Source organism: Rhodnius prolixus, unplaced genomic scaffold, assembly GCF_049639745.1.
Source record: "Rhodnius prolixus isolate KJV_2025 unplaced genomic scaffold, Rpr scaffold_48, whole genome shotgun sequence".
NCBI lineage: Eukaryota > Metazoa > Arthropoda > Insecta > Hemiptera > Reduviidae > Rhodnius > Rhodnius prolixus.
In genome coordinates, this window is record NW_027411641.1 from 1 (window position 1) to 72,089 (window position 72,089).

Sequence of the window (72,089 nt, forward strand, 5' to 3'; positions counted from 1 at the left end):
AGAAGAAGAAGAAGAAGAAGAAGAAGAAGAAGAAGAAGAAGAAGAAGAAGAAGAAGAAGAAGAAGAAGAAGAAGAAGAAGAAGAAGAAGAAGAAGAAGAAGAAGAAGAAGAAGAAGAAGAAGAAGAAGAAGAAGAAGAAGAAGAAGAAGAAGAAGAAGAAGAAGAAGAAGAAGAAGAAGAAGAAGAAGAAGAAGAAGAAGAAGACGACGACCAATTTTTGAAAATGCCGTTTTTGCTCATTTTCAACAACTTTTTTCTCGAAATCTATAACATCTGGGTTGTTGCAAAAAATTACAGATATAAAGGAGGATTTGCCCTATATTTTAAAGAAAGTTTGAAAATTTTATCTTTTATACATAAAGAGAAAAAAAATTCAAAGTTGGGCGTTTTTCAACGTTTCGCTTTTTCGTGCACTTTTTGACGATCAACCCTTATACAACTGTCCTACCGGACAGTTTTAATTCGCAGTAAAAGCACTAATATTCTTTTAATATAGATTATTTTGAATAATTAAAATACAACTATAATTAAAAAATTAAAATTGATAAAGAAATAAATTATATTCTAAATAGAAGGTTAGAATTAAATTTTAAATATTTTATACATGAAGCTACTGACATACTATCAATACGCTGTACTATTTAAGTAGCGAGTGATATAATTTATTCAGATAAGACAGAGTGTGATAGAGTGACAGAAGTACTGTAAGTGTACGTCAGATTCTCTAAAAAAAAACTAATAAAAGAATGCTCTGAACCAATTTGAATGCGATTACAGATGATTGTAATGAAAATAACATTAAAAGCGTGAGTCCAAGTATTTTTATAACACTAGTCGACCAACAGAAAAACACTTTTCAAATTTAGGAGCGTCAAAATCAGTGATATTCGGTCTCCAGAAAATTCTTTCCATTTCTGAACAAAGAGCTGAAGAGACACTAAAAGAGAAGGAAATACCAACTAAAATAGAACTCAGGCTCCCAGTTAATCACCAAATGGGTTATCACTGGGTAAACTCGATTACTTCTCAGTATACCCAGTCAACCAATTAAATTAAGTACATTAAAAGACTACAGACTTTTCAAAATAAAGTACTAAAAATTGCACTCAATCCATGGTTTAATAAGAACACACAAACACACAGAGAACTGGACATTCAAGCCATTCACACTCATTGTGGCCAAACTAATAGACAATTTCCTCACCCTTCACACACTGCCATTCACATCTTATTACCATCTTGGCGAGCCTACATCTTTAAGAAGACTAAGAATGTAACTATGAAGAACTGAACTCTATTTAAAATATGTATTACTATCTGTAAAGCTTTTAGTAAGCTGGCCCGCATTTAATTTGTAAATATATAATAATAATAACGTTACCTTGTGTTCATCGTCACTGTCTTCCGATAGACTCAAATCATGGGCTAAATCACTGAAAATTAATAATTAAAACCACTGTTAAAAAGTGGGTGTGTTTGATTAAATAATACTCCATTTATAACAAAATTTAATTAAAAAAAACAAAATAAATAAGCTACTTAGGCAAATTCGTACTCAGAAAGCGGCACTGTTGCAGAGTTGAAATGTAAGAGATTCCCAGCAGATTTAGAAGATCGAGGGATTACACCATTGCGTTGGCTGTTCACAGACTTATCTAAAAGAAATAATTGAATTCATTTTAAAATGGTACCATGAATTTTGTGTAATCTGGTTACTAAATGAAGTTAACAATACAATGAAATCAAAACAAATCTATCGCCATAACACTACATTTTTATAACAACTTCCGCTCAATGATAACACAATTATAGTTACATTTTCTTAAAACTAAAAGAGTTTCTCCCCTTAAGTGGGAGACACCCTTAAGGGATGTGAATTGCCCAGGGTGCTGCTGCAAGGAAACTAGATATTTTTAAAAAAGAATGCAACCCTGAAACACTGCATGTTTTCGGAATGGACACGATTTTAATTAGAATTCCTTGCCATTCAGTTACAATAAGAAAACTATTCCTCGATTGTGGGAGGGCGAGTCATTTCATGAAACGGTGACATTATTCCATTACAAAAGAGATTCTAAGATTTTGGCATATTTGATAGTGTTTCTGTAAGAGAATTTAAAAAAAAAAACCACATGTTCCGCAAACATCCTGCCATCATCACGGAACTCAAAAAGTTGATTGTGGAAGAAATCTTTAGCATTCCTCAGAGAAAGTTTCACATCTAGTTGACGAAAAATGTATGGTGCACATTTATTACTCCTTGATAAGGAATCTGTACATTAACTCAACAGGAAATCCCAACACCATTTCTCGCCCGTTTCTTGCTAAAAATAAATTTTCGTGGGAAAATGTTAAGTCATAGATGTATATTAAAACTGACCGGTAGGACAGTTGTATAAGGGTTGTATGTAGTAACTTAAATCAACTTTGGAAATTTAATTACGGATCACAATTGGTTACGTAAAGTAACAGAAATCAAACAATCTTTTATAAAGTCGATTGACTGAATTCTTTACCAGTACTGGAACAAATTACAAAACAAAAATTAATTGACCAAATCAGCTTCTAATACAAATATGTACAATTCAATTAGAATTTTGCATTAGTAGAAATAAAAATCTTTAAATCACACAATTTTTTAATAAGGAGTTAGATGCAGGTGGACATCAAACACATCAGGTGTTTGAGCTGTATTCTGTGAACACATATGCTTGCTAGACCTATTTTCAATGACTCGCAGCATGTAACTTTCTTTTACGAAAGGCAGCCGACTTGGCACATGAGTCACGAGTCTTCTTCGCAGGTTGGTACTCATGATAACTTTCAACTTACACCTTGCGGATGTATCTTGCTATAGAATATACAGGGTGTTCAGCATAAGACTACGGTAACTTCGGGAGGCGATTCTGGGCATCATTTGCAACAAAAAATTCCATATAAACTATGGCTCGATTCGGCTCCGTTTTATAGATATTTTTAATTTTATGTTTTTTTCAAGGTGTTACTACTTTTTAGCAAAAAGTTGCCTATATTTCTCAAACTATTAAAGCTACAGCTATTTTAATAAGCTCATTAGAAAGAAGGTTAAATTTCCTTTTAAATAAGCTAATTTGTATTCCAAAATAATAATATTAAGTATTTTACTTTGTGGCCCAAACATAGGAAATAGCAAGTTTCTAATTTTTTCCCAAAAACTTTTGACTTCATTTTTCTAAAAAACATTTTATATGAAAAAACCGTGCACTATTCAGGAAAAACATCTACATACGATCACCTTTCGAACGGTATACAATGCATTGGGGTTATGTTAAAAATTGATGCAGAAATCTGTGATTAATTGCAAAAAAGTAGGCCTCAAAACAGCGTCAGCATTATGAAAGGAATTCACCTACCATAAGAATATAACTGATCAGAATCATCAAATCCAGTATGATTTTTTGCAAACGTGTAATTTAATAAGCGTTCGGAACACCCTATCAGGAAAACATCTAGAATATTCCCGCCTAGCTTCTGATGTTACGTAGGGGAGCCCTAACCCTATCATCCTACCAAATTTTATCATAATCGGGCCAAGATTTACAGAGTAATTAGTAATTAGGGCTAAAAAATTCAAAAACTTTTTTTAAAAAATGCTTACATCAACATACATCAATGATTTTATTTTATTTATTTTTTTAAATCGTCTGTTTAAGTTCATCCTTCGATGAAAGTAATTGTTATTTTATGTAGTATTCAAACGTTTATAATAATAGGTAATAACCTGGCTTTATCGCAAATAATATAGTTTTCTTCAATTACACTCTCAATGTAGCTGTTCTTCTCACAATGTTGTACGAGGGTCGTTTGAAAAGTCCGTGCAAAAATAAAAACTACTTAATTTTTGGGGGTAAACCTTTTTTATTTTTCAACATAGTCTCCTTTTAGGCTTATACACTTCGTCCAACGCTGCTCTAGTTTGTTGATCCCTTCCGAATAATAGGATTTGTCCAAGTCTGAAAAATAGCCATTCGTTTCTGCAATCACCTCCTCGTTTGAATAAAATCTTTTTCCCGCCAGCCATTTCTTCATATTGGGGAACATACTAGTAGTCCGTGGGAGCCAAGTCTGGAGAATAGGGGGGATGTGAAACGAGTTGGAACCCTATTTCCATTAATTTTGCGACCACAACTGCTGAGGTGTGAGCTGGTGCGTTGTCGTGATGGAAAAGGACTTTTTTGTGGGCCAATCGTGGGCATTTTTCTTGCAGCTCGGTTTTCAAACGGTCCAATAACGATGAATAATATGCACCTGTAATAGTTTTACCCTTTTCCAGATAGTCGATGAGGATTATTCCTTGCGAATCCCAAAAGACAGTCGCCATAATCTTTCCGGCCGAAGGAACGGTCTTCGCCGTTTTTGGCGCAGATTCCCCCTTGGTAACCCATTGTTTAGATTGTTCTTTGGTCTCAGGAGTGTAGTGATGTATCCATGTTTCATCCACAGTGACGAAACGACGCTTAAAGTCCTGCGGATTCTGGAACAGCTGCAAACCGTCCTTGCAACACTTCACACGATTTCGTTTTTGGTCAAGCGTGAGCAATCGCGGCACCCATCTTGCGGATAGCTTTGTCATGTCCAAATGTTGATGCAAAATATTATGTACCCGTTCATAAAGTAGTGTTTAATCAACACACGAAATTATTTTTCGTCCATTTTTTTGAAAATCACTCGACTTCCTCGATTCAAATGAATGCCAAACACAAAGAAATAGACCGATCTGGCTGAAACTTGGTGTGTGTTCTTCCAAGAGATGCTACTAACTAAACATAACCTCGATACGCGCCAGTAGTGCTATCTCTCTGACTTTGCACGGACTTTTCAAACGACCCTCGTATATATGTAATATAAAATAAGTAAGATATGCATATTTTTAGGACAGCTAATTATTCCAGTATTTGACTATAAGTAAAATTAGGGGGACTAAATTAAATTACAATTTATTGAGAAATGAATAATTGTTGTCTAATAATCTACTTGTTATTAACTGTGTGTTATTTGTGCTCACGAATATTTCGGTAAGACGAATTCAAGACTGAAATATTGTTTTAGATCCTCCGTGATTCAAATTTAAACAGTAGCCGACTCTAACTTTGTATTTTTCTAATTTAACATGCATGTATACGTGAATACTCAAAATAATGGGTATATAAAAAAGAAATCAAAAGAATAATTTGGAATAGAGTTAAAATTAAGTACCTATTTAAAAACGAAGATATAATATACGTTTTACCATAATTATAACAAAATAAAATATAATTCAAAACTTTTTTTGGAAAGTGAAATAAAATGTAACAAAACAGAAAAAGATTATGGCTAAATACTATAGCAAATAACACCACAAAAATTAAAACAATAATAGTAATAAAAACAGAAAATTAATTTATTTATTAGCTAAGTTGTTAGCGAATACTGGATTCCAACGCGGAGATCCCGCGTTCGAATCCAGCTGCTGGTTCATTAAAATTTCTGTTTCCAGGATCCGGTAATAGACAGTGTTGTCTGTAGCAAAAGAACACTGTCCAGAGACCGGCAGAACACTGAACTCTGAGCGCCAAGAACCTCTGGTATTGGCGCGCCTTGAGAAAAAAGTATAATATAAGAAAATTCAAATTTTATATTTCTTTAATTGCCCACCGAAAAGGTTTTGGTCAATTTTTAAATTTATCACTTAGTGATTTCTTCTAAAATGGCTACAACGACTTTCTTTAAACTCTTTCTACATAATAAACTTTGCCTACACATTAAATTATCACTTATGTATATTTAAAACATTTTTCCACGAAAATTCATTTAGAGGTTCTGTGGGAAAGTGTTAAGTTATATACTCCTCTAGAGTGCAATTACAGTACATCGGATACTTCTAAAACTTTTATAATGTTAAAAAAAAAGATCGAATTGATTGAGAAAATTTCATAAATTAAAAAAATCTGGTAACCAGAAGAATTTACCGAACAATTTTGTGATTTGATCGAGAATAAAACAAATTTTTCATTCAACATATTATGAAGTGCAATAATTTGTGCTTTAAAGTTTAGCAATAATTATAAATTAAAAGGAAATGTGAAAAGTAAGATAAGGGATTGGAAAGAGTTCTTTGAGTCTTGATACCAAATTTTTGTTAGCAGGTTTTAACAGTGATTTTATGAAAAAGGTTTGAATGAATGTATTGGTAGGTAAAACAGCGCAGTTTAAAAAACATGAAATCTCAAAAAGCTCAAACCATAAATTACTTAAGATACCAGTTTACTATGTTAGTGATCGAAATCTCTCAAAAGAAAGTGCCACATATTACAAATTATTTTTTCATTTCTTTTAACTTCGTGTACACGCTGAGCACTAATAGTTTTATTACTTTTATAGGATTTGTTTTTCAAGTTCACTATAAGAAGTTTCTTGGGAGAAAGCTGACATTAAATTTGTTTAGTGTAACTCATGTATAATATATTAATAACATTCAAAGTAGTTGTAAAAAGAACCAACTTGAACTTAAGTGCAGCTAAATTATTGTACCTCTAACGGAAGACATATAAAATAAATAAATTACAAATTCGTATACAGAAAGAGCATTTATAAAAATTAGAACCCTGACAATTAAAAAAAAAATTCCTGTAAGTGTTTAACACAGAGTTTTACATTTAATGTTAAAACACAACGCTTGAAATACAAAGCAACAACAAATATACCTACAATTACCTGCAGAATGGAAATATAAAATATCTTCTACACACATGCTCTGAAGTCCCAAACCTCTTAGTCTTATTACGGATGCCATTAGATAAAAAGAGGAAACTAAATTATATTTAATAACAAAAAAAGAAAAAGAAAAAAGAAGAGGCCCTGATTTAAAGCAGAGAGAGAGGAAAAAAAAAGAAAGTTGAGCAAACCAACATTATGAGAATTCACATTATGAAAGCTTTAACACCAGAGATGAGGTAACTATAGGGTTGCTACAAACGTAAGGTTCTTAAAGGGCTCTTTCTGACCGTTACAACTACCCTTCGCTGCTACAAACACAACTCACCAAAAATATCGTACATTATCACTTATACATAACGTACGATATTTCCCCAATAGAAAATATCGTATTTATATACATTGGTGAACTGACAGGGTATAAATTTGAGGATTTTTTTTTTCATTTATCTTCCCACGAAGAAATACTTTTCATGCAAATAACATTCTCTGAAAAATATTATGCAGGTTAAATATTTTCAAACTGGGAGGATTAAGATGCACAATTTTAACGCTATACAAAGAAGCAGACAGGTGACAGCTGTGGCAGATGATCTAAATATTGCCTCAGTAAACTGACTTGATGCATTTAATTCAATACCTATTATTACGCAACTATTTATGCTTTCTTACCGCTCAAAATAGGAAGGATAACATAGGAGCAGAATTGAGAATTAGAATTTTCACCAGGAAATACATTTTTTGCGGGTTCCTTAAGCCGATTATTATTATTTATTTATTTATTCAAGTGGAGTTAGTGTGACTTCCATAACTAAAACAGAAAGTTCAAATAATAAAAGGGAGCAAGTTCAAATTTGGTATTTCGTCACCAGGAAATCTGATCAATATTTTAGCTTAAGTCTACCAACCGGAAGTACCACTCGATTATTCGACTAAAATTATTTTTTTCCCGCGAGTACTGCTTATTTGCTTATTAAACAAATGTAGGTTTACTTTTTTTAAAAACATTTGTTCAAGCAAAATTCATTATATAGGTTTCTAGATAAGACGTTAAACTTGCCTCTAAAATACTTCCAAATGTAAGTAAACCCATCTTCCCTCGATTTGCACGATACTTAATTTACGTTTTCGCTTTAATGTGGTTAAAAATTATATAGTTAGTTTAAATATTTTTTTGTTAAATATTTATAATCTTGATAGGTGTGCCCTTGTGAAAATAAAATACACACAACTTTTCGTTCTCTTGGTGAACAGAATACAAGAACTTCGAAATTTCAGACCAGAGATAACAACCTGATTCCTAACGGACACTAATGGGCGATTCAAGCTTTAATAGTGGGCGATAGGGGTTTTGGGAAATCATGACGACCTATCAGGCAGAATAAAAAAATGTTTGTGCTGTAAAAAAATATACAGAAAATTTATGATATTCAAAACATTCCGTAACTTATATCCTATACAATCAGTCTTAAGTGCTTTAAAATATTGCCAACAAACAGAGAAACCATCTTAATGGAATGGAGAAGGGAATATTTTCGTTTATTCTTTACGAAAATTTAACTATACATAAAATATTTAGTTTCGCAGCAGCAGACTAAAGGATTACATATTTAATAATGGGAAATTATTTTTTTGTTAGTATATTTTTTTTATCTCTCAATGAAATCTGCTTCCACTTTAGAAGGAGCTACATCGGTGAAAGTGCTGCATTAAAATTATTTACTTGTTAAACAAGTATAAACAAACAGATAAATTTTCTGAAAACATTTACTCAAAAATTACAAATTTGCACATACTAAACTAAGCTTTGCGGAACTGGTGGGCTATAAAAAAATTTTACAGACAATAAAAATAGATTTTTTTTTTTCTTTAAGGCGAGATAACATTTAAGGTCATTGATGCCCAGAGCTTGTTTCAGTGCACCGCCGGCCGCCGGAAGTGTACTCTTGTTACAAACAGCACTGTTGACCATCGGACTATAAGTTGCAAGAAGCTCCTAGGGTACAAATTTCATTTTTCCATAAAATTCTTATCTCATTTTACATGGTTTTAATAAGCATCTTTATACTTCTTTATATTTTTTAGGTTGTTTTACACGGTTCACGGATTGCTTAAACAAATCCTATTTGAAATGAAATATAGTTTCGTTTTACGCGATTTCGGTTTCCACAATGCCTCCAGTAAGATATCTACCGCGTAAATATGTTAATCGAGAGATGGTTTATCTATTGAGTTTTCAAGGAAATCCACGTTTTAGATGCTTTGAATCTTAATCAGGAAAAGTGGATTTTACACACTGGCTTCTTAAGAGAGCATCCTAATCGGTGGTAGTGCATGAACAGTGGATACAAAAGTAATATGACAATCATGAAACCTCGTTTGTAAATATGTCTCCCATAAAACACAATACCTTTCCAATCTTCTGATTTCTAGATTTGTATTTATATATCAAGCACTCAAAACGTTTGTCACTTTCGCAACACTTGTTGGGGAACACATCCACCATAGGTCTTCGATTCTTCCGAGTATTTTGCGATTAGATTTCTTTATGTTTCTTACTCTATTAATTTCCCGTTGGGCAGCGATTTCTAACGTTGCAAGCCAATTAATTGTTCTAATTCCAAATAAATGCGATATTTTACTCTCTTTTTTTTAAGGCACGTCAACATCTGAGGTTATTGGCGCCCAGAGCTTTTTTCAGTGCACTGCCGGCCTCTGGACAGTGTTCTCTCGTTACAGACAACACTGTCCATCACCGGACAGTGAGCACTACGAAGCTTCTAGGGAGAGAAAATCTAAGGGTCAGCAGCTGGATTCGAACCCGAATGACCTGAACACATGATACATTACCTTTTAAAAAAATTGTAGGTGATGTTTTAATGAAAATCTCAAAAATCTGAAAATCAATAAAGTGGCGCTTCGGTTAGGCTGTATTTGTCCAAAAGCTTACTGTCAGCTACGACGGTGGAATTTAAACCAGATATCCAATTTGACTTTCAGATACTATACGGGAGTTTTAACAAAACACCAAAGCCAAAAAACACTTTCATATAGATGCCCACCACAGTAACGTAATTTTTAAAAAAACACTTTTCTTGACTCAGAGGACCTCAAAACCTATAATTCAAGTGAAAACTAAATGTCTAAAATTTGACATACTTCAGTATAATTAAGGAAAGTAAAAAATATATTTTATTTAAAGAATATGACCACAAGAGGAAATGCTTTTATATATGCTTAGTTCTAAGAGGTACTTATTTTTAAATGTTAAATTCGATTCATTTAAATGGGAGATTTGTATACCAACTTTTATTTTATTTTTTTACAGAAAAGAAATATACATACTTTTTTTTACTTTCAATGTCTTTAGTGACATTTCTTTCAGTTGAACTACATAGAAATATTAGGTGTGTAAGTAGAAAACATCAAAAATCGGAAGTCTCAGTAACTCATACTTACGAGGTGTGGCTATTAAATAACGAGACTGATGCTGCTACAGAAAAACTATGCATTGCGCCAAATCTTAACGACCGACAGCTGTGCGGCGTAAAGCCTTCTCTTTCGATTGCAGCGTCTCACGTGTTTTTAGAGAAATCTGTCTGACCGGAACCGTCGTTTGCGTAAGAGTTGTTAGTTTCGTTTTGCCGAAAATATGATACTACACATGTAGTAGAGCAACGAATTGTCGTGCAATTTCACATCAAAACTTGATAAAACCGCTACTGAAACTTATCTTTTATTAAAAGAAGTTTTTGGTGATGAATATTAATTACGTGCGCGAGTTTTTGAGTGGTTCAAGCGTTTCCAAGATGGCCGAGAAGACGCCGGAGATGATGACCGCCCGGGTCGCCCTTCCACGTCCATTATATCGATTATAATTAATTAACATTACTACCGTGAAGTGCTTGCTCAACTCCGTGAAGAAGTAAGGAAAAAACGACCCGATTTGTGGAAGAACAAGTCATGGGTTCTCCATGAAGACAACGCGCCGGCTCACGCTGCATTGTCTGTCAAGACGTTTCTAGCCAAATACAACATCCCAGTTTCAGGCCATCCACCTTAATCGCCTGACCTGGCCCCATGTGACTTTTATCTGTTCCCCAAAGTCAAATCTGCATTGAAAGGAACACGATTTCAGTCCGTAGAAGCTGTGAAAGAAAAAGCGGCACGCGTCATGCCGGTGCTCACAGAAAAAGACTTCCAGCACGGTTTCGAACAATGGTAAATTTGCAGGAGCGTTATAGGGATATGGGAGGGGTGTATATTGAAGGTGATAATAACTAAATATGTATAAATTTAAAACAAAATGTTTTACAGCAATAGTCTCGTTATTTAATAGCCACACCCGTATTATGCAGTTTTGCTATTTATCTGATGCTGCGGTTTCAGCTCAACTCTATTAACTGTGAGTGCTACTTAAACGATTTTTCAGTTGTTCACGATTTGAGAGAAAATGGATCTAATTATTTTCTTTAAACTTCTTAAACCATTTATCCATTGCCTGCATCTTTAAAAACTTTTTCTCAGTTGAATGATAAACTCTAGAATTCCAAATTTGACAAAGATTGTGATTAAACAGAAATGTTATTTTATATAATAGGTTTATAAATTTATTAAAATTTCTCCTAAAATGACTCCAACAATTATTGTTAAACTTGGGATGCTTTTTTATATAATAAACAACACATTTATTAAAAAATATTTGAAAAAAAAAAATTATTTTATGTGGTTTTGAGAACGTAAATGACCTGTAGTTTAAATTTTCGATAGAAGTTCCGGCTGAAGGTAAGGTTTGAATTTTGAGGAACAAAGGGTTTTGTGTATTTTTAATCAATTATTTAATACAGAAAACGGGCATCATCCAATCGGTAACAATTAGAATGTGAGAGCGAAGGAGATAATAACGAGATTCACCGGGGATCAAGTGTTGGATTTATGACTGTCCATTGATTATTCGTAACCAGGATATTATAAGAGAGGATACTTAGCCCTACCCTTACCCTCTGCAAGTTTGGATGATCTAAAACTTTTCAGGATTTATTCCATATGCTGAAATATTCAATTTAGTACGTCTTTGTAGTGGCCTAGAGAGTGCGTTTGCCTATGTTGCTTGCCTCGACAGTGTCGATTACTGAAATTACTGATTACTGATCACTGATTTCCGAAAGTGGACATGATGATATATGTTATGGCTGACAGAAAGGTTTTAAAGAAATAGTAGTAAGGCTTGCTGTCGGTAACAACTTCTTCAGAACCACATTCAAGTTCCTGTATTGGGAAAATAATACTGAGAAGCCCAGAGCTCTATGAAGCATAGAGCACTTTATGAAAAGTGTGGCACCAATCAAAGAAAAGAAAAAGAAGACGGTCATTGAAAACCCAATTGCGACAATTTGATATACTAATTAAACTCGGAGACCACCTGAAGAAGTTATGTCTAGCAGAACCTGTGGGGCAGATGGAGGAGACTACTATACATCTGCTGTTAGACTAAACTACTTTAGAGTATGTAACAAGAACGATACTTACCAGATTTTAGAAGGGGTAATTAATAATTACCAGCTCCAGATTTCTTGTAGAGCTTCATTTCAATATATTTGCTTCTAAATAAATAATTTATACTTACATGGTTTAGACGGACAGGGTGTAGCTGGAGGTGGAGACAGGGGTAAGGGTGGAGGTGATTCTGGCTTGGGCGGCGATGATAGAAGAACCGAAGGAGATGTTACACTTGCAAGTGGCCTTATATCAATAAAACTATCAGCCATCTGAAAACAAGAATTTATTGATTGAAAAGTAGTACAGAAAGGAGAAAAATACCATTGAGTAATATATTATTGTTTTATCTTTTATGCACTTTTTATTGCATTCAAAACACAGCCGATTGCGGTCAACTTTGAGATCATATGCCACTATTCTGCCAGGTATTTAAGTCCTTTGCTGATACCACTGCTTTTGGGTTTGACATTAGAAAATTACAATCCATTTTCAACTGCAGTGATGTTATTGAATTTTCTCCCGCAAAGAAAAAGTGATATAGGTAAAAATAAATTGCTCTTTAGCATGAAAGATGAGGGGTCGAACTTTACCTTGCTGGAACAAAACTTGGTTACGATTGTTTCAAACTGGATAGCTAGGGGTCATTTTTTTAGAACGATGGGTTGATTTTTGGTAGAAAGTGTCGGAATCAATGTAACTAATTTTTGAAATGTTGAGGTGTGAGGTACATCTTCTTTTTAGCTTATTGAGATAAGGACTCGGTTGTCGTTTTAGTCATGGCCCATTTGACTTCACTCAGAGTAAGTTAGCTTATATTGAGTTGTACGGAAAATAATGCAGGATTTTATGTTTTCTTTAAAATACCCCTCCAAATAATAAACTGTTTATGTTTGTTGGACTTTTGACTTTTATAAATGTAAGCACTTATTAATCCTCTTTCAAACAAAAATGTTTACCTCTGTAACATTTTGCTACTTGGAAATAATTCAGTCTTAACTAAGATTTCAAAGCGTGTTTTTCACATAATTTTGTTTTAAGAGTTCAAACTCGGCCGGAACAGGGCCCAAACGGCTAGAAATGTCAACGATGTCTGGGGCGAAGGCCGTATAAGTGAGTGCACTGTTCAACGGTGGTTCCAGAGATTTCGAGAGGGAGACTTGAGCCTTGAAAACAAAGAAGGCCGTGGAAGAAGTTCTGTCCTTGATGAAGATGTTCTCCGAACTGTTCGAGAACTGGCAGGGAAACTCGAAGTCAGCAAATCTCAAGGCGATTAGGAAAATGAAAAAGCTTGAAAGTTAGGTTCCTCACACATTAACCGACCGCCAAAAACTCAGCGGTATGAAATTTGCGCTGCATTTCTTTGCGAAACAACAGCGATCCTTTTCTGTCCAGAATCGTGACTTGCGATGAAAAGTGGATCCTCTACGACAACAGCAGACGCTCTGAACAGTGGTTTGACAAAGGAGAAGCAGCACGACATTTTTCAAAGCTCCCAAATCAACTAAAAAAGGTGATGGTTACTGTTTGGTGGGCTTCATTTGGTCTGATTCATTACAGCTTCTTGAATCCTGGCGAAACCATCAATGCCGAATCGTATTGTAACCAAATTGACGTAATGCATCAGAAATTGTTAATAATGAAGCCATCTTTGGTCAATCGAAAGGAACCCATTCTGTTGCATGACATCGTTCGGCCACATATCTCACATTTGACTTCCCGAAAATTGTTGGCTATAAGACTCTGCCACACCCGCCCTACTCACTGGACCTCTCGCCTACTGATTACCATTTTTTTAGACACCTGGACCGCTATTTACAAAATATAAAATTTAATCACCAAAGAACATTAGAAAACGCGTTTTCTGAATTTATAAATTCTAAGGATCTGCAATTCTATACAGAGGGTATGGAAAAGTTGCCCACAAGTAGGCAGTAATGTATAGAAAGTAATGGAGAGCAGGGATTAGCTAAATAGTTAGCGTACTAGATTTCCACTAGGGGATCTCAGCTGCTGGTCTTTGAATTTTTTCAAAGAACACTGTCCGGAAGCTGGCGTTTGATTGAAAAAAACTCCGGGCGCTAATGACCTTAAATGATGACGCATATTAAATTTCGTAATAATAAATTGTTACCTGGAAAGAGTCTGGATTTAAATTAAATTTAGTTTCAATTTCTTTTCTGGGAGTAGATGCAATAGCTGTCAGAGGTTTAACGCGCATCTGAGTCATTTCCTGCAACAATAAATCAATTAAGAGTCATCAAAGTAGTTCAAGCCTTTGTAGATGGTTAAATTAACGCAAAATGCTATACTAATGGATGCGCACTGGAGGAGAACATTAAAAGAACTTCCCCTTAATAGTCTACTTTATTTTTTGGTCAATAATCTGCTTCAGGGGTTCACCCCTCTTCAGCACGTCTTGATTAAACAGAATCCTGGAACCGGAACTTAATAAAACATTCTGTGAAAAACGTTCTTTTTTTGTCTTCTATACGCGTAGATTAGCGAAAAACATACTTTAAACTTTTTCTTATTGCAGTTATTAACATTGCATTTAATTATAAAGAACATTAAAAATTCCATTTATTTGTAATTATGAGTTTGTTTTGTCAAGACATTGTTGTAGGTAATGTTAATAGTTCTTTAATTATTTAAAACAAACGAAATTATTTCCAATAATAGCCATGGCAAAAAGTGAAAGCAATAATAAATGTTTCGGAGGAAAATTATTTCTTGATGGGCCCAACTCGCGATTTAAGTCAATTTCTCGGCACAAACGATTAAGTTACCGTACATATCTGCGATAATTAAAAAAAGCAAAAGGTGGTACCCCAATGCACGTTCTACAGGAACCTGACCATAAGTATTAGAATAGGTATCAGCAAACCGAACGTACCACTTAACAATTTGATGTTTCAGGTAAAATTACAATTTGAGTATTAATTGAATTTGATAAATAGATTGTTTGGTTTCTTCTAACTATGACGTAATAATAACAGTGAAATTAATGCCGAAATGCGAGACGAAAGAAAATCGGTTGACCGGGACTGCCATTTTCAAAATGGATGAGTCTAGAGAAGTTTTTTTTTAACTGGGTAAAGCCATGTAACAAAACATCAACATAGTAATAACGTTTTGTTGTAAACGTTTTTTCAGCATGTATTTTAAAGTTGTAATGAAAATAGTGGGAGTTATGCTCCTCTTAAAAGGTAATATTTTATGGCGAACTTTAACTTTTAAAAATTATGAAAATTTTTGTAGAAAGAAATTTGACAATAAAACTTTAAAGCACGAGAGCGTTTCACATTAAATTTTTATAAATTAAGAACCAACCGAAGTGGGCAAAAAATAAATAAATAACATTAAAAAAGAATTTGTATACTTTAGATTAAATGCCAGAAATCGGGAGCAAAAAATAATAAATTGATTCATTTATTAAATAAAATAAATAAACTAGCTGAGTCGAGAAATACTGAAAACTTACTTTAAGAATGTGTTCGACATCGTTAGATACACCTGGATTTCGGTCCTTCATCCCCTGTAACAATTTGTAACTTTTTGGGTCCTTCACAACATATATTACCATTACTGCGTTCAATGAAATAGATAAAACTATCTTACAGGAAGTTCTAAATGGAGTCGACCCCTTGGTATTGCCTGCCCCTTATACGGTAAGTTCTGCGGTAAAGTAGGTGGACCTTTGGATGTGATGACCCCATTACCTCTGTGGTCGGTAGTGCTGCCTGCCCCGCCGTGTTTCACAGGTTGACCGGGATAGAACCCTCGACCACCATATGGAGGTTTTCCGTCAGCTGGTTTCACAAAGCCGCCTCTGTTATGAATTTAAAAACGAAAAATACAGTTATACCATGTTAAAAAAAAAAGAAAAAAAAGTTTTCTTCATAAAATCCTCAAAATATGGTTTTCTGAAAAAACTTTCAAATAAAAATGATAGGTTCAGTGGCGAGCTCTCCAAACGCAAGGCATGCTTTGCTGGTTAACTCAATTATACTAAACTCAAAGTGCATAAAAAATGCCGATGAGCACCCGCAATTTATACTCAAGAATTACGGTGATGTTACATGATTAGGCTCATCCTGTATACGTTTTGATCGAGGCGATAAGAGCTACACACTCTCCTCACAACTCTCACTCATTCTCCTTCTGTACTCTTTAGTCTTCAGCGTACTGATAACCTGACCCAATTTCTTTATCATTGTGTTACTATAACTGCCTTCAGGGAGAAGTACGATAGAAGTACTCGTATATTTCTCATAATATAGTGTGCACAACTGCGACTGAAGATTTTACAAATTTCATACACTCATAACGTAAGTTTAGTTCAAAATTAAATCTAGGAAACTAATATATTTTATTTTATTTGTGCAGTAACATTAAGTTTCTGCTGTAGAGTGCGTTGGCGTCAACTGTAACCATATGAAACCTTTTAGTGAGGCTGTAGAGAGCCTTAGTTTGGGTTTGTATTAAGTTGTATAAAGTTAAAATAATACATTTTGTATTTTAGAAATATTAGTATACACTCAGTAATAAACATTCTGACTTGGTTTAAGCTTATTTGGCTTGAGGATTCAGAAAGAAGATAACATGTGGTAAATACTATTGATTTGTACTTTGTATTCGTTGGTTTGCTTAAGTACACATATATATTAAGGTTTCAGAAAGGAGTTATACTTCCAGTATACTCTGATGAACATTTTTTGTTATTATTTATTTTGGATCCACAACAATCGTTATGATGTAAATTCATTAACTTTTAGTTTCAAATATAAGCTGTGATTTGTAAATTGTTACGTGAATCAAATAAATAGTACTTTTTTTCCCTAATTCCTTGCCTAAATGAACTACAAAATTATGGAAATAATGCACCCGCGTTAATCTTAGTAACTTCCCAATTATTAAATAGTATTGTAAGAAAAGGCAAATTGGTACATTTAATCTGGATTAAGGGCCACACAGGTCTGAGAGGAAATGAAATTGTGGATCGTAAAGCCAAGGAAGCGATCTCCCTACAACATACACCTCCATACTCAATTTTAGTCTCCGATATTAAAAATTATACAAAAGCAGAGTGCTATACCGAATGGCAGCGGATATACCAACTGTCAAAGGCGAGAAAAGGCCAATTTTACATAGCCATACAATCTAGTGTCCCCAAAAGAACATGGTTTTTCAGATATAAGAACTACAATAGGAAGTTTATTAGTACGCTTATTAGAATGCGGTTAAATCACAATTATTCGCCGCACCATCTAGCCAGGATTGGTGTGGAAACAACGCACAAGTGTTCGTGTGCTTTGGAATAATAGCAGACGCCAACCACCTAATATAAATACTATTCTTGCATCTGATGATGGCAGCGTTTACACAGAACTCATAACAGTTCATAAAAAACAACAGGATAACTCTGTAAATATTCAAAATACTAAAGAAGCTTCGAAAGAAGAATTTAAATGGATGATTTGCTAAGCTCAAGAGGCCACAAACAAGGAAAAAAAAATGAGTAGCATTTTTTGAGAAAAGCTTTATTTATGGCTACACATTCCTGAAAATTTCCCAAAAATAATTTTCTCAAGGAAATAGTTTCAAATAAAAGTGATACGTACACTTTGGATAAGAGGTATACAGAAAGTTGTGACGAAATATTTGCTTATATTTATATCACGAAAATCACCAAAATCTACACAGTAAAGTGGCATTCCTATCAATTAATTTTTGACTAGAACCGTACTTTTGGATAAGATGGTAATATATCCACAGAATATCAAGATTAGGCTTCCGTTGTGCTAAAAATTTGACTTAAAGACTAACCTTGTGTTGTGGTGCTGATGGTGGTGATGTCTAACCGGCCTCTGAGTGCTATTGCTACCAGAAAAGCACTGACCTCCACCAGGTTTTTTAAACTCATCTTGACGAGGATTAGTTGTTGCTCCTTTTACGGACACACTACTGTTTGCATTTGCTGGACTGACAATCTGCTGCGCTGAAGGTGGGGCTGGTGAAGCAGGAGGCAGGCCATCAAATCCTAGCAACTGTTTTGGTTCTTCTTCTAACAAATGTTTCACCTTGTCATACTCACCCAGTTTACTCTGAATATTTTGTTTAACACGATCTCCTGGGGAAGGGCTAACCTATAAAATGTTAAAATGTTGGATTAAAAAATAATGATAATAATATGAATAGTGGATTCGAGTATCTTGGTGTTTCTGTAAGGAAAATCCCAATTTAAATCTAGATATTGACGGAGGAAGTGGCAATAAAGTTCGCCTTTATTTTGTTTTATTTTTTTTAAATGCTCTTGAAAGCCCCTATTTCAGCGACCCGGCACAACTTAAGAGGGTTTCAATTCCACAGATCTAGTAGAGGTGTTTGTTCGATGACATACTCAAGTGACCAATCTGAAAAATGCTTTTACAGTATTTCTTATTTAGAAATTCCCCGCCCGTAAATGTTTTATTAGTGGAGCAATAATCCATTTAGAGATGAGGGTTTTGATATCAATTAGAATGATACATATACTACACACATCTAAAATCTCTGTTCCACTTATCTGTTCGAAAAAAGATTTGTGCAAAGGTGAAGATTAAAAAGAACTGTTAAGTAAAATTCTGCATCAAGAATGAGTAAATCAATCGAAATGTTTATCATCAAACAATAGTTAAAAGTGAAAAATAGTCTTACATTATAAAAAATGTAACCTCCCTCTGGAATTTAGCTTGGGCCCGAAGTGTTTTCTGCTTTCCGTAGAATGTTATTAATTGGGCAACTAAATATAGTTACCTTTTCTTTCAACTTCTTACTCCCTAACAAATTCTCTATTCATTTCATGTCCCTTTTCCAGAATTAAGAGTAGAAAAGTCTCTTAGCCCAATTGAATTTAGTCCTCTAAAGGATACCTTGAATTTAAACAACGTCCTCCAGGGTTAGTAAACCATAGTGAGCAACGGGTCAGCAATCCATTGTTTTAAAAACATCTGAAAGCTTTTGGTTCTATTTCAACCCTTGAAAATAACTTTAGGTGAGGTTGGGTTGGCAAAAATTTTGGATCTTAGGCACTAGTGATTAGATTCCTTAGAAACGGTCTTAATAAAATAAAATAAAAAAATTCAATGAGCATTATATTGTTTAAAATAATATTTATAAAATAAATAACTCATTGAACCAACGGTACAGTATCCGCCAAACATTTTGTTTATTGAATGAGCCACTAGCACGACAATGTAAACACTCTTGCCTTAAAGCACGGCACCATCTCGGGCATCTGATTTGAATAGCATTGCTGTAGTCGTAACGCTTCTTGTAAAATAATCGTGATGATTGTATGAGAGGTCCAGTAATCTCCGAGATGAAATTGTACAACTAAAAAAACTTCATCAAACTGAAACGATGGTAGGCTAGCATGAAAGAAAGTTAGGTCACATGTGATGCTACTTGGATTTAGCAAATTATGCCTGCTCTAGTTCTACACCAACCACAATCATGTACATTATATTGCAGACTACGAGTTGCGGCTATTTAATAACGAGACCCGTGCGATTGTGGGCCAACTGTGTATGCGACAAAGTTGTACGCCTCACCGTTGTTTAGCTTGAGGCCTCCTCTTTAGATTCTCGTAAACCCCATGCCAGTAGACATTTTCGTTTGGCCGTGGCATTTGATTTTGTAACTTGTGTTTTTTTTTTTTGCCTGAAAAATGTTAAATATTTTAATCAAGCAAAAAATTGTAGTGAAATTTCATGTGAAACTTGGAAACACGGCCACGGAAACTTGATAATTATAATGTAAAGTATCATGTAGGGAGTGTTTATCACGAGCACGTGTTTTTGAATGATTTAAACGTTTTAAAGAAGGCCCTTGAAGACATTAAAGATTATGTACGCCCGGGTCGCTGCGGGTGTACCTCCACTGGGTTCCTGAAGGTCAAATTATTAATCAATATTACTACCTTGATGTCCTTGCCCAGCTACATGAAAGAATAAGAAAAAAAAAGACCTGAATAGTGGATGAAAATTCATGGGTTCTTTGTCAAGACAACTGCACCGGCTAACAGCGCATTGTCTGTTAAAATGTTTCTCGCCAAACTTGGCATCCCAGTGTTTGGCCATCCGCCTTATTCACCTAACCTGGCTCATGTGATTAAAACATTTTTTAGGCAGATCGCTGTTGATTTACTTTGCAGCTACTTCCTCTACAAAATCTATAAATGTAAAAATATGAAAAGCCTACAAACTAAGAAAAGAAAAACTTACCCTAACTGGTGCTCCAAATAGGGGGGGGCCGGTAGGCGGTGAACCGTCACACTCTGATGATACATGCGCCTGTCGGGCTTGCCTTTCTCGCTCCCTTTGGTCACGCTGCCTATCTCGATCAACACTGCATTAAAATATAATACGTTAAATCAACTGCAACTATACTAATTAAGATTATTGTTTTAAAGCTTTACCTATATAAGAATGTCGTAATGCAGAATACAATATTAAAACAACTGTCCATGAATAGAATAGACGGCACATAGAAATGTAGTGCACGAAACAACCTCAGCTTTCATTACACTTTCAACCTTCACTCAATATGAATCGATATTCATTTTATATAATGGTATAATCCTTAAAATGGTATAATCTTTAAAATGAAATATAGCTGCATTGACCAGGGAAAAAACGGAATCTGTACTGGCTTAGAGCGTAATAAGTCGTTAGTTATACATACGTACAGTCTATCGTTGAATAAATTACCGGAGAGAAATATTTCAACATTCGTCTATACGAGGGTCGTTTGAAAAGTCCGTGCAAAGTCAGAGAGATAGCACCACTGGCGCGTTTCGAGGTTATGTTTAGTTAGTAGCATCTCTTGGAAGAACACACACCAAGTTTCAGCCAGATCGGTCTATTTCTTTGTGTTTGGCATTCGTTTGAATCGAGGAAGTCGAGTGATTTTCAAAAAATGGACGAAAAAGAATATCGTGTGTTGATCAAACACTACTTTATGAAAGGCAAAACGCCTCAGGAGACTAAAGAGAAGCTTGATAAACATTATGGTGACTCTGCACCTTCGATTAGAACAGTTTATAAGTGGTTTCAAAATTTTCGGAGTGGCCATATGGGCACAAGTGACGCTGAACGTTCTGGACGCCCTGTTGAGGTTACTACTCCAGAAATCATTGATAAAATCCATGATATGGTGATGGATGACAGAAAAGTGAAGGTGCGTGAGATTGCTAGTGCTGTGGGCATCTCGAATGAACGGGTACATAATATTTTGCATCAACATTTGGACATGACAAAGCTATCCGCAAGATGGGTGCCGCGATTGCTCACGCTTGACCAAAAACGAAATCGTGTGAAGTGTTGCAAGGACGGTTTGCAGCTGTTCCAGAAGAATCCGCAGGACTTTAAGCGTCGTTTCGTCACTGTGGATGAAACATTGATACATCACTACACTCCTGAGACCAAAGAACAATCTAAACAATGGGTTACCAAGGGGGAATCTGCGCCAAAAACGGCGAAGACCGTTCCTTCGGCCGGAAAGATTATGGCGACTGTCTTTTGGGATTCGCAAGGAATAATCCTCATCGACTATCTGGAAAAGGGTAAAACTATTACAGGTGCATATTATTCATCGTTATTGGACCGTTTGAAAACCGAACTGCAAGAAAAACGCCCACGATTGGCCCACAAAAAAGTCCTTTTCCATCACGACAACGCACCAGCTCACACCTCAGCAGTTGTGGTCGCAAAATTAATGGAAATAGGGTTCCAACTCGTTTCACATCCCCCCTATTCTCCAGACTTGGCTCCCTCGGACTACTATTTGTTCCCCAATATGAAGAAATGGCTGGCGGGAAAAAGATTTTATTCAAACGAGGAGGTGATTGCAGAAACGAATGGCTATTTTTCAGACTTGGACAAATCCTATTATTCGGAAGGGATCAACAAACTAGAGCAGCGTTGGACGAAGTGTATAAGCCTAAAAGGAGACTATGTTGAAAAATAAAAAAGGTTTACCCCAAAAAATTAAGTAGTTTTTATTTTTGCACGGACTTTTCAAACGACCCTCGTAAATTAAAAAAAAAAAAAAAGTTAATGACAAATTGAAAACGAATTAAACACAGGTTAATTAAAACTGTCCGGTAGGACAGTTGTATAAGGGTTGATCGTCAAAAACTGCACGAAAAAGCGTAACGTTGAAAAACACCCAACTTTGACAATTTTTTTCTCTTTTTCTATAAAAGATAAAATTCCCAAATTTTCTTTAAAATATAGGGCAAACCCTCCTTTATAGCTGTAATTTTTTTGCAACCACCCAGATCTAATAGGTTTCGAGAAAAAAGTTGCTGAAAATGAGCAAAAACGGCTTTTTCAAAAAATGTTCTTGTTCTTGTTCTTGTTGTTGTTGTTGTTGTTGTTCTTCTTCTTCTTGTTACCTTTTTTGTAAACAACGTAGCGCCTAAACGCGTGAACCGATTTTCATGAATGAGGTGTCATTCGATTCGGAATTTTATGTAGATGTGCCTTTTGAGGGTCTCGATCCTGTACATCGAATGGGAGAGGAGTTAGCCCCCTTTATGTAAGGCCCCCTCCAAAATTATTATTACTAATTACTCTGTAAATCTTAGCCCGATTTTGATAAAATTTGGTAGGATGATAGGGTTAGGGCTCCCCTACGTAACATTAAAGCGGCAATCAGCTCTTACACTTGTTAAGGGGAAGTATAGGAATCGTTTCAAATTATCGACACGTGAACCGATTTTCATGAATGAAATGTCATTCGAATCGAAATTTTGTACAGATTTGCACTATAAAGGTCTCGACGCCGTGCCTCATAAGGAGGGGAGTTTGCCCCACCCAAATAAGGCCCTTTCTAAAACTATTATTACCAATATTTCTATAACGCTTAGTCCGATTTTGATAAAATTCAGCTCGAATAAGTGGTTAAAGCTCCTCTACATTGCTGATGCTCTTGCACCTACTAAGAGGAAGTACTGCAATCGTTTAAATTATCAATGAGTGAACCGATTTAAATCAATGAATTGTCGTTCGATTAAAAAATCTTTGCCTCTTTGCCTAGAAGTACTGCAATCGCAGTTTATTTTTCTTACTCCTCTTAAAAGGAAGTAATGAAATCGCAGTTTAATTTTGCTATTTACGCACAAATACCTTCCTATTTTATTCAAAACGCTTTTTCAAAAAAAGTTGTTACTGAGGATGGTTTGGGGGACCTTAACGATAATCATTCTTTAAAAAGATCTCTCTAGTTACGGTTCCGACTTACCATCTTATCAGGTTATAATGATAGAATTGCTTATTCCAAATTTAAAAAATTCTGTAAAGCAGATATGTAACTTTGTAAAATAGACAAAAAGGAAAATCTATCCAAAAGGTACAAAAATCTCTTTAACAAAAACTTACAGTTTAAAATGTTAAGTATAAGGGTTGATTAAACGCCAAAAGGTACACAAATCAGCAAGCACCCAACATTTCATTAATTCTTCATTAATATTTAAGTAATTTTACTGCATTAATTTTCATTAATATTTTTTAGAATTTATTAGATGTCACAGACCCTTATGCTGGCCACTTCATTTATATTTTTTTGTTATAATTATGATAAATCACACATATGTACATGCATGTTAAAGTAGAAAAAGACAAAGTTAGAGTAGGCTACTGTCTTGAATTCGTCTTACCGAAATATTCGTGAGCACAAATAACACACAGTTAATAACAAGTAGATTATTCAACAACAATTATTGATTTCTCAATTGTAATTTAATTTAGTCCCCCTAATTTTACTTATAGTAAAATACTGGAATAATTAGCTGTCCTAAAAATATACATATCTTATTTACTTTATATTACATATTACATTTTTTTTTATAAAAAAAAGTTTTGAATTTTTTAGCCTCATAATTTTTTTTTATTTTTTATAACGTTTTTCTTTTTAACCTGTATTTAATAGTTTGATTATTATAAATAACTAGATATTACAGTCAATCTACAGTGCTACTTGAACAAATATTTTGTAGACGAAAATGGCCAGCATAAGGGTCTGTGACATCTAATAAATTCTAAAAAATATTAATGAAAATTAATGCAGTAAAATTACTTAAATATTAATGAAGAATTAATGAAATGTTGGGTGCTTGCTGATTTGTGTACCTTTTGGCGTTTAATCAACCCTTATACTTAACATTTTAAACTGTAAGTTTTTGTTAAAGAGTTCTAGTAAGAATCAGTAGTTAACGAAGAACACTTACAGTATTTAAATGGTCAAGGTTAGACTGATTTAAGAAGCTCTGCTGGAAAATGTTGGAACTGGCATTATTTAAAAAAGGCGCTACGGCAGTCGAGCGGCTAGAGACGGGTCTGCAAAGTTAATATGTATAGTACTTGGTTCGATTTCCGGTTTAAGCCTTGGATTGTATATAACGGTTAATAAAATGAATTTACAGTGAAGTATGTTTGCTATCCGTCTCCATCCACGACACCTGATCGGTAGTTAGAGGAAAAGTATGCCAGAAAAATAGGCATTACCTCAGACACCTCCAGATTGAAAACTACTATTTTCAACCGCTACAATTTTATAAGTTTTCTCTCCCTCTGCTTTCATTATCTGCTATTAACACAGCAGTGTAGGAAATAATTGTTTTTAGATGCAACTTAACAGACAGACAAGGACCTGTTTTCAAAGTGGAAAAATTTGTACATTTTGTAATGTCAAGAATCAAATTTATTATTTATTAGCAGAGTGCTGTAAGGACCAAAATCACAATTTTACATTCCTTTATACATATATAATCAACCCATATGTTTTCGATTTCCTTTCTTTTTTTAATCTCAATTAATTATTAAGTTATGTATATATACAGTAGTACATTAAGACAATTAGAAATTGTTAGAGATAGACATCTGAGCTGTAAATTCGAATATTGGAACTAACAATTTAGTTACACACAACACAAACTTCTACAGATAAAAAAAAAGCTAGTTGAAACTATTGATATACAGGGTGTATACGGAGGAGTGCTCGAAACTTCGGGAGGTGATTCAGCAGCTTAAATGCAACAAAAAATATTCTATTCACTTTGGCCCGATTCTCAATAGTGTCCAAGATATTTGCATTTTTAACTTTTCCGACCATACTTGCGTTTTTCACCATAAAAACGGCCGTAACTTTTCTATCCTTTATCCTACAAAAAAATCTGCTTATTCCAAACGAAAGAGCATTAAATTTCCTATAAATCTGCTCAATATAGAGCTTCATAACGATTCTTATAACAATTACATTTCTACTTGAATGTCTAAAAAATTCGTTTTCGATGATTTTTGTTAAATTTTTTAACTGCATTCTTTCAATGAATAATGAATCAAGGAGTCACAGAATTTCAGAAAAAGTTGCGCATTTATTGAGCTTCAAGACCACATGGATTTTTTTGGTTTTTAATAAAACCCTACCCCGTACAGAGGGGTGTAAATGCAGAAAACTGGGATTTGCGTAACCGACTTTTCACTACTTATTTACTCAAATGTCAATTTTTGGAGAAGGAACAAAAAGAAAAGTAACCATTTTAGTTTATAACAATTATTATTTAATAAAACGGAAGTAAAAAATAAAGTAGCACTAAAACGCAGTAGTTGACTATAATTGTTTGTGCAACTTATTTTAATGGCATAATGGAGGTTTTTTTTTCATCAAAATTAATTAATAATAATTCAAAAATAAAATGGTTATTTTCTTTTTGTTCGTTCTCCGAAAATTGATTGGTTTTGAATTAATATTAATTAACTTTGATGAAAAAAAACCCCTCCATTTTGTCGTTAAAATATGTTGCACAAATAATTGTAGTCAAGAAACTAAAAATTTGCCACAATTCTTTCCCACTTCCTTGTTTGAATAGTTCGAACGATTTTTGTAGCAATTTTAACTAGGCACCTGCCTATTGTACTTTTTCACTTCTGTGTTTTATTGCTACTTTATTTTTTACTTCTGTTTTATAAAATAATAATTGTTCTAAACTAAAATGGTTACTAAAATGGTAAAAATTGATATTTAAGTAAATTAGTAATGAAAAGTCAGTTCGCAAAATCCCAGTTTTCTGCAATTACACCCCTCTGTTCGGGGTAGGGTTTTATTAAAAACCAAAAAAATCCATATGATCTTGAAGCTCAATAAATGCGCAACTTTTTCTGAAATTATGTTATTCCTTGATTCATTAACCATTGAAAGAATGCAGTTGAAAATTTTCACAAAAATCATCGAGAACGAAATTTTTAGACATTCAAGTAAAAATGTAATTGTTATAAGAATCGTTATGAGGCTCTATATTAAGCAGATTTATAGGAAATTTAATGCTCTTTCGTTTGGAATAAGCAGATTTGTTGTAGGATAAAGGATAGAAAAGTTACGGCCGTTTTTATGGTGAAAAACGCGAATATGGTCGGAAAAGTTAAAAATGCAAATATCTTGGACACTATTGAGAATCGGGCCAAAGTGAAGAGAATATTTTTTGTTGCATTTGAGCTGCTGAATCACCTCCCGAAGTTTCGACCACTCCTCCGTGTACACCCTGTATATATCTGAGGAAAAACCGTTTTAAACTGAGTCACTGAGACAGTTGGGCGAAGACCCTACAAGGACTGTAAATCCAAAGATTATTTTAACAAGAACGGTGCTCTAAACATAGCTATTTAAAAAAGGAAAAATTAATTCGGCGGAAAATGGTAAAAAACCTACCAACGAACCCTAAATACATTGTCAATACCTTTCTTTGGCTGTATGGCGAAAAGCCAATGCGAATAAAAAAAAAAAAAAACCGTGCCACTTCGCTGTGAATAAGCTTAAAGGTAAATCAGTCGGAATCTCTCCAAAAACTTCAATTTCAGTGGAGGAGGCTTGTAACAACTAATGAGACACTAACAGCATTTTGAGCCTGTGTAGTAAAATAATTCAGCTTCCCATACTAATTAAAGCTACAAAACATCGACTAAGTTTATTGTATTTTTGAATGACCTATTAAGAAAAAGTAGAATTATTGAACTGCAAAAGTTATACAATACAGAGGTCTTTCGGCCAGCAAGAATATCAGTCTGAGAGGTAGATTGATATCTACAGGAGGTAGATTGATATTAACAGGTGATGACTGCAAGAAACTGAGAAAGATAATCTTTTAGCCTATAAAATACAAACTTTGAAAATTCTTTTACCAAAACAAAGTGCTTGCACTTGATATCCAGTAGTGATATAATAAAATAAAGTAGCTGTTAATGGGTCTCTGGAGAGTAACCAACTTTTACGCTATCTAAGTATTTCTGAGTCCAAATAGGATCTATCTTTAAAAAAAAAAATGCCGAAGACAAAAATTCAGGATCCAGATTTGGATCGAGCGAAAAATGTTTACGGAAAAATCGCCTAAGCTTTTCCTAAGCCTATTCCGTTCTAAGTCTAAATTTGCTCACCACCAAAACGATCATAAGAGGAGCAAGCTGTTTCTGCCTCTGCTCCGAACATCTACAGGAAAGTACGAGCCCATTATGTGAAGTTGTCTCCTTCAGCTACATTCCAGTAAAGGTTGCAGCAGGAGTTTGAGAGATGTCTCATTAAACACACTAGAACCATTTTACCTTCAGTCCTGTTTTGTGGACCCTTAAGTAGTGTAGATCTCCACACAATTCACAGACGAAAACTGTGAAGACATCAATTTCTGAAAGCTAGACAGACAGTCATGTCCAGAGCCAATAACAGGTTTAAGACCGGTAAAGGTGTCAGTGACGTCTAATTTGGTCAAACTATGAACCTCCTCATTTTCGTTTAGTATCTCATGTAACTTTGTGAAGCGTATCATTCTGGTAAATAATTAAGGGCTCGAAAAATGGTCTCCTGGAATCCCGAAAAACAAGAAGGGATAAAACAAATATTGTATCCTGAAGACATTCCAAACAGTGAAACTAGATTCAGTGACACGATGCAAAATATTTTGCAAATGTGACAAACACTTCTCACAATTCGAGATAAATAGTTAAGTTCCCTAACTTACCTTGTCTTTTCCAGTAAAATGACCTTCCCAAAACCTCCTGAGTATTAACTAATAGGAACTAATAGGATATAATAGCATGTTTATTAATCATGGAACCAAAGAGGATGTGTTCCTACATGATTCCATTAATAAAACTCATCAAGCCAGTACATCGTCTAACTGAACAGCCCAAAAGCCTGTCAAACTCAAAGTACATTATTATGTTAATCAGCCTAAGAAAGCGTAATTTTTGGAAACACTTAATATTTTGAAGAGAGGAAAAAATGGTGCAAACATTGGACCTAAATAACGTAAATAATTTAATTTAAACATATGCAAAACAAAGATTCTGTTTGATGGTGTAAAAGCAAAGGGGATGAATATCTAGCCTAGCCTTCTCCAAACCCTTTATCAGAAGATGGCAAGCTTTGAGAGCAAGTAGGCAAACTCAAGTTCTGTTGTTCAATTTAAATCTCCGTGAACTCTCAAACCAATCTACCTTCAACCTTCTTCATACCGTCATTTACTCACATGAACTCTGTGACAATTTCTAAGCTTACGTGCAGGAATGATTTTACAAAAGTAATCTAGGAGCGTACCCTAAAACTTCGGAACAAACCTCGTTCGTTATTCTGACTCTTATTTGAGTGATAATTCCTTAATCCGTTATAACAAATGCGCAAAGTAACTACCTCTCTTGGACATACTGTTCGGGTGTTAAATTCATTGTTACTTTAGAAAAAATAATTGGAGACATTAGTTTTCCTTTAAAAAAAATCAATGAGATAAACGAAAAAATCACGTTTCTTATGACCAATGTAAACACAGTTACCTTTTAAGGATTAAATCAGACTTTTTAGTTTATCATTCTCAAGTTTTCTCTTTAATCCAACACAAAATGAAACTTTTGTTGAAATCGTGCACTGTGACTCAAAATTGTAAAATAAAAACCAAGAACTTAGAGAAAGTTATTAAATCAAAATCCCATATTAGCAGTATTTTCAGTCACAATAAATCTTGGAAAATAACATTTGCTTTAAAGAAATCAAATGAAAAATCGAAACCAATTCCAGCGTAGACTGTTGACAAAATTTAGGAATAAAAAAATAATGAAATTTGGATTAAAAATGATTACCCAGTTTTAAAAAACATATGACCCAAAATGGCGCCTCATATTTTTTTGATTAATAAAAAGTATATTTATAATGACGCCTTAACAATAAATTATTAAAAATGCTGAGGGTTCAATTAAAATAAAGTAACTTTTGTTAAATACACATACGACAATTCATCATCAAGTCGTTAAGTGGAACGGCAAAAAAAAAATACGATTGTTACGTGCCATATAGCAATATTTAATATAAACAAGACCTTACTAAACAATAACATCACAATCAGTGAAATGTTTTAGCTTTAAAGTAAATGATATAGGTAAATAATAACTATTAACCTTATTACATTACACGATAACATACATCAAAATTACTAACCGTGGTCTCTTCATTGGAAATCCTTCCGTTGTCGAATCCACATTAGGATTTGTAAATCCATAATGGCACTTCACTCCAGCACTGTATATGTCTTGATTTACATACTTTTGTTGTACACTTGTTGAAAGTGGACTTACATCGTAAGTATAAGCTGCTATATGACTGTCCCCTAATCTGGCATGTCCCGGATTGGCAGTTGTCGTTTCCGGACAATAGTTTCGAGTCCTCGTTGGGGGTGGAACGAGGGTGTACAGCCCTTCTTCGCTGAAGGAAAACACGGTTCCTGAATTCCTTGGTCAGTCTACTGTCAAAAACAGTGCGACTTGTCGCAAGGTCCAGCCTTGGATGTAGAATAGAAAACTATCTAGAATTCCTGCCAGAAGATGCACAGACACTTGCAGATAATTTTTTTACAAAATATGAACTGTATATATATATTTTTGACAAGAAGAAGAAAAAAAAGTAGTACTGCACACTAATAAGTTAGTCTTCTCTCAGCACTTGGAAGCCATGTTAAATAATTCTCTTCGTGGTAGCAGGAGTAGGGGGAAAAGCAACAAGAAACACAGCCAGAGTGCTCTGGCGAGCTCTCTGCGAACTTGCTTTAACTCCTACATGACTTTTATTATGAAGAAAACTTAACCGGAGATATTCGATCCACTTACGTACGACCTTCTCCGATTTAGATTTTTAACCTAATGATGCGCAAAATTTTTTATCATTTCTCTTCCTTAGCGTACAATGAAAAAATGCCATTGTCCGGACTTTCCATTTTAAGGATTTTTAAAAAATACATGTTTTGAGGACCCATAACCAAAAGTGATATATCTAAATCGGTAAGGCAGTCTGCCTGTTCGTCTGATAATGTGTGGTGAGCATTCAAAACTGAAATCGCGGATACTTCGAATTGATATTTTGTTCAGGAGCCAAACGTGTTTGAGGAAATAAAAAAACAAGCTATCAGGGAACTGCTCTATTCAGAGTAATGTTTTCTTCCACTAACGAGAGCGTAACCACTGTGGAATAGAAAGAAATGCTAAGCCAGTTCAGATAGCTGAAGGGAAATGCAAAATGTAGCAGACTGTGGTACCTTTACTGATGCTACTTTATTTTTTACTTCCGTTTTATTAAATAATAATTGTTATAAACTAAAATGGTTACTTTTCTTTTTGTTCCTTCTCCAAAAATTGACATTTGAGTAAATTAGTAGTGAAAAGTCGGTTACGCAAATCCCAGTTTTCTGCATTTACACCCCTCTGTACGGGGTAGGGTTTCATTAAAAACCAAAAAAATCCCTATGGTATTGAAGCTCAATAAATGCGCAACTTTTTCTGAAATTATGTGACTCCTTGATTCATTAATCATTGAATAAATACAGTTGAAAATTTTAACAAAAATCATCAAAAACGAATTTTTTAGACATTAAAGTAAAGATTGTTATAAGAAACGTTTTGAGGCTCTGTATTGAGCAAATTTATAGGAAATTTAATACTCTTTCGTTTGGAATAAGCAGATTTGTTGTAGGATAAAGGATAGAAAAGTTACGGCCGTTTTTATGGCGAAAAACGCGAATATCGACGGAAAAGTTAAAAATGCAAATATCTTGGACACTATTGAGAATAGAGCCAAAGTGAATAGAATATTTTTTGTTGCATTTAAGCTTCTAATCACCTCCCGAAGTTTCGACCACTCCTCCGTATACACTCTGTATAGTAGGAAAATTAAGTAAATATGTTAAAAAATTTCGGAGCTTCAAGAAAGTCGCTTATTCTTAGCTTTGAACGTTGAAATCTTTTTATTTTTCTTTTTATTCAAAAGGAAATTAAAGGGTAATTGGTATAGTAAGATAGTATAATTACATATAGTCCTAGTATAATTTACAATTAAAAAAAGATTTTAAGTTAATCATTGAAATTGTTATACTAAACGTCGTGTCAGTTTTCACTGCAGATTTTGCAAAATTGATCTTTTACCAGAAATATTACGATTAGGGGACAAGATCTCAAGAAAATTCACAAAAAAGAATCTTGAGGAGAACACTTACACGTCTTCTCTTGCAAGGAACTAACTTAATAGTTTCTTGAAATTAGATGTTTTATTGCAAAATTTTAAATTTTCTCTAAAGATTAAAGCAGATAAAATGTGTAATTCGTTTAAATGTCAATTTGAAAGAAAGTCAAATTACATCCTTTTCCATCACCCCCATAAAAAAAAAGTTTTTTCTCCTAAAAGCTGGCGGGTATACCACCTGAATGATTTTACAGTACATAGTACATCTTTAACCTGAAAAATATTTTTAAAAACAAATTCCATTGATCTGAGATTAGCGCTCTTTAAAATTTGGCGCCCGGATTGGCCGTTTTCTTCCCGCGGTCCTGGAGCTGAGAGCTGATTACAATTCGCTGCTCGGTAGAATGCGCTGAGCTTCCCCTATATCCAGAGAATTCACTGTTCGCAAGATAAGAAGTTTGAAGCCGCTATTTCTATCGTTCTGAGCTGCACGACTTCAGTATCGCTATGGGAGCCGCAAAACATGCATTTCCGATAAACACTAAAAACACAATTTCAAAAATACTGTATAATCCCAACACTTCTTCCTACATAATCAAGAAAAGGTAATCTCATAATGGACCAATGTAGTCATAGCGTGGTATGTGTGATAAAAGTTTAGTTAAGTGAGAGTACAGCTATGTGTCTTCCGGCAATTTAAGAATTGGAGATGATTTTCATTCCTCGGCTCTTTTTGTATTGACTACTAGTAGTTCTACGTAAGGATATTTGGTCAATTTTTGGAAAAGGAAAAAAATAAAATAACGATTTTATTTTATTTTATTTTTGAATAATTATTAACTTTGATAAAAAAATCTCCATTATGTCATTATTGATCATTTGCACAAACAATTGTTGTCAAGAAACTAAAAATTTATTCTTTCAACAATTCTTTCCCACTTTCTTGTTTAAATAATTCGAATAATTTTTGTAGCGATTTTAGGTAGGCACCTACCTATTGTATTTTATTAATACTGTGTTTTATTGCTACTGTATTTTTTACTTCCATTTTATTAAATAATAATTGCTCAAAACTAAAATGGTTAATTTTCTTTTTGTTCCTTCGCCAACAATTGACAAACGAGTAAATTAATAATTTGATATCAGTGAAAAGACGGTTACACAACTTCCCAGTTTTTTGCATTTACATCCCCAGTTCTAGGTAGGGTTTTATTAAAAACAAAAAAAAATCCATATGGTCTTGAAGCTCAATAAATGCACAACTTTTTGTGTATTGGGAGACTCCTTGATTCATTAATCATTGTAAAAATACAGTTGAAAATATTTACAAAAATAATCGAGAACGAATTTTTTAGACATTAAAGTAAAAATTTCATTGTTTATAAGAAACGTTTTCAGGCTCTGGGTAGATTGTAGATTGTATTGGAAGGGCGGTTCCACCAAAAAGGGGAAGGAACGCAGGCAATCCAAAAAGCCCATTGAGGCTCTGTATTGAGCAGATTTATAGGAAATTTAATACTCTTTCGTTTGGAATAAGTTTCGACCTTTGCTCCGTGTACACCCTACATATCCTCTGAATTTGTGTTGACTTTAATGAGTGTTTATTCATGCTCTACTGCTGACTACCCGCCCTACCAGGGTTTATTAGCATGCATATTGCCTCTTTTAAATCTTTTAATTTTAGGGAATCCTCTTCAGAATATCTTGGAGGGGGTTTGCAACAGTATTTTTTATGACTGCCAGCTTCCTTTTCCAAAACTTCCATGGTTGTTCTAGTTCCTTTTATTTGGTTGAGCTATTCTCAGATATCTGGGGACATCGAGGGGAGGGAATGTGTTAGCTTAGAGGGAGACCACCTCTTACAGCCGTATCATCACCGCACTTCCTTAAATTTCTTTAGAGGATCTTGAAGTGGAGAGGTGGTAATTAACCATATCTAGCATCCTTCCAGTTTCTTTTAATTTGGAGGAATCTTTAGAATATCTTGGAGGGTGCTGGAGGAGAAACGCATGGTTGGTACAGCAGATGGTACCTCCGGCAGTCAGCTCTTACTAAAACATTCCGAAAGAACCTGAGTGAATGGTGCCATCTCCTGAGAAGTTTTGGATGAATGGTCGTACTTCTCAAGAACACCTCTTAAAAAAATAGCTGTTGAGATAATTCCGAAGATGGAATAGAAAACAGTATAGAATTCCAGGACCAAGAAAAATAACTACATTAGTGTGTAAAAAATTATATCCTGAATATTACCCTTAATTTTGTTTAATTGTTTGTTCTCTAAATAGGCAGAAAACCAAGTGATGTGCCACAAGAAATGAAATATAGAATTTAGTGTTCCGCGAATGAAAAACAACAGAAAAGAGGAACATTTGCTGTATGCGTTGGTGCATGAAAAAGGTATTGTATGTCGTTATAGTGTGACTTCACAGAGGAAGTGTGGCGTTATAAGGCAGGATGTAACAAAATTTTAGTGTATGCAAGAATCATTAATGGTGCAGTGTAACATTAGAAGGATAGTTGTTACTTCCGCTCTTTGGCACCAACCTCGAAATAAGTCTCGAAAAACGTATGAAAAACAAAAATTGGTCTGAATTAAAAAACAAAACTTGATATGAATAATCACCCAATATTTTTCTAATACATTCCTTATAGCTCTAACTAGAAACATTTTCTATAAACTTAGGATTTTTTACTAGTTTAATTCTAGAAGGCTTTGATCGACGGTGTAAAAATGTCATTATAATTGTATTTGAGTAGCATTCTTGTAGAAATCTAAGTTTCCTGCCTGTAATAATTGGAAGTAATGCAAATTTACGGGTTAGAACTTTTCCTGATATTACACTTTTGAGGTCTCCAGAAAAAATTGAGTTTCACATATTAGTTGAGTGTTTGTATGGTTTATTAGTCAACTAAACTCATTTCAGCCATCAGGTGTCCCATTAATGAAGCTTCTGGTCACAATCTTTCGATCAGAAAAAAAAAAAATTGCTGAATCAATTTTTCAGTTTCTTAGAAATGGCTAAAATGACTTTTATTTGCACTTTGTAGGTTCATTTCACTATTGTGATCTAAATGAATGAATATGTGAATATGTTAGATTCACAGGAATGCAAATTTAAATAAAATCATTAATTACATTGTTTTACTATCACGGAATTTCACTCTTGAAAACAAAAAATACAGTAATCAGTTGTCTGTTGACATTTAGGCGGGGTTGTCACCAGAGTAACAGGGTTCCTCTTTCGCTGCATACGCTCCCATTCGCGAGAGAGACGATAGCATTTTTTAGGAGAGGGAGGTCTGCAGAACCACTTTCTGGAGCAACCTCCCAGGTATAAGGAAGGCGTTCAAGAGCTGGCATTATGGTATATGGGGGAGGAAAGCTGGATTAGTTAGGCATAAAGAAATTAACTGTTGATATTCTCGCTCTATTTGTAGATCTAAGTCTACTTGTAGCTGATTTTGCGATGGGGATTGAAATAAATTATGTTCTTAAACTTCTCAATTGGTGAACCACTATTCGAGTCTAATGGTCAGGTTTGCGTCGTTGGTTTCTTAGCTGTAACAGGCGAGCTCAGCTAGCAAATTTTTCTGTTAATTTTTTGAAGCGACCTGCTCCTAGTCACTATCCGTTTACTATTTACCCTTCCTTTTTTGATATATAGATATTTTTTGGTAAATAGATAAAGATAGAGGCAATTAAAGAAAGAATTCAAAAACTATATCAAAAAATATTTACAGAACTAACAAAAACCAAAAATAATAAAAAGAAAATGATCAGCAATTATTAAGTCTGTGGTGAAATAATGGAACCTGTACAAGGGTTGATCGTCAAATATTCTACGAGTTTGTAATAATGTGGTGGGATTCATATCAATACTTTCTACACAGCATTTATTTATTAAGGTAATTACCCCGTAATTTTTTATTGTTTTCTTAATTCTGTCCAAGAATTGATGTATACTTCAAATAATCTTCGTTAACACTAACAAGAAAGATTTTAAGATCAGTATGATTGAAAAAATTAAGTCGAATTAAGTACATGTAGATCACTTATTTACTATTAAACAGACAATTAACAGTAGGAGACAGTCTTAAAGTCAACAATTTGACAATGAAGGTTAAGGAACAATGAATTTTTAGTAGGGTTTACAAAATGTAATATATATATAAAAATATTTTACTCTTTAACGTATAATTAATTATTTTAATGGAACTTATGGGAACTAAACAATTAACTCCAAAAACTCAATCTGTCTGCGTAGTTGGTTTAAAATCAATGTGGTCCACTTTCTTTCTTAATGTTTCAGGCAAGTTTTTCAGTGAATGATCACGGTCAATTTCTGGTAAATCATCATCATCGTTTACTTTATTTTCATCCACCTCATTTGCTGAAGGAAATTCAATTACTGAATCAATCAGTCCGAAAAGTTTGGCTTCTTTTGGCGACATGAATTTGTCCCTTTCAACACTATCAGCTGCAAAAACAAAAAAATCTTAATGCAAATACGTGTATACAGGGTGACCAAAGTTATATGCTCCACCCACTTTTTTTTTTAACGGCGGGAAATTTCGAAAAAATAAAAAACACATATTTAATCATTTTTAGTCTAGTTTATTTTCAGTGATTGACCCATTTTTTTAAACCCCTGTATCTCGAAATACAGCATCCAACAGAATCTGTTCAAACTGGGCACAATCAACGGATAGGCAAGCCAAAACTCTGGACTTCCACGCTTTGCTTGTAGCAGCACTTATGGTAGCGAAGTCAAGATCTAGGCAGCCTAGAGTAATTCGACGTTTCATATCATCGACTGAAGCCACGGGATTAAGGATACTTTACACTTTATTTTTTTAGTATCCCCACAAAATATAGTCCATTTGGGTCAAGTCCGGAGATCGAGGTGGCCATTGGATGGGACAATGAGTCCTTAAGCACTTTTAATGGAAATTTCTGCCCAGCTAACCTCGAACCACACTCGCCGGGCAACCATCTTGTTGAAAATACATATCTATCCGACGTTTTAGATGAACATCTTCAAGCGGAACTGGCAAAATGTCTCTGAAAAAAAAGTTGGATACCTTTCACCAGTTAAGTTCTCTCTGTAGAAGTATGGGCCGATTAGTTGATTTCCTAAAACATCACACCAAACGTTTGTAGAAAAGACGACCTGAACATCGAATAACTCTAGCGTGCCTAGATCTTGACTTCGCCACCATAAGTGCTGCTACATGCAGAGTGTGGATCTAGAGTCTTGGCTTGCCTATCCGTTGGATGTGCCCAGTTTAAATAGGTTCTTTAAAAAAAATAACGTAATTTTGACAGTAAACTGAAATTTGTTTTTCATATTTTAAATTACCATAACTTGAAAAACCTAACCAATTTCAAAAAATTTTTTTTTGTGTTTTTTAGGAGCTCAAATATTATAAAAATATGCAACAAAAAATATAACGTTCCATTTGAAAAACAAAAGTTGGATGCTGTATCTCGAGATACAAGGGTTTAAAAAAATTGGTCAATCACTGAAAATAAACTAGACTAAAAATGGTTAAATACGTGTTTTTTATTTTTTCGAAATTTCCCGCCGTTAAAAAAAAAAGTTGGTGGAGCATATAACTTTGGTCACCCTGTATACTAAACAGAAGAATAAGAACACAACTTACTCTATAAACATTTCAACAATGTTTTTAAATCTATAATTGAATGTTTTACTTAATGTTGGTTTTCGTCAATATTATTTATACTAAAACAAAAAGACTTCTGAGGAAAACGAGAAGCTCCAGAACCCCTCAATCGATCTTTAATGAAAAAAAATATAAATGTTTACTATTTAACACGTTTAAGAGACTCACACTTAAATGTCCAGCGATTTTCTTTAAACTTTAAATTAGTAACATCGTAAAATTCAGTGTAATGACCAAATAGTGAATATAATAGGATGTCTTCCAATCTATCTCTTAGAAGTGCCCTTAATAGAATTCTTTTGGAAACATTTTTAAGCAAAAGTTGTAGATGAACATGGGTACAAAAAGAGTACCAATGCAACGATAATCGTTGCAGTCACTTTCTAGAAAATCTCAAAAAAAGTGAATCGAAGTAAGTAAAACGGTACTTCCGGTTGACTAATTTTGATCGATAACTTTCTATAAAATCCCATGCGAGAACTAAAACTAGATATAAAGTTAGAATTCTTCATTTTCCATTTTGAGCTAAGATATTCACTTACTCTATATCAAAAAAATGGCACAATCACAGTATTAGTGGCAGAACTCGTTGGCAACCGTAGCATAGCGTTCACACTTCACCGAATTTTATTAGTTTCATTAAGAATTCAATTTTGTGAGGAATCGGTCCAGAACAAAAAACAATTCCGTCTTTTTGCCAACATTTCGGCAGACTGATTGTTTTTTTTCAGGGTGTGGGTATGCGGGTTGGTTGAGTTACAGAAAAACTGTCAAACGAATTTAGCAGGTGATGTTGAACTTTTGGGAGAGGCTCGAAGAATGCTTGCGCCAAAATGGGTATCATTTGGGGGATTTTTCAAACCTAAATTTCGATTTTTGATTATTTAATGGCAAGCCCTTAAGAACATATTTCATTATTAAAGTTTGAAGAGTATTCATTCGTTTTTGCAATTTTTTTAAGCGTTGAAACTGTAATTAGAACCCTGAAACACCCAAACAATGATTATTGGATCAATATTTAGTTGTTTATTGTTTACTTTTGGTGAAAGAAATCTACCTCATTTTCCAACTCACGTTAGCACCTAAAGATTGAATACCCCAGCGGTAGAGTTGTTGGGATAAGTCAAGAACACTGCACTTTATTACAATGCAGCTAAATGCAGAGGTGCTACAGTTTAGAGAAAAACGGCCTAGATCGAGCATTCAGAAAGACCATCACTATTCTAAACATTAGAGACACATAAGTGTAATCTCCATACATTACAAGAAGCGCGTGAAGAAGACTCATATCCGCGTCGAAACATTTGGCAACTATCTACAAAACATGTTTCAACACCAACAAAACAAAATTAAAAAAACCACTAATTCTACTTAAATTACAATCTTATCAAGAAAACAAATCGACCGATTACTTACCAACTAAACTTAATGACTGCTTGCAATGCCTGGCATATATCACGTTAATCTGCTGTTTTAACGTAATTATTTCTTCTGCATGAATTAATACGTCAGTGGCTTGTCCCTACAAAAAACAGATAAATGAGCACTAAGTAATTATAACAAGATTTTTTTAAAAATGAATTAAGGCGCGTCAACATCAGAGGTTATTGGCGCCCAGAGCTTTTTTCAGTGCACTGCCGGCCGGCATCCATCATCGGACAGTGAGCTGTAAAAAGCTCCTAGGAAGAGAAAATCTAAGGGCCAGCAGCTGGATTCGAACCCGGGATGTCTGCGAGGGAATCCAATACGCTAAACGCATAGCTAATCGTTCCTTACTACTACTTAGTTGCCGATTCAAAAATTAGTACCCTAACACCTCCTGATGGTTGGTGAATCATGATCCGGGCATTTGGTAACGAATATCTTAGACCTGGTTCTCCCGCAGCTAATAAGAGGCTTCCCATGCTACAAGCCTGGCCAACACACCAAGTAGCTATAGGAGAATTTACATACTGCATCGTGTCATAAATGCCAAGACCTGCCGTGACACTTCCTCCTGGGCTGGAATACAAAACACAAAAATCTAGTATGAAGCACGACTGTTACAAATTGCAATTAGTACAATTAAAACTGAAAAATTTTTGAAGGCACAGTTTGACTTAGCAAAAATAAACATAAATGCAGGAATTATAACGGCTCAGTATACACCCGAATATATTAGGTTGAAATTCACAACTTTTAATGACATTTTAAAACCTTACACCTTCATCCATACAACTTCATATCATCGATTTATCCAGACAAAAATTTATGAACGAATTTCAGTACAAAAATGCAGCTTTTCTTTGATTAATCTGCTTTGAGTAACGCGTTCAACGAATGAACGAAGACTGAACGTTTATGAAAACCAAATCTCACCCTTCTGTACACATGCAGATCTTTACTTCTGTGTGATTACTTCTAAAAAAAGTTTTGACAAGAAGAATAAGAATAGTCTAATTTCTGGAAAATAAACGGTAGTGACAGAGATTGCTAAAGAAAAAAAGTGAATAGAAATACGAAAGCGTCATTAACTTTTTTAATTAGTAACAATTTAACTCTACTTTATTCGGCAAGAGTACGTAGAAGTACTGTGAAAAATTTATATCTTGGATAAACAGAAAGAGAAGGCATGTGAACTTATCCTTCAGCCAGCTTACATAGCCCAGACCTGGTACCCTCTGATAACCCCCTATGGAGGCCATTTTCTGTTGAGTAAACAATTCAGAAAAATGGAAAAACTCGTGAGGTGTCCAAATTTTGACTCACAGCTAATTTATAATATTGAAAATAATGGCCTATTTCGAGGAGGAAGCTCAATTGGTGAGTAAACATAACAACTTGCTATTGTAAGGTGAAAAAGCACACATTTTTGATAAACAGTATTATTTGAAAATTTCAAGTATAAACGTACCTATTAATATACAAATGTATAGTTTTCTTGGAGTTCTGTGACTGCAAGTACAGTAGCTGGGCAATCACTAATGAAGCTACTTCATCCGTAACCTTTAACAAACACTCCTATAATTTATCTGGTACTATTGGATCAATAGATTTATATTTATTACATAACATGAGATGAATATGATGATGATACCATCTTGCCTAGAGAGTTTAAGTTACTCACTCTAAAGAAAAAAAATCACAACTTACGACTCCCATTAAACAAATTATCCTTTCTTGTAATAGCCTGGAGAATATATCATAAGCTCGTTCACCTCGTCCTGTGTTTTCAACTACAATGGGCACCATTGTATAATTTACCGAAGGAGTCCCAGACACCAACTTGACCTGCGCATGTAGGCAAATGAATAGTCAAGGCAGCCCAGTGAAAAATAATAATAATAATAAAACTCGAGTGAAAAACAAACATCTTTCTCTTATTTCCATTCACAAAAATCTCTCCCACAAATATTCTTTGAACTTTGAATGTTTATAAAATCTTAGATGGTTGCACTACCATAAACTAATACAACAGTACTTCAAAGGAACCAGGAATCCCCATAGCAACAATATCCTCTGTAAAAAGCATCCTTCCACCATTCTCTCTGTACGTCCCGTAAATAACTTTTCCCATTTAAGTGTAAGATTAATTAAAAGACTTAGATCTATATGTAGATAAAAGTTTATAAATTTAGTAAATAAAAAAGATATAAAAAATTCGCCAGAACCAACTTCGTGAAAATAGCAAAAACAGAAGAAATTGCACGATAAAGACGAAGTCCCGGTCAAATAATTTTCTTAAAATTAGAAATTTCGGTATAAAATACGATTCCTTAACAATGTTTATAAAGTAAAATTAGTACCATACAACCCTAAAATTAGAGAACTGCCAAGCCTCAATACGGTGTATATTCTTACTTGTATTTTGTACTTATAAAATAATAATAAAGTAATATTGAGATTAGTAACTGCAAAAAATAAAACAACCAAAACCAAGAAAAGGGACATTTACAAAATTAAAAAACATATATTTCAAAGAAACAAATTCGTTATTATGAATGATACTTACTGAATTTTTTATCAAGCAGGATGATAAACAACCTAAACCTGTTCTAAATAACCGTACAGTTTTTGGTAACATTTTTTTAAATATTCTTACTTGTGGACTGACTAACTTTACGGTCGTACGGTTTTACAACGACTGTAGTAAGGTTACACACTTTCAATGCTGTTTCCTTGTACTTTCAAAAACTCTTTCTAAGGGGGGCAAATTGTAGAAAATGTCAGATCTCACTATTTATTTTTTCTTATTTGAATAGTTTGAATTTATTTCTATAGGAACAGCATTTTTTAAATTGTAACAAATTTGTGGTTGATCTAAAATATATTTTTTCTAAATTATTTAAAATTTTCACAGAAATATTTGAAAGGATTCAGCTACTAGACAAATATAGTTTGATTACATATCTTACTGGAAAACAATACTAAGATATAAAAAATGATTATTCATATAACTTTTGGGAAAGATTCTGGCAACCCTGGGCCCAAAGGTGGTAAAAATTGCTACATTCCAAGAGTTTTGCTTTAGATTACAACTAATCTGCCGTGCGATCGTTTGAAAAAAGGCAATATACGTTGCCATGTTATTGTTAGAATGGAGTGGAAGACTTAATGTGGATTTGAAATGTATTCTCGTGCGATATTTTTATTAGTATCACACGCTTCTTAGAAAACTAATTCCATCTGAGATCTGTTTTTATGATGGCTAGAGAATATGACCATCTATTTAAATTGCTCATAATTGGAGACAGTGGTGAGTTAATTTAAGATTATTTTATTCGTTATTTTATTATTCTATTATAGATAGAAAATAATTTTAAAACGTCCTCGACCTACTGATTTTAAAGGTCTTTCATTTTTTTTTGTTTTAATAATACTATAGATTATAATCTGGTTTTTAGTTATTTGCTTTATCTATAATTCATTTTCTCATTGCTATTTCTCAAATTCTGGCATTTGATCATCCTTAAGGTAATATCAGAAAAGTAAATACTATAAGGTTAGCTTGAAGTATGGTTGACCCTGTGTTAACTGTGTGGTACGCGGTAGCCAGGTTTGAATTTTTTGACCATCGAGTGGCGAGTTTTCACGCCTTCTGAGAACCCTATTGACAACAGTCTGATATCAAAAGAGGCGCGTAGTGTAAGACCCGAGTCACTGTCTTATCAACACATGCAAAGGACTTATCATTAAAGAATTTCTAAGGTATAAAATAAAATAGGTTCATTGAAGTAAGTTGTTTGATAGGTGCCAATTGATTATTTATATTCCTCGTGGTCGGTTTATTGAATTAGTCGTCAAGACCAAAGTATTATGTGCCTATTTGGCCGCCTCCACGTTCCTACAGAACAAAGTTCTCATATGCTGCAGAATGTTTTGCCCTGTGGCCATGGACTTAATGAAAGACGGGTAATATTCTACCTCCCACTAACTCTCTAATTGTCACTAAAAATTGGAAAATCTGCGCTATGTATTCGCTGGACTTCTCAGGAATCAGGTGTAGAGTGAATATTTAGACCATGGTCGTTCTTTCCGAAGAAACCCCCATTGGTGTAGTCCAGCCTATCGCAAAACAGTAATAATGGTACGTTAGTTTTTTGTACATGCAGGTTAGCAGCGTTGTACTTCTAATTGTATTCTTTTGTTTTTAACCTAACAAATGAATGACCATTCAATGATTGGTAATTAGCTTTTCTCCGACATCTTGTGAGTCAGCTCCAGCACAAATTTAGTGAAATCAATTTACGCAAGGAAGTTTTGAGTTAAGGAGAATTAAGGGATTTGCCATTGTTGGTTACAGTTTAAAGGTTGATGATGTGATATAATAAATAATTACGCGGTAACAGGTTCAATACTATTATTTTCCTTATTTCTCTTTACGACGACATGCCTGGCACCCTAACTCGGGTATATATTACTGTTTATTCTTAGGTGTTTGTTCCCAGAACATTTATGAGCTGATAACATGAGCTTAGCGATTTAATAGCTGCCTGGTTATCGGGAAAGTTTATAATCATTTGACTTCATGTTTCCTGTCAAGGTTGTAATTGCCGCATTTGCCTACTGCGTGAATTAGGTCTGGAAGATACTGGGATATTTTCATTATTAACTCCGAGTGCCTAATTCAAACAACGCAGCTCCGTAGTGGTAATAACAATAGTATTTAAAACAAAAGCTCTACGCTGTTGCCTTATCTAGTAATTTTGAGAATTGCTCAACTTAGTCTACATGTCGACAACTTGAGATTAATTGATTTGATTCTTCTTTAACTCAGAGAGAGATGATCTCCCACCGACTTTTAGAATTCTATTTTGATCGATGTTTGGGATTAAAGGATAGATTACTTTTCCTGTCTTTATATTATTCACTTTGCTGTGTAATTTATCCAAGACAAGGTTCTTTATTAATGACACACACCTATTATGAATTTGATATGAACAATTTTTGCCTCAATTGTAATTTCTCCGGATTCAGTTTTTCATTTTTTTGTTAAATGTACCTCACTTTTACGCATTAGAAGTCATTTTCTTAACTCTTATCAGACCTCAAATGATTCTATAAATGATAAGTTTGTCAGGTTGTTAAACATAAATCATATGAACCAAATTAATGAAATTTACAATTTTATATACCAAGCTCTGAAGCTCAGAAGTTCTCTACTCTCAGAGTGATAACAGTTGATTCGTAAATTATGCCTATCTAATTAAGTGCACTGGTTATTTTTGTTTTTCTTTTACTTATTATGTCAATGAGTTTAGGTTTTGGTTTTTCACTTCTTATTTCTAAAACGTTTTCTTTCTGTTACTACTGTATTAATGTAATTTTATTTTACTTTTTGTGCATTGTTACGAACTACCAGCTAAAGGGATTTACCTATAAGCTTGTAAAAATATAGTAATAAAAAATTAAAATTATTCACTTCGCTCATAATTACTTCCTATGCTAATTTGATTAATTTGTTTACTTAAATGAATAGTTTTTGCTCTTAAAATTTTTTAATTTTAATATTTTGTCCGGCCCGTGAAAAAAGTTTTCTTTCCAATCCGACTCGAGGGCAAAAACTGGCACGCCTGGTATAGAACCACAAAGTATTAATAAGAACATATTATATCTCTTTACCCGGCGAACATCAGCCTAAGTATTCCCAATATACGAATATTATATAATATTAGATCCATAAATTTGTTTTGTACAACAAACAAACAAAAAATCTATTCCTAAAGTTATTAGGTTTTTAATCTATCCTTACCGAATTAATCTCAACAAAAACTTAATAAAAAAAAATTCAAGTATAAAACAAAAGGTACACAAAACAGCTTACATTTCATTCATACTTCAGGTCGTAATTTCCGCCAGTTAAAGCTTTAACTCATGCGTTTTATTTAAATTTATTTCTAATTTTTCCCCATTTTTCTGATTTAATTTCTTTTAATACTTGGGTTTGATCTTTTTAATACTTGAACATTGAAAAATGTTTTCGATAATATTTGCGGAAGATATTAAAAACATTAAAATCGATTTAAATTAATTTTAAGTAACGAGAAAACACTGTCCGGATACTGGTAGCGCGCTGAAAAAAGCTCTGGGCGCCAATGACTTCAGATGTTAACGCCCTTTAATTTAAAAAGAAATTAATAATATTTATTTTCTCTTCACCCATTAACATATTTAAGACAATTTTACTAGTACCCAATGCACACACAATCTTATTGAATTTTATTTTGTAAATCTGAGGTTGAACCTTAACCACCATTATTGTGATATAAACCTTCGTTTCGTCCACAGAAATATTATCTGCGTAGCCCAGGACCGAGAACCCGCGAAGGTCTAACATCTCAAGTAAGTTGTCTGCGACCATGCACCACAAGAGCGGAGTAAGACCCCCTTGAGGGCACCCACTGGCAGTCGTTAATTCCAGCGTGAGGGGGGGATCAACGGTCACCTGAGGCCGACCCCCACTGCCTACATTACAAGAAGGCTACATTACAATGGGGTGGAAACCCGGCGTCCCAAGGTGATCGTTACCTCACATATGTTTTACTATCCTGTACGCATACACCATCGACACGAGTCCCCATCTCAGCTTGGGTAGGGATTGTGGGGGTCAGGAAAGAAATAGATATGATTAAAGGAGGGATAGAAGTAAGGATTAACAGTGTAGGTATACCACCACTATGCCCTAAGTGTACCGTGTAAATGTATTGGAGAATTACATTGTATGTTACTCATGTTCATGTTGTTTGACTGGGATACTAGAAAGGACGCCAAGTACCCTGAAGAAGTGGCTAATCCACTTCCCCCTATGAGGACCACCAACTAAGTTTTACCTCTGTGAGACTAGTCGTTTGTCGGAATAATTTTACCCCTCTCGTGTCTTTTTTTGGTTCAAAAAAGAATTTCATAAAATAACTTAATTTTGAAGGATTTTTTAATAAAGTTCTTCTTCATAGTGGCGCTGTTATAAAGTGCAATGTAATTGTTATGTAGCTGTTATATAGCGGACGTTTACAATGTGTCTTGACCAAAGTTTCTGTGTATTTGTTATGTAATTTGCCTATATTCTTTAATTAATTGAATAACATTGTTGACTACCTGTATAATATTATTTTTTTTTTTTGTTATTCTCTTTGTCTCTAATTTTAAGATAGCAAAAATGCTGTCAAATAATTAAAGAAGACAAAATAACCAAGAACACATTCAAATTGGCTTCTTTACCAGTAAAATTCAGCTGAGTTAATCTCACAGAGAATAAGTACCAATCAAAGCTTACCACGCCTTGAAAAAAAACACTGTAAAGAAGTCACCTCCTTGCTGAATTGTATGGCTATTATTCAAACAACGAATTTTCAGAACCTGTAATCGACTAAACAATGTTACAAATTTACAAAGGGAAAAGAAAAGATCCACAAAAATACTGACTTGAATTACTCACAGCAATTATATGGATAGATTTGAAACGGTTAAATAATTAATTGATGCTTAGGAAGAATGAAAATGTACAAAGTTATTACTTTCTTCATGACATTTTTGTTTAGAATAGCGTATAATTTGTTTAGAATAATCTATAATTTGTTAAAACTTCATTGAAATTAATATTTACATTTTTTCCAAACAGGAGTCGGTAAAAGTTCGTTACTTCTTCGATTCGCTGACAACACATTTACAGGAAATTATATAACTACAATTGGTGTAGATTTTAAAATAAGAACGATGGACATTGATGGCGAAAAAGTGAAATTACAGATATGGGATACTGCGGGTCAAGAAAGGTTCCGCACAATCACCTCCACGTAAGTAGTATCTTTTAATTCAACAGATTTACCTTCCAGATAGATGTTGAGTGCTTCATTTGTACTTTGCTGTATTGGATTTCATGTCAGCAAGTAAGCTGAACAACTTAGGGTTTACTATCGCTAGCGTATCCAGGTTATGTAGAAATTAGATGTGAAATATTGACCCAATTTGCTATTCCATAAAAATCTTCTGATACATTGGTATTGAATGAGACGAAAGAAATCAGCTCTGAGTGCTGGAAAGACAGAGGTTACAGATTTTTTTTTGGCCCTAATTGGACTAATCGTAAATTAAAAATGAAAAGAAACAGAGCTAATGGAACTATATGAACATCGCAAGGTTTAGTTTTGAGGAGAAAGCAATAATACTGTAATAATAATAGTAAACCTAGAGAGAAAAGATAGGAATTGAAGATAAAAGCTTTATCAAAGCAATCGGAAGGTCGAAAAAAGATTTTAGTTCTTAAGAGGAGTGCCTTTAGAAAGAGGAGAAGGACTTCGGAAAGGTGGGTGTTAGACAGTACAGAAGAAAGGTTTAGGATAGGAGTGTCTGGAAACAAAGCTCTTCAGGAGTTGCAGAGCTATATAAGTGGAAGAGTAATAGCAATGGTGTGGTTTTAAGTCTAGGTTGTTAACTTTGTTGGGCTCGCCAGCCATCTCATATACCATATCTCCTTAACAAAAACTTACAGTTTAAAATGTTAAGTATAAGGGTTGATTAAACGCCAAAAGGTACACAAATCAGCAAGTACCCATCCTTTCATTAATATGTACTCATTGATATCATTTAAGTCATTTTACTGCATTAACTTTTCATTACATTTTTTTAGAATTTATTAAATGTCACAGTCCCTTACGCTGGCCAATTCATTTATAATAATTTTTTTGAGGTAATAATAATAAAATGTATACGTCTTCTTCAAAATTAAATAGAAGCTTTATTTTAACTCTATTTCAAATTATTCTTCTAATTGGTCTCTATTATGCCCTTTATTCTGTGTAATCACATACACATGAACATTAAAATAGAAAAAAGACAAAGGTAGTGCTGGTTACTATTAAAATTTCAGTAACGAAGTTAGAACAAAATTTAAATCTTCAATTCGTCTAACAGAAGTATTCGAGAGCACAAATAACACAGTTAATAACAAGTAAGTTATTCATTTCTCAGTTGTAATTTAATGTAGTCCCTTTAATTGAGTACTTGCAGTAAAATACTTTAATAATTAACTGACCTAATATCTATTTTATATTCCATATATACATACAACATTGTGGGAAGAACACCTAGATTAAGAATGTAGTTGAAGAAAACTATATTATTTAATATTAACCCAGATTAACTATTACCTGTTATTTTTAACATTGGACTATTACCTAAAGTAACAATCACTTTAATCGGAGAATGAATTTAAACTGACGGTTTTTATTTAAAAAATAAATAATAAAATAAACATATAACATTTTTCTTTTTCACCTGTGATTAATAGTTTGATTGCTGTAGATTAATAGACATTACAGTCAATCTAAGTTAAATGGTGTGCTACTTGAACAAATATTTTATAGATGAAATTGGCCAGCATAAGGGTCTGTGACATCTAATAGATTCTAAAAAAATTTAATGAAAGTTAATGCAGTAAAATGACTTAAATGATATCAATGAAGTACATATTAATGAAATGATGGGTGCTTGCTGATTTGTGAACCTTTTGGCGTTTAATCAACCCTTATACTTAACATTTTAAACTGTAAGTTTTTGTTAAGGAGATTTTTGTACCTTTTGGATAGATTTCCTTTTTTGCTTTACAGATTTTCTTAACATTTGTAATAAGCAATACTTTCATTATAGCCTGATATGGTATTAAGTCAGACCTGTAACTACCACTGAAGAGATCTTTTAAAAGAATGCTTAGAGTTGCGGTCTCCAAAGAATCCACAAATAAAATTTTCTAGGAAAATGTCTCGAATAAAATCGGAAGGTATTTGTACGTAAATAACAAAATTAAACTGCGATTTCAGTACTTCCTCTTAAGAGGAGTAAGAAAAATTATAGTGCGTTTACAGTACTTTTCACTAAAAGGCAAAGAGAGGGTAAGCTTCAAATACACACGATTGCAATACCTCCCTTTAGTAGCTGTAAGAATAGGATGTCACCTTAATATCACGCAGTAAAACTCGAAAACTTCTTCCTGCCAAAATTTATCAAAATTGGTCTTAGTTATTGATAATTAAGGGGGCCTTACTTAAGTGGTTGAAAACGTCCGTTTCTGTTGTTGAAAACGTCGAGATCCACAAAAGCTTTATCCACATAAAATTTCGAATCGAATGACAATTCATTGACGTAAATCAGTTCACACGTCGATAATTCGAACTATTGCAATACTTCCTCTTAGTAGGTGCAAGAGCATAATGGCACTTTAGAGTCACGTAGGGAAGCTTTAACCACTTCTTCGAGCTAAATTTTATTAAATCGGACTAAGTGTTATAGAAATATTAGTAATAATAGTTTTAGAATGGACCTTACTTGCGTGGGACAAACTCCCCTCCTTATGAGGCACAGCGTCGAGACTTTTGTGTGCAAATCTGTACAAAATTTCGATTCGAATGACACTTCATTCATGAAAATCGGTTCACGCGTCGATAATTTGAAACGATTGCTCTACTTCCTCTTAACAGGTATAAGAGCAGGTCGTTGCTTAGATGTCACGTAGGGGAGCCCTAACCCTTTCATCCTACCAAATTTTATCAATATCGGGCCAAGATTTACAGAGTAATAATAATTTTGGAGGGGGCCTTATATACATGGGACTAACTCCTCCCCCCTTTGATATACAGCGTCGAGATCCCCAAAAGGCACATCTACATAAAATTCCGAATCGAATGAAATCTCATTCATGAAAATCGGTTCGCGCGTTTAGGCGCTACATAGTTTATAAAAAAGAACAAGAACAAGAACAAATTTTGAAAATGTTTTTGTACATTTTTGGCATCGTTTTTCTCGAAAATTAATTAATCTATGTTATTACGAAAAAATTACAGTTATAAACGAGGATTTGCCCTACATTATGAAGAAAATTTGGGTATTTTATCTTGTTTAGAAAAAGAGAAAAAAAATTGTCAAAGTTGAGTGTTTTTCAACGTTACGCTTTTTCGTGCACTTTTTGACGATCAACTCTTGTACAACTGTCCTACCGGACAGTTTTAATATCCAACTCAAATATCAAAATAACTCTTTAAGATAAAATAGTTTTATTCCTATTTCTGTGCATAAATAACGCGTTGGCTTTCTCCCTTATTATATAACTGGAAATCGCTGCTACAACGTAAGAGTATCAAAATAAGGAGAAAGCCCATGGAGTGGGAATACAGAAACAAAGTGTCATATCCTTCGTCCAGAAGTGTGAAAGTGTATTATTGAAACAAAGCGCGAAATTAGTAAAACATTCCTTAGCAAATTGGACTTCCGTAAAGATGGCAAAAAACTAATGGAATGGTGACCATTATACTTGCAATTAGGGGATGCATTGTGATATGTAAGGAATATACTATAGTCGGTTTTACTATGAAAGCTACTGAAATACGAGGGTCGTTTGAAAAGTCCGTGCAAAAATAAAAACTACTTAATTTTTTGGGGTAAACCTTTTTTATTTTTCAACATAGTCTCCTTTTAGGCTTATACACTTCGTCCAACGCTGCTCTAGTTTGTTGATCCCTTCCGAATAATAGGATTTGTCCAAGTCTGAAAAATAGCCATTCGTTTCTGCAATCCCCTCCTCGTTTGAATAAAATCTTTTTCCCGCCAGCCATTTCTTCATATTGGGGAACAAATAGTAGTCCGAGGGAGCCAAGTCTGGAGAATAGGGGGGATGTGAAACGAGTTGGAACCCTATTTCCATTAATTTTGCGACCACAACTGCTGAGGTGTGAGCTGGTGCGTTGTCGTGAGGGAAAGGACTTTTTTGTGGGCCAATCGTGGGCGTTTTTCTTGCAGCTCGGTTTTCAAACGGTCCAATAACGATGAATAATATGCACCTGTAATAGTTTTACCCTTTTCCAGATAGTCGATGAGGATTATTCCTTGCGAATCCCAAAAGACAGTCGCCATAATCTTTCCGGCCGAAGGAGCGGTCTTCGCCTTTTTTTGGCGCAGATTCCCCCTTGGTAACCCATTGTTTAGATTGTTCTTTGGTCTCAGGAGTGTAGTGATGTATCCATGTTTCATCCACAGTGACGAAACGACGCTTAAAGTCCTGCGGATTCTTCTGGAACAGCTGCAAACCGTCCTTGCAACACTTCACACGATTTCGTTTTTGGTCAAGCGTGAGCAATCGCGGCACCCATCTTGCGGATAGCTTTGTCATGTCCAAATGTTGATGCAAAATATTATGTACCCGTTCATTCGAGATGCCCACAACACTAGCAATCTCACGCACCTTCACTTTTCTGTCATCCATCACCATATCATGGATTTTATCAATGATTTCTGGAGTAGTAACCTCAACAGGGCGTCCAGAACGTTCAGCGTCACTTGTGCCCATATGGCCACTCCGAAAATTTTGAAACCACTTATAAACTGTTCTAATCGAAGGTGCAGAGTCACCATAATGTTTATCAAGCTTCTCTTTGGTCTCCTGAGGCGTTTTGCCTTTCATAAAGTAGTGTTTGATCAACACACGATATTCTTTTTCGTCCATTTTTTGAAAATCACTCGACTTCCTCGATTCAAACGAATGCCAAACACAAAGAAATAGACCGATCTGGCTGAAACTTGGTGTGTGTTCTTCCAAGAGATGCTACTAACTAAACATAACCTCGATACGCGCCAGTGGTGCTATCTCTCCGACTTTGCACGGACTTTTCAAACGACCCTCGTAGCTTCCAAGTTGATTCCCCATTTATACCAGTATAAAAAATACTTAACATAATTTTCGAACAGTATGTGCTACATAAAGTCTTCTTAGAAATAGATCCATCAATAAGTTGAAAAGAAAAAAAAAACTTATTTGTAATAAGTAACTTGAAACTACGAATTGTTCTGCTAACAAGAAACCCCTCTCTCTCTACCAACATCTTACGATTAAGATGTGTGTTGTACTCTATTCATATTTCTGAGAGAATGACTTCGTTTCCCATTATCGTTTAGCTTATTTTCTTTTATTTCATGCACTTTATTTTATACTTTTTTTTTTGTATTCATCTATATTACTTCTTGCCAAACTTAGTTCATTTGCATTATTTCTTTGTTTTATTTGTAACAAGTTTAGTCAACCACTTCTTAAGTGAATGTATTTTAAAAGCTACAAAGTTTTTATTTCATTAAATTTATATTTAGTTCAGAATCTAATATATTGCAGGTACTACCGAGGTACACATGGAGTTATTGTTGTGTATGACGTTACCAGCGGCGATTCTTTTGCAAACGTAAAAAGGTGGCTGCATGAAATTGAACAAAATTGTGAAGTAGTGAACAGGATATTGGGTACATTATTTCATTCTATAGACAGATTTAATTTACAGCACTATATTTTTTCTGCAGTCGTTGTAAATGAGCCCTTTTATACTGAATTGAGAAAATAGTTGTTCTATAACCCTGTTTTGTGCAGTTCTGCTATGCACGATTCGCTATTGTTTTCGTATTTGCATCAATCATCTTACTAATTGACTACTACCTAAAATATATAACTTAAATACATGTCTGAATCAAATGTCTATGTATTTGTCATGTTAAACATTACACTCGCGCTTTGTGCAATGCAGACAAGAGGTCTTTGAAGTGGAGGAGATTCAAACAAGTTTCTGACCTGTCTCTGGCGGGTTTGAAAAGGTACTTAACGAGATGGTTAAGGGAAAAGTTTAGGAGCACACAGCGTAATGGTTGAATATAATAATTGGATGAGAGGTATATCATTCGTCAAATTCATGGTATCAGTCGTAGAATAAACAACTTCCATAAACTCAACCCAAGATTCTCTAAATACATTACTTTCCTCAACACATTTAATCAGGTAGCATATGAAATTTCAGTAAATAATTGTTCATTTGTTCAGCCAGGTATCTGGGACATCGCAGTTTTTTAAGTTGATAATAACAAGTTAAGAATCAAAATTGACAAATTTTGGGGAATTTTTGAGGCATCTTATGTTTTTGGCTTTGGTTTGAACTATAATTTTTATTTAGTAAAAGAAGATATATGGCTACTTTTAAATTCAACAGGCTTTAACTTAAGGATGTGTAGTAGATTGGTTTATACCAAAAAGTAAAATATATGAATCGGCATTATATAAGTAAACTCATGCATGATAGAGGCGAAAATGGAGAAGTATTAATTGAGGAAAGTAAATTTACTTCGACTATAACCTAGCTTGTCATGTTAAGAAAGAAGCCTTGTTTAGAATGTGGAATTTATTTTTTAACTCATTGGAACGATTGCATAAAAAAAATAGAATTGAGCGCTTGGGAGGAGTCACCCTCGTTCAGATGGCACACTTTCATTACTTGGTAGTGTGTGAAAATCTCTTGTTAGCACTGTAAATAACTAGATTAGAAGTATTAGTATAATCTGGGATTATTAGTATAATAGGTATATTATACTAATGTACCTATTATATTAGTATATTAGTATAATAGGGAAGAGATTAGCTATGCGGTTAGCGTACTGGACTCCCACGCGGAGGTCCCGGGTTCGAATCAAGCCGCTGACCCTTAGATTTTCTCTAGGAGCTTCTTACAGCTCACTGTCTGGTGATGGACAGTGTTGTCTGTAACGAAAGAACACTGTCCGGAGGCCGGCAGTGCACTGAGTAAAGCTCCGGCGCCAATAACCTTAGATGTTGACGCGCCTTAAATCATTTAAAAAAAAAAAAAAAAAAAAAAAAAAAAAAAAAAAAAAAAAAAAAAAATAGTATAATCTGAATTTATTGATGTATTATTTTGTAGTTGGGAATAAAAATGATACACCTGACCGCAAGGTGGTTCTCACTGAAGATGCACAAAGATTCGCTGATCAGATGGCAATTCAACTCTTTGAAACTAGTGCCAAGGAAAATATTAATGTGGAGGAGGTAAAAGTTTAATATTTTTTACTCTCTTGTACCCTTCGAGAAAGTATCACGACCTCTTCCAATTTTCGAAATTTATGTTTTTACGATATGTATGTTTTGAGGTCCGCTTAGTAGGAAAAAATGTTGTTAGCATTTTTTTGAATATATATTTGGAAGTCCGGACAGATTGTCTCAATAAAAAAAAAAAAAATGCAGGAAGTTGAAACAGTGTATCCGTATGGATAATATCGCTTAGTACGTCTTCGGTGGACTAAGCATGCACACAAAATTTGTGTTACTTTGTAAATTTGGATTTCTCTTTTTCGCTTTTTTAATCCCTAGTATTTTCTTGGGTTTTGATTTCCTGAGAGAGTGGATAGCAATTTCAGCACTTCAGTATATCTCAAAAAATTTTGCACCAGTAAGATCTGAAGCTCTATACTTGCTATAGTGAAAGACATTAAAAGAATTGTTACTTACTCGCTGACCATCACAACCATGAAGGGCATGAGCCTCAGCCACTACAGTTATCCATCTTTTACGGTCTCTTGCTGCCGTACTTCAACCACACAGGCCGATTGTCTCCAAATCGTCCCCTACGTCTCTCAGCCATCTCGGGGTCTTCTCCCACCAGGATGCCCATATCCATATAATGTTTTCTTTAGACCTCTTATATACTCCATCCGGTGTATGTGTCCCAACCGTCACAGTCTACCAGCTTTCATACTAGACAGAATATCAGATTCTTTTAACAGATCAGCCACTTCTTGGTTCTACCTGATTCTGAAGCCTTCCTCGGATCACGCAGGTCCAAATATTTTCTTAAGATTTTTTTCTCTCCCACCTGTCTAACCTTTCTCATCCGCTCGTTTCGAAACCCACTTTTCTGAGCTATAGGTGACTACTGGTCCCAGTACTGTCTTATAAAGCCTTTTTTTTTCCTCTAATCACCGTTTGACGAGTTTTCAGTTTCAATACCCATCAAACTGGATTTTTAAGCGTAAAAGAAATCTCAATAAAAACTTACAATTTAAAAAGTGTAGTATTAGGAGTAATAAAACAACAAAAAAGTACACAAATCAGCCAGTACCCGACATTTCTTTTCATACTTCAGCTTGTAATTTCAACCTGATGGTTTAGAGGTTTCTTCCGGTGGAAACTTGATATCGAAAATTAGACATGACGGCAATACTTTCTCTTACTTGTATGTAGTAAAAGAAAGTATACAAAAATTGATACACTATCATTTTAGCTTTAACTATCCAATTTGTTTGTTTTCTTCACAGATGTTTCTGGCCATAACCAGGCAGGTGCTGCGGACGAAGAAAGAACGCAAGGAGAGGCAAGCAATACAAAACAATGATACTCTAAAGCTTGGCAAACCTAATAAAAGTAAAAGAAAGTATTGTTAATGAATTATTTTGCAAAACTGATTTTGTACATCACAAAAATTAAAAAAAGCGACACACTAAAATGTATTAAAAAATTAATGTAAATCTGACAAAAGACAGAAGAAATTTTTACAAAAGAAATCTCAAGAGGTACTGCTTTGTGGCGTATAAAAATGGAATTTATGTCTTAATTTATTGTTTTTTTAACTTCTGCTTTTAGGAAATAAAACTTTTTTTATTTACGTCAAAAATCTTTAAAAAAACTAAACAAAATATATTGATAACTTGCTTGTATTACCCTTGTATTGTTAATTTTGTAAAACTTATTAAGTGTGTCTTGCTTAATCCGCCTCCCACTATGTTAATCTATTTTCCAAAATAAGCTTGACACATGACTCATGTGATAGCCTATATGTGATACAAAAAAGGAAGAAAAGAAAAACATTCAACTCTGATTTTTACCTTCTGAGATTGACACCAGATCTAGATTAATATTTCATAATTTTTTGCATTCCATTTCGTTTAAAATAAATAAATGTCCATTAAAATTTATGCGGGTGCAAAAGAAAAGCCGAACATCTTCCTTTTAATAACCTAAGTAATAAGTTATAAATTCAATAACTCTTGATTTTTAATTTTTATTTCATTTCATTATTTTTTGTTAAGCTTATTCAATTCGTATTAAAAATTTCATTATTTGTTTTACTTTTATGTTTTTGGAGTTAGAACCATTTAATATGCAGCTGATTTGGCTCTTTAGAGAGAAAATTAACTTGATTCTTCCACCTGTGCACCCTTAAATGAATTTTTAGAACAGTGTTTGCAAAACTGCGATAGAGATCTACATGTTTGTAACGTGAATATGAAGTTTCAAGAAAATCGTTAAGTGTTTGTTCAGAAAATTTGAATACCCTGATACAATTGCTTATTGTGGAGCTCTATTGTAGCTACTAAACGAACTATTAAATTTGAATTTCTGATTTGCTAGTTAACTGTTTATTTTAAATAATTGTTGGATACCGAAAAGCGATCAGAATAAAAAAAATGTATACTTTCGCCAATTGTTTCCATTTTTTGGAGTAGTTTTTTTTTTTGTAAAAGTAAAAAAATGACTATCTTCACATATGGTTGATTTATTTTATTAATTTATATCATTTTTTTTTTTTGTGCTAACCAAAGACATATATAACTCATACCACTTTTAATTACCACTGTTTCGAACTCAGGATAACGTGTTTTTAAGGGTAAACCCAAATTGGAAAATCTTAATGATTGCGAAGAGGGGTTAAGATAGAGAAAAAACTCAGTTTGAGTTTACGATATTATTGTATAAGTAATAAATACTGGGTATAGAGCTGGCTACTCCAGTCTTGTCATTTCTAGGCCCAAGTACTAGCGTGCACTAAACAGACAAACTTAAATCGTACTGCCCAGTAAGGAGAGTTCTCCATGAGTAATTCTTGCTCACCAGAATTTCATGAATCCACGCCTGACGAGCTGAGGCAGTGTAAAAAAGGTTAGAACGTGGTATTGGAGCCATTTCAGCTGTAGAAACGATTCAAAACTCGTTCGTTTTTAACCTTATTCCTGATCCGCGAGCTACCAGTCTCTCGAAGGCACTTCTCTTCAGAACCTTACTAGAGCTCTATTGTAACAATGTGCTTGTATCGATAATTCGACCTTTTCCCTATAAACCTCCGCTTGTGCATACTTCATTCGGGGGTAAAACTCATTGGAACATTTAGAAAAAGTACTGGCAGAAATTTATCAATTATAGTGAGAAAAAGTAGTTAAGTGTTGCATATTGTAATGGGTATTGCATACATTCTTTTATAGAAAACTAGTCAAAGCAGCGTGTCTAGTGTAAATCATTTGCTAGAGCGGATTAAAACTTCTGTTTCCTAACTTATTTTTTTATCTCCTTCTAACTTCTTGACAGTGTTACTGACAAAAGTAAGACGTTTAGTGATAGTTACTATGAAACCTAAAATTGATTTTTTTTGCATCTGAATTTATTTATTAAAAAAGAAAAAATCTATTATTCTAGCTTCTAAAAAAAATTTGGCAGCTCTAAAATTTCTGTTGAAAAATTATTCTGTACAAATGTCTTTTCCGTTATCCAGACATCGTCTTGCGAACCTCATCTGTCAGAAACATTGCTTTACAACTGTTTAAAGTGGATTGCAAACTCGTCAATGGCACCTCAAAATCATGTATTTTTATATAGGTTCTCTTATTGCTCTTAAGAGTGAATGTTACGAATGTATCACTTTTTCAAAGTTTTGTTTCATTGGAGCTTGAGATTTTTGATCGACCCAGAATCTTCTGAAATCAATTTCACAAAAACAACTTTAAAACAAAAGCTTGTGGTGGTTTATATATGACTGTTTAACGCACCAAGTTTAATGAAATCCGATGGCGCTTTCGAAATAATCAATGGGAAGTGAAGTGAAAAGGTTTCAGTAAATTTACACTTCTACCATGCGAAATTCTTTTAAACTTCTTTATGCAATACAATTAGTTAGACATTGACAGTATGAAATAAAAAGAGTATCTTTTTCCTATTCTTTCCTCGTAAGATACTACGGTAAAATCAATTTTTACAGAAAATTGTATCAAGTCGAAATGATAGGCTTACTTACAGTGCATTGCACACATTTAAAATTCGAAGAATGTTGTTAGCCGTCACCTTAAGCCTTAATACTCATGACAACTGAAAGAATACTGATATACTTTCTGTATACGTCTGAAAGTATACTGGTATACGTCAGTATATATAGTATACTGACGTTTCCGTTTGCCGTGTCGAGATCCATGGAGGGACCTACAAATAACATCAATTTTAGGTTGCTGTGATTTTTTTTCTTAAACAATATAATTTAAAAGAACAAAATTATTGTATTGAGAGCTCTAAAATATGTTTCAGCGAAAACATACTGAGAAATTTGTATGACGACATTTTCTTCTTGTATGATGCACACGGCTTTCCCTTACTGCCTTTATTACAATTCTATTATTTTGAACTGATTACTGTCAACTATAGGACGGGTGTTGGTCTAGTAGTTATGAGCATGGCTTTGTACTTGGGAGATCCCCAGTTCGAATCAGTTTGTAGTAAAGAATGTGCTTCCGCCTCCATTAACTAAATGGAGTTGTAATGTTATCGTAACGTGTAGCCTTGCTTGAAAAAATAAGCGATCACTTAACCTTTTTCTTTTTACTGGCAACTATACATCGTTGCTACTCACCGTTTGTAATCTGTCCAAACAATGAAAAAATCGCATAAAACCTTGTCCTTAGAGAAGAGCACAGTGTAATCATTGTGTAGTTCTTTCTAAATAAAATTTTTAGAAAATCTGTCTTTTATTTTGACAGCCAAATCTCCTAAAATAAAAAAATTGAAGGGGAAGATTTCGATTCGCCTAAATACGTCGACAAGTTTGTTTCTATCTTAGCGAGAGAGATACAATGGTATTTTTATTCAGTATGTATTTATGAATAGATATTTGAGAACCGGAGCATACTATTTTGTTTATACTTGTAATCAAATGTATTTTATATGTACCTATTTCTATAACTTACTTTTGAAATATTTACTTTTAACAAATTTGTTATAAATAAAAAAATTTGCTGTGTTCTTGCTTTTATTACATTTTAGTTAAAAGTTGCATAAACATTTTGAAATATTTGAGTGCTTGTCTATTAAGTGCTGTAGTTGATTCTTCGAAAGTTTCTTGTCTTCACAAAGAGCTTCTGAATCGATGATGTGCTCTTAATATTAGAAACCTTGTTTTGCAGAGATCATTCTGCTTCTTTCTTCTAGGTACGCTTTATTTTCGGAGAGAAAAAGTCCATTAAAAGCTTACTAGCCTAAGTTAGTAAAGTTACTGCAAGGCCGTATGGCCATTATGGATGAAGGCTTTCTTTCTGACCAATAAAGACTTAAAAGCATTACGTGGGACTGGCTACGGATAACCTTTGTCAATTCTAGTAGGAAGGAGAAGAAAGGCTTGGCTGTCTGAGAATTTCGCTTCTTGGGGACGAAAAAATAATGCCTTCAAACTTTAGCCAGTAGCTTCTCTCCGGATTAGACTGATGTGAGTTCTCTTTATTTTGCAAAATAGCCTGCTCGAAATCTTTTCTACATGACAGAAATAATCGTAGTCCATGGTTGAGTTTCTAATGACCTTATTTTCCTTGACTACAAGGAAATTTATTGGGCCGAATTCTTGGAATGATCACTGAAAAAAAAAGCTTAAAGGTGAACCTTGAAGTTTTTACAGAAGTGCTATTGTCACAGTTCCGCTAGCTACGCTTTTTTCGATGATTTTAACGAATTTTATTCACCAACCCCAGATTCAGTTTCCTAAATGAGGGTTGCCCCACGCTAAAATATGGAATGATGTAATTATGTCTTTTGATTATGAGTTTAAAGTATGGGCGTATGGCTGTCGCAGAACAAACTCCTCGTGGACATAGTGTAGAGTGGTAATTGATGAAAATGATAATTTTTTACTTATTACTTACTAATAGTGAAATATTGAGTTTGTACTCAACTAAAATCTTAACCTTGAGTTTTTATTTCAGTCTGATCCCTGCTCAAAAATTTCCAATATTTATCGTACCATCTGACATGGTAGAACAGCGTCCACGTTAAGCTTGCTCTATTCGTCATATAAATTGACAAATAGATGCGTGTCTTATATTCTGGTGCGCTTTGTTTATGATTTCAAGCTTAACAGAGCAATTGTACATTTCTGCTTGTGAAAAGCAACTTATCCTTTTATTTTATTTTAAACAAGATTATTTTTTGGTTTTGCAGCTGTGCTACGAAATTTCAACGCATATTTAAGAAAGTATTATAGTTTCTTACATAAATTTTTATTATAAGTTTTTTGTTCGATTTTTTTTAGTGTTACTGTTTTTTTAAGTTGCTGGTATAGTTGTACGTTCTCTGAAAAGGAGTACTGTACATACAATTGTGTAATGTCTAGCGTAAAATAGTGTACATACAAAAATAAATAAATATTGAAATGTTTATATTTTATTATAGTACATCATTTGTGTAAGAAACGTCTGGAGAATAGATGAAAATTAAAAGGGTACATAAAAACAATGATCGTTTTTTTATATGTACCCACATTAATTCCATATTACTTTTTATGATTTTTTTTGGAACTTATCCCTCGTATTTACGTGGTTTATTTATTTAAATTACGTTTCACTGTTTAAACCTTTTGGCAGATGCTGAATCTCTCACCGATGGGTATCATATCAATTCAACACAGGATCTGAACCTCACCATCTCGGATTTTCTTGAAATTTGGCACCTGTGTACTATTGGTACAGGCTTGGAAAAATATGAAATTTTACTGTGATATGTCAACTGGTTTATGAGTTACAGGGCTGTAAAGTTGCCATAAATGGGCTGAAAAACAGGGAACACCGTTTTTTTCAATTACTATAGAAGCTTTCCTTATTGAGCTACAGACTTGGGATTGGTGTCATTTTATAGCATATTTAATGCCCTTTCCTGTGATATGCGACACCATATGGGTTAGGATAAATATGTAAATGTTGTTAAATTTAAATTTTTAAAAAAGTACATCTTTTAAAATTTTCAAATTAATTCCATGAATAGCTAGTAGTGTTATCAATCACTGGGCAAAATATTAATTTGGGATGACAATGGCTTCATTGTTAAAAAAATTGACGACTAAAGCTCCAATCCGATTAATTTAACTCTGAATTCATGTTAATACAATAATGCTAATAGTGACGTTTTCGTAAAAATAAATATAAACACTAATAATAATTCCACTAATAAGTCCAAAGTAAAACATACTGTTAAGTAATAGGATCTCTTTATTATTTTAAGCTTGAAAAGGCTTCATTTGTTTGGCATTTATCACTTTCTGGTAGGACATAAGTTCTTCCAGTCGTAGTCACAGGATCAACTTTTATCAAAACATCCACTACTGAGACCCAAAGAATATCGGCATTTCTTGGATACGAGAATGATTTAGAGGGACCAGCTGGATGAAGAAAAGTTTCTTTTACTTCATCAAGTTCTTCATTTTTCTCTAAAACATATCCAAGCCACCAGTTTGCTTTATAAACTACAGTGGTATAACCTGATATGTCGGCTAATTTTAGTTTATCAGGAGATTTTGAAACTTCCTTTTCGCAAGCTTCTGAGTTCATAGAAAAGTTTTTAAATACTATTTTGGATTTACTTCTGGGAATGAAAGCATGGTATTGCTGTGTTCCTTTAATAGCCAATGCTTGAGCAAACCGAATTTTTAAAAAACACAGATTCAACATAGTCTTCCTGGGTTGAATATGCAAAGTCTATGTTGGTCATGTTTTCTACTGCCCACTCAAAAAGTTGTGAAGTCTGGATTTGATTTTCATAGGGTCGTTGCAAACTGGCACGAGCAGCCAATCTCTTTACCGAACCCCCTACTCCATCACAAGGCCCTTTGCCGACTTAAACCAACTTAAAGAGGCTGTTATCTCAGCCAAAGAAGACTATTCTTGAACAAAGATATTGAATTGAATTAGTTTTGTATAATTTGATTAACTGTATTATTTCATAAAAATAATATATCATAATTAATATGAATAATTAGTGTAATCATAATTATTAATTATAAAAATGACTACAATATTTTAAATCTTAATAATTATTAATTATTATTCATTGATTCATTATTACTATTTTCAATTTATTTATTACTTTAATTTTATTAAAATTATATTTTCCATGAAAAGGATCTTTAGTCTTCAATTTTTTAAACAATGAAGCCATTGTCATCCCAAATTAATATTTTGCCCAATGATTCATAACACTACTAGCTATTCGTGGAATTAATTTTAAACTATGTACTTTTTAAAAAATTTAAATTTTAAATTTAAATGCTATAAAATGTCACCAATCCCAAGTCTGTAGCTCAATAAGGAAAGCTTCTACAGTAATTGAAAAAAACGGTGTTCCCTGTTTTTCAGCCCATTTATGACAACTTTACAGCCCTGTAACTCATAAACAAGTTGACATATCACAGTAAAATTTCATATTTTTCCAAGTCTATACCAATTGTACATATGTGCCAAATTTCAAGAAAATCCGAGATGGTGAGGTTAAAAATGGCCTTTTTTTGTGTTGATTTGACATGGAATGACTCCGATGTCATTCTTGGGTTTGGAATAAGTGCCAGGATTCCAGTTTAAATTTCCATGAATTTATTTTCTTTTCTCTCGCAGGAGGGCCTTGAAAGTTCATACATGGATGAAGTTGAGCCTGGACTGTAGAATGAGTGGAAAGGACGCTCAATGCGATAAGGTTTTTCAATTTTTCCGTAGTGAGGGAAGGAACACGGGCAACATTATTTTGTTCACAACACAAGTTATTTAACGCTAGGCGGTTTTGTGAATATTATGGCCAGTTATTCTCAGTAAATATCTGAATTCATGAAAAGTACACCGAAAACGAATTTGTGATAAATTACTTTTCAAGCTTCTTAGTCCGGAAAAAAGTACAGATTTTCCTAAAATGCTTTTTTTATAATTTTTTGTTTATTTTTTATCGGGATATAATGATGCACTTTCTTTCTAAGGTTACGTGACGATTCTAAATTTTTTGTTACCAGCGCTGTGTAGTTGATTAGATAATGTGAACCAATTTTTCCGCAGTGCAATTTCAATACAGTTACCATTTTATGGTCATAGTTTTCTAAAAATGCCCACACTTATACTAATTATAAGGGGATTTATATTACACATTGTAACTTTTCACAGAATCTACAGTTAATCGTAAACACATACGTAATCAATCTGATTTAAAGTTCTTTGAGTTCTAAAATAAATAATAAATGTCTTCAGTTAAAAACGGTCATTATGTTTATGTAACATGTACGTATACACCGCATTATTTCATTTACTGTTGGTATGAAAAAGAACATTTAGTTACGTAGATTTCATAGATCAGCTGAACTCAGTGAGAAAAACCGCTAAAAGTTCAAATATGAAGAAAGGTAAAATCACTCAGCCAATAAAATTGCACGTAATAGAATAAATGTTTAAGTTTATGGCGGTTGAAAAATTTGGCGAGGACATCTACACGACTTATCTTAACACAATTTACAAAAGATTTTTTTTTTAATCTAAAATTTATTTTAAAAGATATCAGCGTCTCTAAAACCAGACTAAATCCTCTGTTAAAAACTTTTAAACCAAAATGATAGGCCCAACTCATTTTCTTGTCCAAATAAACTCCTGTGGCCACTCGCAAGAAAATTGTACAAAAAACGAAAAGTTTTTCACTAACGTTGCTCTTCCACTACACTTTTATTCTTCCCCTCAGAGCTTTTAGTTAAAAATTTCATAACTATTTGCAGGTGTATCATACAATATCTAAAATGACTAAAAATATACAAAGTCACTTTAGGAAAATAACTTCAACCCTCCTTAAGAACCCCATATAATTAAAGTTGCTTAGAAAAATCTTTCAAATAAATACCTTCACGTATGTTAAATTGTTAAGAAAGTTGGAACTATTTTCGAAAAAAACATAAACATATAAATAAGTAGCACATACTTCAAACATTTTATCAAACAAATAAGTACAATAAATATTGGCGGGATTCGAACAAAGGTACCTCCCACTTACAAAGCCACGCTTCATAACCACTGGATCAACCCCCCCCCCCCAAGTTAACTAGATTAAAGAAAATCGGAGGCGTTTTCGAAAAAAATTCTATAAATTAAAGAAATGATTCAGTGAAGTGGCACTTCCGGTTCGCTGGTTTTGTCCTAAAGCTTTATTTCGGAAAATAAACCAAAAAACAAAATTAGAACTTGCTGCGATTTCTCGTTTTTGAATTATGCTGATGACGCTCTCCAATTGACTAACGCATATACAGGGTGTTCATTTTAAGACGGCTCAAATGCATTTCATGCTTAAATGGTTGATCTGAGCAAAAAATGGTAGAGGAAAAGTTTGTTGCCCGTCACCTCTAGTTTCAGAATATGTGACTTGATTTTAGATTCCTGCCCGCTGACGCGCGACCAAAAGTGAGGGTTCGCAGTTGACCCACATTTTCGTATAAATACCAGATTTTGAAATGTCCTAGCACCTTTAATTTTTAAGATATCGAACTGCGGTTTCCGGTTTCTTTCATAACTTTTTATACTCTTTAAAACTGTGTATATGAAAATAGGGGTCAACTGCGAACCCTCACTTTTGGTCGCGCGTCAGCCGCGTATGCGGACAGGAATCTATAATCAAGTCACGTATTCTGAAACTAGAGGTGACAGGCAACAAATTTTTCCTCTTCCATTTTTCGCTCAGATTAACCGTTTAAGCATGAAATGCATTTGAGCCGTCTTAAAATGAACACCCTGTATATCGTATACCAATCAGTAAAAACCATTTATTTTTAGACTCAAGGGGCTCATAAAACGATATTTACGGGAAAAATTAAATTTCGAAAGTTTTGCTCGATCGCAATATTTTCTTACTACTGAAAGAAAGTAAAATGTGTTTTTTTGTAAAAAAAAAAAAAAAAAAAAAATACAAGCATGCTGTTTGCCTGCGAGCCCAGATAATTTCTCCAAAATCACCCTGATTCTTTTGTCCGCATAGAAATCGGAATCGTGCCAGTCAAGTGCTGTGCTTCACCATCTCTTTTTTTCCTTCTTGGATAAATTATTGGAAATGTATCAAATTCTACTTCCTCGCAACTTACGTTTATATAAAATTAACAACCATAAAGTCTAGCCCAAATTAACTTACAATCCAGATTATTTTTCAAACAGGCCATTCAGAGACATAGAATTAATATTAAAAGCCAGAACAGAAACATTGTGTTTAAATTACCGACCTTTTAAACCTGATACCAGCCATTTATGTACACTATGCAATCTTAATCAAGTAGAGGAGATAGTACACTTTGTTTCCGTATGTCCTATTTTAACTCCATACCGTTTAAAGTATTTCAATAAAAAAAAATCTTACTGAAAATGATTTGTAGGCAATATTAAACGGTTGGAATTGGAATAATTCATGCAATTATTTAAAAGAGGCCTTATATTACAGAAAATTAATAATTAATGAATTTAATTGAGATTTTAATGAGATTTGGTTTTATTTAGTTTATTCCATTTTTTTTTTTTTTTTGTAAAAGTATTCATTTATATTCTTTACTCATTTATTTTACTCACTAGTGGATTATTTTATTTTTATTTTTTCCAAAAACATGTTGTATTTATATGGATATGAATTAATGTACAGTGACTCCCATTAATATTGGGACAGTACATACAGAAGTTAAAAATTGACGAAAATTAAAAGTGGCACCCATTTATTCAAATTTTTATAAATTCATTTCATTTTATAATTACTATTAATTAAATAAAAACTATTTAAATACGTACATAAAAATGTTTTGGTAGATTAAAAAAAATATATATAATAATAAGTGCAAATTCTACCTCTCATAAATATTGGGACACTATTATAATTTATAGTTTGTCCAAGGTTTTGCCCGAATATTTATACAATTTGTAAATATATACCTTAAGCATATATTCAATATGAAATTAATAATTAAATTAGTTTATATAAATCAAGCCACGTATAACATGTCGCGCAAAAATACAAATATAACGATTGAACAAAGAAAAATTGTGATTTCTTTGCACAAAGACAATAAAAAGTGTTAGAGAGAGAGAAAAACTGATCGGACCTAAAACATCTACTGCGTGGAACATCATTCAGCGTTACCAAAAAGAAAAAGAATTGTTTCAACCCCACAAAAAGGCCGTCCTCAACTGCACTCTGAGAGAGAGCAGCGTTATATATTAAAAGAATTCAAAAAGATCACCGACTTAGTGCTCCAAAACTTCTATGTGAAATTTTTGACATGTTCAGAGAGCAAAAAAGGAGCAGAAACTGTTCGGAGAGTGCTAAGAAAACTCGGCTATCATGGTAGAGTAGCCTGGAAGAATCCTTTTGTCAGTAAGATAAATCGTGTTAAGAGAGTGAAATTTGCCGAAAAATATTTTAATGAAAATAGTGAATTTTGGAATGATATACTCTAGCGATGAATCAAAATTTAATATTTTTTAGCCAGATGGAAGGGATATGGGCTGGAGGAAAGCGAATGCTGAACTCGAAAAGAAGAATTTACAGCCAACTTTAAAGGGTTTTAAAGCTGCACCACCGGGTGGAGGTGGGTCAGTTATGGTTTGGGGCTAGATGTCCGCATCAGGATTTGGAAAATTAATGTTTGTTGATGGAGTGATGGACAAAATAGTTTATAGTAATATATTAAAAAATAATTTGAAAAAAAATGCCCAAAAATTGGGTATTTTAGGGTCTTTTAAATTCTACCAAGAGAACGACCCCAAACCTACGGCTTGGGTGATACGCCAGTGACTGTTATATAATTGCCCAAAAGTATTCCAAACCTCTCCGCAGTCTCCAGGTCTTAATCCCATTGAACAATTATGGCAATATTTAGCTAGTGCTTTAAGTAAACGAGTAATATCTAACAAAAATGAATTAAAACGATGTTTCCTGGAAGAATGGGAAAAAAACACCACCTGAATTAACCAAAAACTTGTTTCACCTATGCCTGATCGTTTGAGGGCTATTGTAAGTCAAAAAGCAATTATTAAATTATTACCAACCAAATATTAAATAGTAGGAGATTTTAAATATTGAACATTTAAACACTAGCACTTCTGGTGTTCCAATATTTTTGAGAGCCTTATTTCACACTTTTTCAAAAAGTGCTACCTAACAGTTTGGAATTTCATCGATTTATACTTATATATAATTTCTACAAATGTTGCTAATGTTATTAAAAAAAAAAAAAATTCCAAACTTTTGTATGTTGTTTTCATTTTCCTTTTAAATCATTTTGTAATAGGTGTCCCAATATTAATGGGAGTCACTGTACGTATACATATAATGGAATCTCAACTCTGCGGACGGAGTACGGTCCATGCACTTGAGCCTTCACATTGAAAGATAAATACTAAATTCTACTGGTATTCACAATTTCAAACTTTAATTAATAAATTTATTCCATCCTTTGTGTGACCAAATAATTTTTGTAAATCTGATGTGCTCTCTGTTGTTGACAAATAGTACTCTTATTTAATGAAGATCTTGTAGAGCAAAGTAGAATTCTTTTCTTCAAAGTAGAATTCTAGACATTTGTTCGCAATAATTCCTAATGAAATAGTGTGTCAATCTTCTGTTGGACATTCCTGCTTATTTGCTCAGTTAAGATTAAATGGCTAACATTTTGCAAAATCTTCAAATAAACCGATTTGAAATAATCAAAATTTTTCGTGTGCAATAGTACACATCATCTATGAGACAGTTTCCCACTAATTAATTATTTTTGCAAGGAGCGTTTTTTGTAGAATAATATTTTAGAAGTAATTACAGAGTAAGACGTAATTATAGAGCAAGATCTAGAGTAAGACGAGGGAGCCGTTATATTTTATTGCGTTTGCCTGGTGTAGTTGGTGACAATAGGAGTACATCGTCTTCAGAAACGTTCGTATATGGCTCATGGTCATTTTTTCGCTCTTCTGAAGATAGCGGGTATCAATGCGTTAAAGATTTCTTGGATGTAATAATGCTTTTAAATCATCGCATATTTACAAAAATGTGCACTTTAAAATTAGGGATGTTTGTGATTGCACTTAATTTTATTATTATTATTTTAAAACCAAGAGAGCTTTCCTTTTCCTGATTGTTTGTAATTATTTTTTTATATACCGACAATTTACTTATTTACTAAAATATTTCATAAAGTTTTGTAAGAATTGATCGTCGCAAAATGGACAAAAAAAGGATCAGGTCGAATACAGAGCAAGGGATTACCAGGAACCAGATCTTATGGCCTCCATCAAGAAATGACGCCTTAGGTAGTTAGGTCATGTGGGACGCGTGGTAGTGTATTTTCTGAAGCAAGAGGATGGTTGGGCAGCCCTCTAAAGTTTCATATCAGTAATGAAATTTAATATATAACTAAAATTCCAAATTTATAGAAAATCAACTGACTGGAATTATCACTTTCCTGAAAAGACTTTTTGTTAGTTGCCATTTTTAATGGCTTGATAAACGTAAAATATGGAATTCAACCATCATTTTAAAAAAACGTCAAGTTTCAATAAAATATGATCGCATGAATTGCGGTAAGAGAAAGTCGAATGAGTGTGCACACCCTGTTTTCAAAATAGTACTTTTTGCACCTCAAAACAAACTTTACTTGTTCGATTCCAAAAGCCACAAAATATAGTTTAAATGATTAAGCAGTTATAGTAATGTTCTACGAATTTTATTTGATGTATTGTCGAATATTTAAAAAATGTAAAATTAGGCGGATTGTCGCCAGTGATGTAACTGTGGGCCACTAGGCAAACAATACAGAAAGCCCACATGCACATCACAACGCCAATCACCTGAATCCATTCAGCTGGGTTTTTGCGTCAGTGGACTCGCTACACAGAAAGCCCACATCACATTGCCAATCATCATCAGGCTGCCTCAATAAGTCCTCGCCAGTTTTTTGAGTCCATTTGACGGCTGCAAGACATTCTCTTCCCTGAAACGGTTTTATTCAACCTATTAGTGCCCATAATTATCAATAGTTAAGAATTTTTTTATTACTATCTTTTTCTTTTCTACTTTCATTCTAGTTTTTAGGTTTAAAGTTTCTTTAAGGTTTCTGAGGTTGGTGTGTGCACAAAATAATTTAAGCGATGAAAATTTATATTTTGATCTGGTCCCACCAGGGTACTCGACAGTAACTTAGCGATCGAAATCTTTCAACCTGAAGGACCACGTTGCTGAATATATTGTTCTTCATAGATATTTTCTCAAAATTGTTAAAATTATTTTTGAGTAAATCTCAATAAATGAACTATGCATTCAGTGAGGAGGTACTACAATTGTATTCATCTGTTCCATTAAGTTTCGGACTTATCATTGATAATGATTAGGCAAATTTCCATGAATATAAATGGAATAGTGATTACGAACAAACTAAACCGCGAAAAGTGGAACTAGTTTTTTTTTTGGGCGCATCAACTGCTGAGGTCATTAGCGCTATTTAGTTCTAAACAAAGAAGACAACATTCCCTAAGATGCCCTTTTTCGTCAATAATGCCGGCTTCCAGCAGTTGTCCGGGCACGACTTCTTGCAGAAGCACCTTCACCATATTAGAGTTACTGATTCCCTTTTTAACATGACTGAAATAACAGGAGAGCATTTTTCTCTGTCCTGCTTTTACTGCCGAAGATAGAGGAGAATATTTTAAACAGGCAAATTTATATTGGTTTGCCAGAAAGAAAATAGTTCAAAGGCCATTTTGGCGTAAAACTTTTATTTTAAACATTTTTCCAGGAAATTTCGATGGTCACTTCTGAGAGAGCTGGTAGATTAGTTTCCCTTTAAAGTTCTATTTGAATGATAATTTTTAAATGAAAGAGTTTTTAAGGTTTAAATTTTTTAAAATTTTAAATTTTTGAAGGTTTAAATGAATCACGGAAAGTCCAGGTTTCAAGAAAATCCCTCAACAAAAAGTACTACTACACTAAGGGCATTTTACACGTTTTTGAGACTGTTTTGAGCTTGGTTCCTACCAGTTTCTTTAAAATTCGTGTACACATTTCATGAATGCATATCTGTAACTTTTATTTAAATTATTTTTGTTTTACTAATGTATAACATGATAAATAATAAAAATATGATAGATTTTCTTTTTTTAGATAGATAAATAAATCTTTATTAAAAATGTGTGCAATAAATATAGACATGATGTGCCAATGTACAACACATTATAACCTTCATAACAGTAGGATGTAGGGTTGCCAACTCTATAAAGTTCCAAAAAAGATTAGGTACATAGGACACTCTAAAAAAATTAGGTACATTCCTTTTTTTGATTATAGGCGTACATGCAGAGACTCCGGCTCCGGGCCCTGGGAAAAAGTCCCCTCTCCTCCGCCTGTAATCTGGCCTGGGTACATTTGAGCTATTTTTGAAAGTGGAATAAGCCCATTTCTAATAATTATAATTAAAACAACTTTCTTATTGCAATTATTTTTGATTATTGCTACTTCAGTTATTTTTTTATATTTATATTTTTAAATATATTTTTAAATTAATTCAAATGCAAAACCTTAAATATCTCGATACATGGAAAAATGGACTTAATGCACTTTCAAAAATAACAGCTCATTTATATCTTAGATACTTATTCATGAAAAGTTCATCGTTACATCAATTACCTCTTGACCTATTCAGTTCAGTTAGAACAGAAAAACAACGCGCCAAATGAAGAAGTCTCGGAAGACAGAACTTAAATCAAAAATACAATAAAATAAATTAGATTTGTGAGAACAATATCTGAAAAAAGGACAAAAGGCGTCCTTTCCTAATTTAAGAAAGAACAAGGACAACCGGTGTTAGCAAATGAATAGCCTAAAACTTTGAGGATTGCAGTAAGAGAAACACACGATTACTTGTTGCAATGCGAGAAAGAAAAGCGTTGAATAAATCTGTAACTGGGTCTCCACAAATTTTCAAAAGTGCATTTACATTCTGCCTAGCGGCAATGTTTAAAATTACAATTCACTGCGCGTTTTAAAAAGCGCCACCGTAGCCTAAGCATGCACTTTTTTAATTACAAATAATGCAGTTCTTCCTACTTACTTTTTTGAATTTATGGGTTCTGTGACAATAAAGAGTAATCTAAAATTAACAACAATGAAATTATTAACCTCATAATTGCCCGGGTTAAACCAAGAACAAGCTTTTAATCTAATGCTTATGAGTCGCAGTTATGAAAAACTGATCTTTATGAAGTGTTTTGTTTTAGCAAGTTCTGTTAAAATTATTGAGATTTTTAGTATGATATTAAAAAATATAGATGAAACAACAACCTGGAGCTCACAATATCACTCATCAAAGACGCATAACCTACATAAGTAAAGAAATTACTGACCTTTCTGCTTCCATATCAAAGATACCTTGAAGTTTGATTAGCATTAACTATTAAAATAGCAATATTAGCATTACAACCCGTCAGCTGAGATTGCTGGCCACTTTTATTGTTGAAAATACGCAAATAAGTCTATAATCTAACTAGTATTTATATTAGGAGGTTGGAGGAGGTTAGGAATCAGAAATGGATTGTAGCTCCAAGTCACTAGTTACATGTTAAATTTTAAAGAGACTGAGGGTTGTGAAATTTTTTGATAAACCTATCCAACTAGGGTATACCCTAAATGTTTAAAAATGTTTACAATATTTCATTAACTGCAAAATTAAGAATTAGAGTTTATAATTTATTTTTTTGATAATAAAAATTTCATTTTTAATTTCTATTACTACCTAAAATCTACAAGTATGAGATAGAATTGTAAATGTGCATTTTTTTTTATTTTGTGTATTATTCGTTTTGATGTCTTCTGAATCTCAAAAACTTGTTTTGTCAAATTAACCTCTGAATGTGTCTGTGTGTAAGTATTTATTGAATCCAAACATAAAAATTGCTCAAGTTCAAATTTGATATTTCACTTAGGTGTCGGCAGAGGAAGCCCCCATAAGAAAACCCCCAAAAAGAATTAGACCAGAAGTACCGCTTTACTGAATAGATTATATTTTTTTTAAAACATCTTTAAACTTTTCTTTCAACCTTGGCGCACTAATTGTAAATATGTATGTCTAAACATGTAAATATGTAGATGTTAGTAACATTTGTGACAATCGATTGATCAGAAGTTCAACTTAATGAATAGACTTTTCAGTATTTTGGATTTTATTCTCAAACACTCATAAGTTTTTCTTTAATTGGTGAACTTATGGTACAGTTATTTATTAACTTATAGAATAGTACAATGCACAGCAAGGGGT

General features: G+C 33.7%; 3 protein-coding genes across 3 annotated transcripts; 1 reads left to right on the forward strand and 2 right to left on the reverse strand.

Moving 5' to 3' along the window:
- Positions 1-1,381: 1,381 nt before the first annotated feature.
- Positions 1,382-30,268, reverse strand: lilli (AF4/FMR2 family member lilliputian; the record flags this gene model as incomplete). Its single annotated transcript, XM_074144143.1, is given in 9 exon segments — positions 1,382-1,433; positions 1,556-1,655; positions 12,359-12,500; positions 14,363-14,461; positions 15,713-15,766; positions 15,850-16,060; positions 18,058-18,377; positions 20,496-20,619; positions 29,749-30,268. Coding segments are annotated over 9 exon segments (1,116 nt in total), but the record flags the coding sequence as incomplete, so codon positions are not given.
- Positions 30,269-35,917: 5,649 nt separating this feature from the next.
- ClpP (Caseinolytic protease proteolytic subunit) lies at positions 35,918-41,591 on the reverse strand. Its single transcript, XM_074144144.1, has 6 exons — positions 41,435-41,591; positions 40,576-40,713; positions 40,337-40,428; positions 39,252-39,444; positions 38,860-38,965; positions 35,918-36,236 (listed from the first exon to the last, which is right to left on the reverse strand). The coding sequence occupies exons 1-6, from the start codon at positions 41,504-41,506 to the stop codon at positions 36,007-36,009; spliced, it is 831 nt and encodes a 276-aa protein (XP_074000245.1). The 5' UTR covers positions 41,507-41,591; the 3' UTR covers positions 35,918-36,006.
- Positions 41,592-41,971: 380 nt separating this feature from the next.
- Rab35 (RAS oncogene family member Rab35) lies at positions 41,972-56,267 on the forward strand. Its single transcript, XM_074144145.1, has 5 exons — positions 41,972-42,178; positions 46,541-46,715; positions 52,073-52,197; positions 53,655-53,779; positions 55,045-56,267. Exons 1-5 carry the CDS (start codon positions 42,124-42,126, stop codon positions 55,168-55,170), a joined length of 606 nt encoding a protein of 201 aa, XP_074000246.1. The 5' UTR covers positions 41,972-42,123; the 3' UTR covers positions 55,171-56,267.
- Positions 56,268-72,089: the final 15,822 nt, after the last annotated feature.

Bases quoted from the DNA above. Each gene is read 5' to 3' on its own strand.
- ClpP (XM_074144144.1), bottom strand. From the start codon at position 41,506: ATGTTACCAAAAACTGTACGGTTATTTAGAACAGGTTTAGGTTGTTTA. The intron at 40,429-40,575 runs GTAAGTTGTGAT...TGTTTGTTAAAG, and splicing joins TAATTTGTTTAATGGGAGTC to GTTACGGATGAAGTAGCTTC. The intron at 36,237-38,859 runs GTAAGTAATCGG...TTGTTTTTGCAG, and splicing joins GCAGTCATTAAGTTTAGTTG to CTGATAGTGTTGAAAGGGAC.
- Rab35 (XM_074144145.1), top strand. From the start codon at position 42,124: ATGATGGCTAGAGAATATGACCATCTATTTAAATTGCTCATAATTGGA. The intron at 46,716-52,072 runs GTAAGTAGTATC...AATATATTGCAG, and splicing joins TTCCGCACAATCACCTCCAC to GTACTACCGAGGTACACATG. The intron at 53,780-55,044 runs GTAAAAGTTTAA...TTTTCTTCACAG, and splicing joins AAAATATTAATGTGGAGGAG to ATGTTTCTGGCCATAACCAG.